Raw genomic sequence first — 72,089 nt, forward strand, 5'->3', positions numbered from 1 at the left:
TAAAGTTTTGCTTGGCAGAAGCCAGAGTGGCAGAAAACAAGTCCTTAGCCAGTAAAACGTATCAACCATCTGATGATTCCCAGAGGACTGGGAAATAGTAGTGTGATGTCCTATCCCTTTAAATATTGGAGTCCTCTCTACTCCCTTGCCTCAGCAAAAAGCATCACTTGGCTTGGTTTCTGTGTGTGTTCAGAACAATAGTCACCCCAGCAGCCAGCCCCCACCCCGAATCTGCTCTGATAGTCTACGAAGTAAAGTAAAAGAGGTCAAAATTGGCAGTTTCACTTTGTTTCTCATTATGCATTTGCAAAGGGGCTGTTTATCCTGCATTTTAAGTTTACTACGAAACATGACATGAGTGATTGGGCATCTTCTCAGAGTAACTTTTGGATCCAAGTTCTGGCCTTGTCTGCAATAGACCATATAAACAAAGTAGAATTGAGAGATTAGAAAAAACTGGGGTGAAATACTGGCCAGATTTCACTATTTCTTTAAGTCAGATGCAAACTCTCTGCAGAAGTTAAAGCTAAAACACAGCCTAGCAAACTTAGCCTCTGCCGTCCTCCCACACCCCCATCCTTGGCTAATGGCTATGTTTTACACACACAGAGAACAATATACATGCATTTTCAGGTCCCAATACGGCCGTCCATGCTAGTCAGCAGAACATTTACACAGGTTCATAAACCATTGGCTGACCTGGGGCTTCAATGCACTAGTGAAGGAAGGAGCAATGTAAAATCTTCTCCCTGAGGAAGCAGACAGAATTCATCTCCTGCACAACCTTTACAAACATTCATTTTACATTTAAAGGTACAGTAGACAGAAAACAAAATCAGTGCTACATACACCACCACCTCTTCAGCTCCAATTTCAATCAAAAGCCCCCTACTTGTTTGTCTCACTGTGACAAAGCCCGTCAGCCTTGGTGGGTCCCGTGCTTTCAGGCGGATGACTTGCCTCAGGGGCTCACAGCAGCCCTCAATTTAGATACCAGCTTATGGTTTGTTGAGGTACTTTCATCATCGGCCAGCATGGGAAAAAGAGGGAAACCAAACTTCATAGTCTCTGTGGCGACTCCCAGTGGTACAGGGTAGGACAAACCCTTGTACCACAGCCAATTTCTTTTTGATCTGAGGAAGTGGGTCTGGCCCACAAAAGCTCATCATCTAATAAACCATCTTGTTAGTCTTTAAAGTGCTACATTGTTCTGTCTTTTGTTTCAGCTACACCAGACTAACACGGCTACATTTCTATCTCAGTTTCTTCCTGGTACTGAAAGGGGGAAGTTGGTGGGAGGAGGGGAACGAGGTGTACCGGTAGTTCGAATTAGAGATCCTAATTCAAACTACCTATTCCGTGCCGCGTGTAGCCGTGGGCACGGAGTTCAGACTAAAGGGGATTTAAAAATGGCGGCGCCTGGGAAGATGCAAATGAAGCCCGGGATATTTAAATCCTGGCTTCATTTGCAACTCCGGTTGCCCTCATTTGCCTACCTAGCTCGAACTACCGAGCTAGTGTAGACATACCCTCTGGTACCTGCATGTGCTTGTTCCTCTCAGATTCTCCACAGCTTCTTCGCTCCTCAAACTCCTCACCACACTGAGCTACCAGAAAGGGATCCCCTTTTAACCAGTCCCAACTGGTTCTTCATTAGCACAGGGTATTCTGATTACTCTCTAACTCACTAGCCTCTGGTAAGTTTTGTCTAGTTCCTCACTCTGCCATTACCTTCCTCGGGTAAGCCTGTGCCTCAGGTTCCTCTTTATAAAGCAGGAAAGATACTTCCTCATCTTGATAAAGTACGTAGATCTGAATTCTGACCATAGTTACATCTGGGAACCCTCACCATAGCTTCAGAGAGATTGTGTGGGTTTAAGTGAGTGAGCACAGAGAAACTCGCAACTTGTTTGGGGATCATTCTGTATAAGAGGCACAATGTAGCTGAAAAAAACACTCTTTTCTTACTTGGATGCATTGTTTTGCTCCATTGCAGCCAGTCACTTCCTGTTTGACAGCGTTAGTCTGGAGTAACGTATTTACTAAATGCCATTTTGTGTATTTTCCATGGGAGAGGTGGAGCTTTGCATGACATGAACATCAGGCTTACGCAAGCCGAAGTTGTCAAGAAAATTAACTGTAAAGATAAAAAATACCCAGAGCATGGAGGCTATTAATTATCTGGTCAAGTAGGAAAGGACCCACCCTACATGACTTAATAGCATGTCCATCAGATCCAGCAAACAGAAAATATTATAAGATTTAATGAAAAAGTAACTGCAGAAAATCTAATTATGCCTAAAATTCAATTAGATGCTTTTAGAGACAGAGTTGTCCAGCTGAACAGTTCATAATAAAAGTTTACAACATAAAAAAAATTAAATTGGAGGAAAAAAATAAATGTAACCTTCAAGCAAAGCAAATGTTAAGGAGAATCATAGAATCATAGGACTGGAAGGGACTTTGAGAGGTCATCGAGTCCAGCCCCCCGCCCTCAAGGCAGGACCAAGCTCCACCTACACCATCCCTGACAGATGTCTATCCAACCTGTTCTTAAATATCTCCAGAGAGGGAGATTCCACCACCTCCCTTGGCAATTTATTCCAATATTTGACCACCCTGACAGTTAGGAATTTTTTCCTAATGTCCAATCTAAACCTCCCCTGCTGCACTTTAAGCCCATTACTCCTTGTCCTGTCCTCAGAAACCAAGAGGAACAAATTTTCTCCTTCCTCCTTGTGACACCCTTTTAGATATTTGAAAACTGCTATCATGTCCCCCCTTAATCTTCTTTTTTCCAAACTAAACAAGCCCAGTTCATGAAGCCTGGCTTCATAGGTCATGTTCTCTAAACCTTTAATCATTCTTGTCGCTCTTCTCTGTACCCTTTCCAATTTCTCCACATCTTTCTTGAAATGTGGCGCCCAGAACTGGACACAGTACTCCAGCTGAGGCCTAACTAGTGCAGAGTAGAGCGGCAGAATGACTTCACGAGTTTTGCTTACAACACACCTGTTGATACAACCTAGAATCATATTTGCTTTTTTTGCAACAGCATCACACTGTTGACTCATATTCAACTTGTGGTCCACTATGACCCCTAGATCCCTTTCCGCCATGCTCCTTCCTAGACAGTCGCTTCCCATCTTGTATGTATGGAACTGATTGTTCCTTCCTAAGTGGAGCACTTTGCATTTCTCTTTATTAAACCTCATCCTGTTTACCTCTGACCATTTCTCTAACTTGCTAAGGTCATTTTGAATTATGTCCCTATCCTCCAAAGAAGTGGCAACCCCACCCAGTTTGGTATCATCTGCAAACTTAATAAGCGTACTCTCTATCCCAATATCTACATCATTGATGAAGATATTGAACAGTACGGGTCCCAAAACAGACCCTTGAGGAACTCCACTTGTTATCCCTTTCCAGCAGGATTTAGAACCGTTAACAACCACTCTCTGACTACGGTTATCCAGCCAATTATGCACCCACCTTATCGTGGCCCTATCTAAGTTATATTTGCCTAGTTTATCAATAAGAATATCATGCGAGACCGTATCAAATGCCTTACTAAAGTCTAGGTATATGACATCCACCGCTTCTCCCTTATCCACAAGGCTCGTTATCTTATCAAAGAAAGCTATCTTATCAAAGAAGGAGCTGAACCAAACATATTGCATTGTCAGACTGGGACTGGCCATTGTATATAACCTTAGGTAAGTTGCCAGTTCCAATCGGCTCCGCTTTAGGAGCGATTGAAAGTTGTTCCCATTGAGGGTCATTTGCTGGCCTCAGTGAACTGAACTGGTGGCCTCAACTCCTAGTGGAATTATGCATTCAGATATATTTACTCATTGGTAGGATTCTAAATTGAGGGAAGAGCGCTCAATAAACTCATCTGTTTTCCATCTTCTCATCCCTGTCCTGCCCTGAAGTGGCCCATTTTATTCCTCATTCCTAGATCTTCCCTTTCCATCCTCTGCCTTCAGTAAGATCTCTTTCCACATTTGGTTTAGGCATTAAGCACTTGAAAACTCCCTGCTCCTCTCCAAGAGAACAGAGACTCATCTTCACTGCCTCCTTTTGGCTGTCAGCCCCACATCTGAACACGGTCGCTCTGTGCTGCAGGCTCATACAGGCAGGCTTTAAGGCTGGAAGGGACCGCCATGATCACCCTGTCCGACCTCCTGCACATCACAGGCCACAGAACTCACTCACCCACTCCGGCAACAGGCCCATAACCTTGCTGTGTCACTGCAGTCCTCAATTCATACTTTAAAGATTTCAAGAGGTAAAGAGCCTACCCTTTGCTCTAGTTCTAACTAGCTAATGACCTGGGCCTCGTTCTCCAAAGATGGGCAATCCCAAATATGGTGATCAAGTAGACCCTGAGCATGTGGGCAAGTCCCACCAGCCAGACACCTGGGAAAGAATTCTCTATGCTACCTCAGAACCCATCCCCCATTTAGTGTCCCATCTCTAGCACTTTCTCCTGGCATGCGACCTCTGTTTATTGTTTCTGTGTAGGCATACTCAAACTGAACTTTGACGCAGTGAGTTACCACTAAATAATACAGACATGGGGAGCACCATCTATGGGTGAAGATGTGGATGAAATTATTCTTGGATAAATGTGCTAACTTCAACATTTCTCCATAATATGAAAAACTGATTAAACACATGGATTTAAACAACACACAAATATTAACCACTATTACAGAGGGGAGCCTGTAGGCCCAGGAGGGACAGCAAGAAATATCTTTTGGTCTCTGTTGAAGTATTTATATAAGGATTTAGTAGTTTAACTTTAGGCACTAGCAAATTTGAAGATTTTGGTTAATATTTCCAAAAGTATGAAACTTTATAAATGCTAATTAAATCACAGTAGCATTTAAAGTACTGAGGGCATAAATCTGATTGTCTTGCAATTAACCCCAAAGCACATAACTAATACAGGAACAATAATTGCTTTTACATAATTAGAATTTAATTGATATTCATAAACCGCTCCATTTAATCTCAATTTTAGGCTTATTTGAGGCATTTAATTGAAAATGTCCCCATCAATTCTTGTCGCCTGCATTACACTTTCCCACATGCATAATTCTGAGAGGGGAATTAGATAAATACTCATTTCTTTTAAATCTAATCACTGCCGATGACATTGCTCGAGCAGGGTACAAAGCAGTTTAATTAAGGAAGATGCTATTTGAATTAAGATACAGACCCACTATATCTTCAAAAAGTCACATGAGCTGAAAGGCTATCCTTAATATTAATTTTACTCTGAGCTATTCAAGATTCCTGTGTCTAGATTTAAATATAAAGCTCACTGAAAACCAAGAAAGGTTTCTTATGCTATTTTTATGTTTTCTTCAGTAGGAATCCCACAGCACTGGGGAAAATGCAACATTAGCATTTAGGTTACAGCATTCCAGGGCATTGGATTTGATTCCATAGATTAACCCTCACCTTACTGGGACATGTCAGAGCTCCTACACTCCATTCCAATTCATTTTACACCAGCATGAGAGAATCATGGATTGAGACTACTTTTAATCCAAAACAGAAAAAAATACCTGGTAGGGCAAAATTAATAAATATAAGCTCAGATCATGTGCCAGTTTAGAGCTGCATTTGGCACAGTACCTGAATCTCTCTATTCTGGGTGCGATACTCTGGAATATTTTTATTAATGACTCAGATGATGAAGTGGTAAGTATGTTAGTAACGTTTGCTAATGATACTAAGCAGGGCAGAGTTGCAAGCACATTCTAGGCAAGCATTGTAATTCAAAATGCTCTTGATAATTTGGAGAATTTGTCTCAAATTAGGAAGATGACATTCAATAATGATAGGTGCAAAAGTACTTCACTGAGGAAGGAAAAAAATGCAAGACAATAAAATGGGGAATAATTAGCAGCACCAGTGCTGAAAAAGATGAGCATTACAGTGGATCACAAATCTTATGTCCTCCTCTGGCATCCCTCAAATTTTTTCACACCTGAGGTCTCTTTATCACTGAGTAAAGCAGAACAATTACCTTCCATTTCTTACCTGCAACACTCCTTTCAGTTCATACAACCGAGAAGAACACTTGCCTTTTCTTTGTACAACAGCATCACACTGTTGAAATTGTCCAGGAGAGAGGTGGGCAGTAGAAGATGTAAATTTCTGGGAAAAGTCTGGAATTGGAGGGTTTGCTGGGAGTTTGCTCTGCAGTGTAATCCAAGGGTGGCTAGCCAGAGAACTGAAATGTGATAACTGGATGGATTATACATACTGGAGGAGTGATTGTTTTCAGAGTGAAACAGATTGGAGAATTGAGGAGACAGAGCTGTTCATCGGTCTAGACTGCACCTGCGTATGTCACACAGTTTCAGGTCTATGTTGATGGGAAGAGTGTGTGTTGGGGATGTTGTGTGAGATGCATTTCCTCAGCTGCAGATGTGTATTGCATAAACAGCATGTATATATATTGTATGGCAATAATCTCAAGAGCTTTACTGAGTACTAGAGCTAGTCAAGTATTTTTGAATCATCAGTTTTTCTCATTGGAAAATATGGTTTCATCTAACTTGATGCTTTCTGAGGGAAATGTTGATTTTCACAAAACATTTGTTTCCCAAAGAGGCATTTTTTAATCAAACTGTTTTGTTTCTTAATGTTGATTCAACTTGACACTTTGATTTGAATTGACATATCAGTTTAAGGTATCTCTTTAATGTAATTTTAAGGTTGAAAAGGCCATTGGAAATGAGACATCTGTTTGAATCAAGATGTTGTTTTGGAATGTCATGCAGTGTTGTTTTGCTCAAACTGTTTTCATAATTCATTGTTTCCAAGTCCAAATCCAAATATTTGAAACATTTTTTTTAATCTAAAAAAATGTGGATATTTTCAACTCTCAGTTTGAATTGGGATGAAAGAAACTGTCTAAACATCAGAATCTACATCAGGTGGAAATGCTATATTCTGACTAGCTCAGAGCACTAAGTGTACCAATTGGCATAACATGTAATTTTGCCTATTGCCCTAGCAAGGCAATGAGCAGGAAATATGCAGATGTCTGATGCTTTAATGCACAGGTTGAACCTCCCAAATCTGGGACTTTGGTCCGGCAATATCATGGTCTGGCAAGGCCACGGATGTTGCTGGACCAAAGAGCCCCGAAAGAGTGGGGTCTGCGGAGTTCTGGCTGGGCCAGCAGTGGTTAGGCAGGGGAATCTGGTGTCAGCTGGGGCCAGACAGTATCTGGGAGCCTCCACCCCTTCCGGGACAGGGAATCCCCAGCATCAGTGCGGTCAGGAGGCTGTAGCAACTCCGGCCAGGGAACCCTGAGAACTCCCTGGCAGCAGTGGCCCGAGAGCCCTGGCCAGGGAACCCAGGGGAATCCCTGGTCGGCGGGGAAACCCCAGGAATCCCCCCGTCAGGCGACAGCTGGCAGCCCTGGCCGGGAACCCCCTGGGGGCAGCAGAGCTGAGCCACAGCAGCAGATCAGGTGGCAGCCAGGTGGCCTTGGGACTGGAAAACCCTGATGAACCGCCACAGGTACCAGGGCCAACAGTAGCTGAACAGGGCTAGCAGTGGCTGGGTGGCCCTGGAAGGGGAATTCCCAGTGGCAGTGGGTGGGGAAGCTAGGCTGGGCCAGAGTTAAAAGGGCAGTGGCAGGGCGGGGAACCCCACCCTTGAGAGCCCCCCGGGAGAGGAGCCAGCAGTAGGGCAGCCAACAGTGGAGCATTGACTTCCCCGTGTCCAGCAAACTCCCTTGTCTGGGACAGCTCAGGTCCCAAGGGTGCTGGACCAGGGAGGTCCAACTTCTGTCTCATCCTGTCTCCATTGTCGTCCTCCTCGATGTCGCAGTGGTCATGGCCCACCGACCGCAATTCTGAGCCCCCAGGCAGAAATCAATGGGAACGCTGCCCTCTTTCTTGGCTGAGGTCATAAACGCCCCTCCCTACCTGGAGAAGCCCCACGTGCCAGAGAAATCCTAGGCCAGCTCAGGTCCATACCCCACCTGATTGGATGAGCCCCAGGGCAGCAGAGCCACACCTCCCCTCCCTTCCTTGGACCAAACCTGCCTGCTCTGGGGGAAGCTGCAGCAGCATCTCTTGACTGATGGATGCTTTTGATATGCCCTGTGCAGATTCTGGAACCGAGTAACCCTGGTTCAGAACCTGCGTGGGGTATATCAAAAGCATCTTTCAATTAAAAACCATGTTTCCCCAGTGGAGGCAGACGGATCACAGTAGCTCAGGCTGTGACCCAGTAATCTGGGAAAACTTAATGCCACCCCTGTGTGCCCCAAGGAGGCAATGCTGCCCTCTCACAACACTGAGTCTCTGCATTAATCTGCGCTATCAGGCCTCATTTGGAGTATTGTGTCACATTTCAGGAAAGATGTGGAGAAATTGGAGAGGGTCCAGAGAAGAGCAACAAAAACGATTAAAGGTCTAGAGAACATGAGGTATGAGGGAAGACTGAAAGAACTGGGCTTGTTTAGTTTGGAAAGGAGAAGACTGAGATGGGACATGATAGCGGTTTTCAAGTGTCTAAAAGAGTGTCACAAGGAGGAGGGAGAAAACTTGTTCTTCTTGGTCTCTGATAATAGGACAAGAAGTAACGGGCTTAAACTGCAGCAATGGAGATTTAGGTAGGGCAATAGGAAAAAATTCCTAACTGTCAGGTTAGTTAAACACTGGAATAAATTGCCTAAGGAGGTTGTGGAATTTCCATTTCTGGAGATGGAGCTTGGTCCTGCCATAAGGGCAGAGGACTGGACTCGATGACCTCTTGAGGTCCCTTCCAGTCCTCGTATTCTATGAGCAGTGAAGTGGGTTTTACCCACAAAAGCTCATGATTCTATATATTTTGGTTAGTCCCTCGGGTGCCACAGGACTACTTGTTGCCATTTTTATGGTTATCATAAGAATCGGGCTCAGAAAAAATTGATAGATTGATCAATTGATTTTGTGTCATTTGTTCATAAAAAAGATGGACCTGACAGGTTCTGGCTTGCTTCAGTGGTTCTTGGGATATATTTTAAAATGTGCTGCTATTATTGTAATAATTACATTTCAACTGAAATGAGAATAGCCATAACAATGATAATCATGTGAAACAGGGGCAGCATAAAAAGATAATAAAATCTGATCAATAAAACAATCAACTATTATTCACGTTTGGAGTTAATTTACATTATTAGCTGCATTGATCTACCACTAGAGGGCAGACAAGTTGTATACAAATTGCATTCATTGCAAAGAGAACTTCCCTGCCCTGAAGAGGTGTGAATCACACAGCTGCCAAAATGCCATCCTTTATGTTTCATCTGAGTATTTGCAATGAGTTTCTCAGCATGATTCCAGAGCTTTTCACTAATCTCATTTTAATTCATTTATGAATTCTTCGCATTTTTCATGGGTGAAATAAACTCAGTTAACGCTATATAGTACGCAGTGTCCAGGGTTTCCATGTGAAGTGTGAAAGACTTTTCTACATGGCATAGATTCAGAACCCATTTTCATTGCAGGCAGGCAGTGCATAAGATGAATAGGGCAAGATTCTCATGTAGGGTAAATCAATGTGGATCCATGTAAGTCAAAGTATCTGCATCAATTTACAAAGCTGAAGAAAATCTAGCCCCATCTGGGATGTAATGGAAATTAAATCATCATACACTAAATGCTTTCTCAGTTACAAAATATGTCACCTTTAGCCTCCCTGTTTGTAGTGATGCAAAGTACTACAGGAGAACCTATTCTTGCAGCCCTGATGCAAGGGAATAGCATCACTGCATTCAGCAGGCCTTGTGTGAGAAAAAAGTACTTGCCTGAGTGTGCACTACATGTCTGAGCAGCAGTAAATCATCTTGCACTGATGCCTTCTTGGCAAATCACAGGCAACCACTGCGGAAGGAAATAACGTGGGGAACCAATAACAGCTCTACCTTTGATCTGTGCTGTACCAATCTGTCTCTCTCAATCTGAAGTATCATCTGTGACTCTTCCAGCCATGCCCCCTTCTACTCCAATACATCCCCTAAGCCAGGGGCCAGGGAAAATGTTGCATATGCTGGAAGTAGTCTGCTATACCTTAGCATAATAGCAATATACAATAGTGACTGGCTGGAATTTTAGTTGGGAGAGCTACTATCACGACAGAAAAGCCAGCACTTAAATTTGCAGAGTAATTCTGTAATTCATAAACAAGTAGGGCTGGAGTCATTGTTTTCCCTTGCATTTTCCCAAATGCTGTTGCATTAGAATACTGCACACACACAAAAAGTCTCAATGAACATCCATTAGAATGCCTAATGGCATCCCCACTGGCTCTGCTCGTGTTCTTTTTGTATCTTTCTAAACATATTCCAGCCAATGTGCTTACTGGCAGGAATGTTTATGGGAGCAAAAGAAGGAAAGAAAATATTTGGGACTATTCTTCACTGGTAAACAGGAATATTCTCACGAGAAAATAGAGTCTAAGAGTTACACTCCTCGACTCAGGAAACAGAAAATTACCATGTGATTCACATACCCAATCCAATCAAAACTGGTCTGCAAGCTACACTCCTACAGGCATGGGTGGCTGGGGCTCAGAGACTCACCTACACTGGCTCCCCATCCATGGGATTTGTGGGTGTGGAGTGTTTGCAGGATTGAGCCTCAGAAGAGGGACTGAATTTGATCTGGGAACAAAGACCCCTCTGCTCATGCAGCACTCCAGTGACCTGCAGATCTTACAGATGTGGATTGGCTCTTCAAGACTGTCCTTTTAGTGCATGGCCATACATGGCTTAGTGCACTGCGACTATGGTCCTTGACTGATGCCACCAGTAAAGCTAGTCAAGAACTGTTTTGACTATTTTTTATTGAAACTGAAACTTTGAAATACAGAATCAGACTCCTCTGCCCCATCCCAATCCCTCCCCCAATAGGAGCATCCCCCAAGGATATGGGAGACCCACGACCAAGTCCCTTCTCTTCTTGATTGTCTATGGCTAAGGTACATCCTGTGAAGCAGTCCAGCTAGGAAACTTGCCCCCAGAGGAGAATGGGGGCTGGAAACACCTTAATTACAAGTCTCATTTGGTATCACCGTGGCATTTCTGAATCAAATTTTTTCAGAGAGAAAAAAAATCCAACCAGCTATAAATAAAACTCAAATCAGCATGATGAGACCTGCAGGATTGAGAGCCAGAGCATTCCCAGCAGCCGGTCCATCACTGCGAATCTCCTTTCCACAAGAGATTGGACTGATCATTAATCATGCTGCCCTTGGGATGAAACAGTCGTTTGTAACTGTGTAGGGCCCATAATTCTAAAGAGGTAATATCTTTCATTGGACCAATCGGGAATGGAACATGAGACTCATCCTGTCCCCTTATGTCACATTATGTTGCCTCATTTTTCTCTGCACCAACCATGACTCCAGCCTGAGCATCCTGTTTGTCAGCATCTCCCATGAACCTCTTTATGTTTTCTTCCATGCCACACCACTCCTGGAACCCTTAAGAACATAAGAATGACCACACTGGGTCAGACCAAAGGTCCATCTAGCCCAGTATCCTATCTTCTGACAGTGGCCAATGCAAGTGCCCCCATATCCTTCCTGCTCTGTTCTACAAGGCCTCCCCTCCCACACAAATTCCTCACTATGACCCACTTTTGCAATGAGATCGGAATAATATTTGTTACCAAAAGGGGGTGTAAACTGTTGTCACAATCAGAATCATAGTGTTTCAGGTGATGATGTATGATGTGATGGACACCATTTTAGAAAGATGAGAGAAAAATGTACCCACCTCCGCATTGTGCACTGGTGCAAGTGACTGAACTAGGTTGAAGGTAAATCAGGACCCTAAGGCTCAGTTCTGTCCCAAGTCTCCAGGCTGCAACCCCCATTTCATTTCAGGTGGAAGAGAATCTCTGTAACCGAGGGCAGAATGGAGCCCTTACATTTTACAGTTCTTAACAGTAAAAGGGACACACTATAATAAGAACATAGGAAACAAAACAGAATCATACATCAGAGCTTTGTTTAGTCTGGGGAAATATCATTTATAATCACAGATGGGCATCCTGTTGACGTCACATAATCTATTTTAAAATCAATGTGATCACGGGACTGGTTACTAATAATTTAAATCTGATTAAAAGCTGCCAGTTAAAAGTTAGGCTGACATAGTTACAAAAGTCAGAGCAGTAAAAAATCCACACCCCTCCCTAATGAAACTCCACTGACCTAACTCCGTGCAGCTGTGTTGACTGATGAGGCCATCCGTTGATTTATTTACTGTCAGTCAGGAAGGTAGCGTCCTCTCGGTTGTCATAGGCTGAAACTACATGCCGGGGTTATGGCGGAATAGCTAGGTGATGTAGCTATCCTGGAATAGTCTGCATTGTGTGAACATACCCAGAGTCCCACTATTATGGAATATCCTCACTTCTACTTGTTCTCAGGGATAAGATTTACCACTGGGAACAGTTCCATTATTAGTAAGTCTGTTTCTGCTCCTGCTGAAGTCAATGGCAAACCTCCCAGATAATAACTGGTGTGGGATCAGGCCTTACATTAGTATTTCAAAAAAAGTTTTTGTTGATCACCTAAGAACAGCCATTGTGGGTCAGAGCAATGGTCCATCCAGCCCAGTATCCTGTCTTCCAACAGTGGCTAAAGCCAGGTGCCCAAGGGGGAATGAACAGAACAGGTAATCAAGTGATCCATCCCCTGTTGCTCATTCCAAGCTTCTGGCAAACAGAGATTAGGAGACCATCCCTGCCTTTCTGGCTAATGGCTATTGATGGACCTATCCTCCACGAATGCATCTGGTTCTTTGAAATATTAGTTTGCACTTCCACCTTGCATTTCCACAGAGCCTCCCATCCCAGGCTCCCAAAGCACATCACATAATGACGGCTCTCAGCTTGTGTGGATATCAAAGGGTACATAAGGATCACTTCACCCACCACAGAAATGCAGCCACCTCTGAGCTGGAACCTAGAAGCAGACTAACCATACACAGCAAGGCTGCACAAGAATCTAACACCTGAAATGAAACATTACTGTATCCAACGGTTACCACCAGGAACATTTAGATAAGCTAAATATGGGAGAAGGCAGCAGTGCGGAGTTCTCATTTTGGGGTTGTCTATATTTATACCTAGACGCACAAATGATGCTGTTTGTTTATGTCAGAAAAGGCAGGTTGATGTAGCACACCTTGCATGGGGAGCTAAAGGTACTGAAGTTTGTGATGGTCCTTAATTCCTGTGGGAATTCATTACAGTCTTGGAACAGCCCCCAAGAAAGCTCTGTCTCTTCCACATATGAGCCATATCCTCAATGTTCTTTTTGGATTGCACAGTCCTCTCTAAACATGCTGGCTGTGTCTAGACTGGCAAGTTTTTCAGCCGTCTACACTGGCTGCTTGAATTTCTGCAAGAACACTGACGATCTCATGTAAGAAATCAGTGCTTCTTGTGGAAATACTATGCTGCTCCCATTCGGTCAAAAGTCCTTTTGCGCAAAAAGGCCAGTGTAGACATCTCAGATTTGTTTTGCGCAAAAAAAGCCCTGATTGCGAAAATGGCGATTGGGGCTGTTTTGCGCAAAAGCGTGTCTAGATTGGCACGGACGCTTTTCCGCAAAAAGTGCTTTTGCGGAAAAGCATCCGTGCCAATCTAGACGCGCTTTTCCACAAATGCTTTTAACGGAAAATTTTGCTGTTAAAAGCATTTGTGGAAAATCATGCCAGTCTAGACTTAGCCACTTAGTTTCTGAGTGCCAAGGAGATTACCATGCAGGTTGGTATGGCTGCAAAACAATATATGGATTCAGAAACCAGTAACATGTAAATCAGAACACATATTTTACATTAAAAATCTGCTCCATGGATGAGCACATGGCCTGCAATCTGGTATCACGTCCATTTAAAACTAACTCCACTAAAGTAAACGGAGTTGCTCTGAATTTATGCCCGTGTCAATGAGATCAAAATCTAACCCAAGATTCCCCTTAAAAAGCAAATATACACTCCTCCTTTCAAACCTTAAAATGCAGTATCTTAGATATCAATAGTTGGAGTCGAGAGGTCACAACTGCAAAGATACAGCATGATTTATAGCAGCTGAGAACCCAGACCAAAGGGCCAACTTTTGCTCTCCCTTATAAACGCTGGCCTCTGAATGACTTCAGATTTCCCCTCAAAATAATGGACGGTGTGATCTAGCTCAAGCTCCCTGAAAATGAATGTAACACGAACCAGACCCACATCTGTAAAACAGAGATAATGTAGGTACCATTGAAATCTGCAAAGGGGATTTCTGTTGCTATTCACAGAATGTTGCAATGTGTCAATATGAGAGGGGCGTTATTATCAGCCGAGAAACTCCAGGAAATAAGCCAAGGTTAAGCGAGTGAAATGGAAAACAAAAAGAAAAGCAGAGGACACACATTTAAAACCTATTACTGAGGTGTACATTCTTATGCTTATGGGAGGTTGGGAATATATCAGAGCTGATGACTGCTGAGCAATGAATTCAAGGGCCAGTCTATTGGGAGTATTTTTTTTTCTCAGTGACTTAAACTTCTGTCTGAGCTCTCAGAGTTTTTAGTCAGCTGGCATGTAGCAGAGCTGTGACTTCCCCAAGGAAACCCTTCCTCAACTTTCACTGGAGGGCTGTCGGGACAGCCTGGGAGACGAAGGCTGCTTGCAGAAGTGAAGCTTCCTCATTCATCCAAACAGCAGGTATGTACAGCAGCGAGTTAAACTTTGGTGCTGCTGGAAAGTTGAGCCAAATGTTTCTCTGACTGCAGGCAAAAGTGGGGATTCAGGAACTTGGAGCTGCAGCCTTTTAAAAAACTATACCACCGAGGATGAAGGTAGTGTTTAAATGAAACCGGATTGTCTTTATGAAGGGGCTGAATAATTGATTAAATATACCATGCAGTGGGCAAGATCCATAACAGCTGTTTGGCTAAATCATTGGGGAGCCTATTACAGTGGCTTGGATCATTTAAGTAAGTTTTACAACAAAACTATTGTGATGTCTCCTCTGTGTTTTCACTACTAATAAAAATCATAGTGAGACTTTTTGGGGCCAGGCCAGCATGTTCATACAGTGCTTGGTATAATCGGGGTGCTACTGCAATGTGGGGACATAAACGAATACTATAGAAAGCCTCCTGGCTCACCTTATGGGTCTGAGTACTGGGAAATAAGCCAGGAGACTTGAGTATCCTAGCTCTTTTGCTGACTCACTGTCCAGCCTCAGGCAAGTCATTTAAGCTCTCTAAGGTAGGGACAGCAGTATTTCATTTACCTGTAATCACTGCCATTAAAAGGCAACCTTTAAACTTCCCACTTGGTGGTCACCGCATATGAGATGTCATTCTAAGCATAGAGGGAAACGGGGGGCTCAGAGGCCACTGTAGGTAAATGAAGGCTTATTCACCCCAGGAATTCTCATTCTTGATTAATATTTGCATGATGCCTTGAAAATATGAAGTGCTGCCTCGGTGCCCAATATTCTTTTTCAAAATCTTCCTCCCTCTTAGTCCCTTGCCAGCAAAGGTGCTGGAAGCAGAGATGCTGGGGCCAGTGGGGCTGACAGCCACATGGGCCCCAGGATAAGGGGGTGGGTCCACACCCCCTGGCAGGGGCGAGGCCTCAGGTGAAAGGTGTGGGGCTGGGGCAGCCATTCCTCCGCACTGCTGGGATAGCAGTGCATGTCCCTCCCAGCCCTTACCCACATGGAACGACACTCTGGTGGCAATTCAAAGGGGGCTCGGGCTCTGTCCATTGCCACAGTAGCAGGGGTGGCGGCCGGGCATCCCAGACCCTTTAGAATCACTGGGTCAGAGGGCAATTGCCCTATTTGCCCCCCCCCCCCGATTGGTGGGCCTGGATAGGGGGCTGCCAGATGGTTTCCATCATGTCCAGGGTTTACAGTTTGGTTCAGCATCTCTCCACATCCGCACTGTACAGATTGTTCCACACCTGTGCATGCCAGGGTTAAGACAATGGAAATGTCTATCCAAGTGTTGTGGTAGCCACCGTGGCCCGAGGATATGAGAGAGAGAGAAGGTGGGTGAGGTGAAGTTGATCCAATCAAAAGATATACCTCAGCAAACCCCTCTCTCAAAGAAAATAGCATGAGAGCCAACCCCAGCAGCATCATTCATAAAAATGTGTCTGTGAGTGTCTCTTAACAAAGGTCCAGGTTACTCAAATCAGGAAACTTGTCTTTTTAAATTGAAAAGGGGAGTTTCAATTATCTTAATATGTTAAAAAATCTCTCTTATTTACTTAACCCATCCGATTGCTTTTTTAAGCAAAGGGTTACAGCTTAGTGAGCAGCTCAAATATTTTGGACTTTTACCTGAAGAATGACACATTATTCACAAGAGGGTTTACTGGACACCATCCCAGTCAGTCAGAGACATCTCAAATTAATTTCTTGGTCTCGTTTTTATCTCCTTTCAGATTATAGAATACATACCTCTGTCTGAATTCTTCTTTACAGATTGAATGCTCTTGGAATAATAAATACATAATCATAATAATCAAAGATTCATACTCATCTGTCTCAATTGACACACATATAGAGATTATATTCACAATTATTCTTATTATGATGGAGCCCCGGGGTCAACCATTATGCTGGGCAACATATGTACTCAGAGCAGTAGACAGCTCTGAAGTCCTCGTGATGTAAATAGACAAGACAGACATAGGAATGAGGAAGGGGTATAGAAAGCTTTTTTCAGTGTGTGTAGGTTTACTTAAGAAGGAACAGTGAAAAGGGAAGAGAACGAGGGGGACAGGAGAAGAGGATAAAAAGGTGCAGAGTTTCCCATGGGAGATTAGTCCAGTGAGGAAGCAGTTAACAGGGCTGGGGTTCGCTCCTTACTCCTGCCCTTAGAGAATTATTTCTTACTTTTCAAAGGTAATGTAATTCATACAGCTCTGAACAGAACCCAACCATCTACAGACAGACCCTGCACAGAGAGCTCTGCCTAGGGGGTTGCATTAGAGAGCAATTAAACTAGTGATGGACAAACTCCAAAGGTCTGGAGGTTCGATTCACATAACCACCCAGAAGTGTCAATGTTTCTACAAAACCCCTTGCAACTGACCACTGGAAGTTTCATGTGGACCAGTTTCTGGAATGTCTACTACTTTCCACTCTGGGGCCGTGCTGGGAAGCCCATGAACACGGCCTTTGAAAGAAAGGAGCAGCGGAATGCAGAACTCTGAGCAATGAACCTCAGGCCTCATTCTGCTGCCACTGAAGTCAATGGGAAATCCCAGCTGAGTTCACCGAGAGCTGGAGGAGGCAATGACGTGCACTGTGACCTTGGGACGTGATTCCACAAGATCACAGGTGCTCTCCACTTCCATTGACTTCACTGAGACTTGAGGGTTCTCAGCCCTTATGGGAGAGAGCACTTGATCATAATATCACAGCTTCCCAATCTGCAAAATAAGGATAATATATACCTCACGTTATTGGGATGCTCAGGATATATAACAAGCTCATGTCTCCACAGCACTTTAACTATGACAATTGCTAAGTGTCATTGCAGCCAAATTCCAGAAGAGCAAATATGAAAATATGGCAGATGGAGGTTACCCACATGTTTCAAAATCTTTAAAACATTTGAGATCAATTCTAGGAATAGGGAATAGGAAATAGCTGAGGAGATTTCATAGTCTTTCCCACAATGTTGGTTCATCTTTCACTATAAATCCAAATTTCCCACAGATCTGACAGTCCAACCCCCTACATCCAACCCACAGGAAATGTGACTTTTCACTAGCACAGAGCATTGTCTTACGTTATGTGCCAGTGGTGAATTCTAACACCAGACAATTTGCTACAGTTTGGGTTTGAAAAGCTCAATTAGCCCCGCTTCCTGGATTATTCCAAGTGCTGGTAAAAAACCTTTTATTTAAAAACATTTTTTGGGGGTCAACAAGGACTTTTCTACAAAAGTGAAGCTTTAGTGAAAAAAGAAATTCTGTTTCTGTCAAGACTTTCTGCTTTTTCCTTAAATGTCCCCCAATTTTTTGGGAGGGGGTTTCATTTCAATGAAATTAAAGTATTTTTGCACTGAAGGTTTTGCAACAAACACCTGAAAAAATTTAATGCACATTTTAAAAGAAAATATTTTAAAGAAATATTCATTTTTGGTGATTTTTTGCCAGGAAATTTCCCCGGCCTCAACCAATCTTAATCATTCCTCATAGCTCATTTGCAAGTGTCTTTTGAAGTCTAATTCTAAAAGTGACAGAGTGGGATTCACAGCGTTTCCTAGGAGTTGTTTCCACAGCATACTACGTCACACACTTCGGAAGCTTTCCAGTCAGACATGATTTTCTCCTTCTCTGTTTGTTATTGTTAATCATACTGCTGGTATCACACCACAATCCTCTCTTCTCTGGTGTCTATGGCATCCCTGCACAAGGTGCATTACAAAACCAAACAAAACATCAAAAGTCCTGCTCCAAAAAGCTTATTTTTGACCACAGGAAAAATACAGACTCTATAGAGCAACATTCCAATGTGTGAAGGTTTAGCGACCTCAGTGCTGAAATCAGCATAGGGAGGAATTTGCAGGACTGGGTTTTAAATAGGAAAAGGCCCTGGAAGAGTAATATTGTGAGACTGCTCCGACCATAGGGGGCAGCATGAAATAATACAGATTTAACTTAATTCAGAGTAAATCTGAAATCACCATACTATCTTAATGTTAGAGGTAAAATATTCTTTGGCAATGATAATATCTGCTTGAAGGAACAGTAAGTGGCCACTGCCAGAAATCAAACCACTGGTCCAGATGCAGCAGGGCCCACCCCAGAAATCTTTAGTCACCCTACTCCCATAAGTAGTCCCATTTAAATGTACTCAGTTAAGTCATCCAGGGAGTGTTCTAGCCAAGAAATGAACTTCCATTTACTTCAGAGTTATATCAGGTCCCTCTGGACAAACCAATCAGTAAGACAATTTGTGTGAGTACAGATTACTTCTGTGAGTAAGGATTCAGGGATGAAGGGCTTCACTTGCATCAACACCATCTTCTAATTTACAATCCTGAAATCTCAATTTATTTTTAATGTAGAGATTCAGGGACTTTGAAGTTGCCTATCCTATGCTCTGTGGCTCCTTTATAGCCCTTTAGGAATGTAGCTCAGACACAAAAACCTAAAGTAAACACACTGACTGATCCATACTCAGAGTCAAATGACATCTACAAAGATAAGATGAATAATTCTCAGGGAAAACAGTGGGCCCAAACCTGAGAGCCCTGCTTAATCAAAATTCCTGTATTTCTCAATACAAGCTTTCCCCAAGTAAGGCTTGAAGGAGAGTCCCATAGTAGCTAATTTTCTTCTTAATCCAGTGGTTGCTAGGACCCAGCAAACAGCCAGGTGAGGAGTCAGAGGGGAAACAAAGGACATAATTTAAAGCAGACACTGTCCCAAATAAGGATATTTCCCTTCAAATGTCTCAGTTTCATCTCAGGCTGAAAGTTACCAATGAACCGCTCCATACGCTGAATGGGGAAGAGCGAAAAATAATGGTGATCTAATCTGTGCTGTGGCTGACTAAACTCTGGAGAGATGGCTAAGAGTTTTTTTTTAATAACGGAGGGTGGGAAAGCTAATAACTGACACACAAAACAAAGTAAATGTGCTGTCTTCACTCTGTTCTTAAAACCAGCACATGCAAGAATGCATAGCAGAGTCCTGGTGTACATGGCTCTCTTTGTATTTAGTCTGTCTGACGTGTTAAAAGAACACACATTGCTGCTTTGCCTCTTTTTAGTTTGGATGAGAAAACAATAATAATTGTTTAGGTTATAACTGGCTACATTACAGAAATCTAATCATGGGGAAATTAGGAGTTTGCTGTTGTTGCTAAATGCAAATGACAACATTTAACCTGTATTAATGTTTACAGTTCAATGCTGATAAAAGAGATTTGGTGAGCTTGTCATTAAGGCAATGGATGGGGCTCAGGAGATGTAATTCCCTGTTGCTGTAGTCCTTAGGTAAACCACTGATTCTGTAACCCTCATGTTTCCTATCTGTGAAATGGAGCTGTATCTGTGATACTTCTTTTCTCCTGCATTTCGTTGGTTTCGTCTGTCTAGGCAAGCTGACCCAGTTGCTAAGGTTTGGCATGGAATAGGAGAGTCTTAGGGTACATCTACAATGCAAGGCTATTTCAGGATACTGGAGGTATCCCAAAATAGCTACCCTGCATCCAAGGAACGTGCCCATTATTTCAAAATATTTTTTGAAATAACAGACGTGCTATTTCGCCATCCCTGTAAACCTTGTTGCACAAGGGATAAAGGATGGCTCAAAATAGCACTTTATTTCAAAATTTGGCACCGTGTAGACGTGCCAAATTTCAAAATAGCCTATTTCAAAATGAGATACATAATTCGCACTATGCAAATTGTGTATCTTATTTCGAATTTAGAGTGCAATGTAGACACACCCTTAGTCTCCAAAATTCCATCCATTGTCCCACTGTGAAGAGGGAGCTGGGATGAGATGAAGTCTAGGTGGAAAGTTGTAACATTAAAGATGCTTTGAGGCTCAGCCCTGCTCCCTCTGAAGACAGTGGGAAACTTCACAATAATGGGAACATACTGGGACTTTAAATGAAACAGCCTGCGTGGAAGAGTCTGAGGGGTAACAACAGCTCCTGTTACAACAAGTTACAGTTCCAGCACTTTGGGGAATCCTGGATTGTCAAAACCATCCACTCAGTTGTGGCTGGTCAGGTTTTGTTGGTGTGATATCTCACAGACCTTTTTACCAGGCAGTGGAGTGGATGTACAGCAGTGGGTGAAACCACAAAGGAGCAGCACTGGTGGAAACTAAGCAAAACTGGAGAAAGCTCCTGACCTGGTACTTGCTCTGATAGTGATCCAAAGGAATAGAATCATCAGGTCTAGTTGTTCTTGAAAGAGAAGATCTGATTCCATGCTGCCCACAGTTAGCGACCCTGACATTGCTGATCTGTGTGGTCTAGAGGTTAAAACAGGAGACTAGGAATGGATTCTGCTGCTTTGGATACCAGTGTAATAGAGACCTCATAAATGTATAGAACAGATCAGTTTTTTCCTCTGCCACTCGCATTTACTCAGTGTCCCTAGGCAAGTCCCTTAGCCACTCTAAGTCTCACTTTCCTGATCTTTTCCAATGCCAGCAATGCCCCTCTGCCATGTATATTGGCCAGAGTAGACAGTCTCTGCGACAAAGGATTGCTGGACACAAATCAGATATTTGAAAAGGTAACACAAGAAACCTGTAGGGGAACATTTTAACTGGCCCAGGTTAATGGATCTCCAAGTTATCATATTATTACAAACCAATTTAAAAAACCAGCTTGAAATGGAAGATGCAGTCAAGTTTGATACCTGCAATAGAAGTTTAAACAAAGACCTTAACTGGATTAGCTGCTACATTCCACATCCTAATGACATAAAAAGCCAAGCAACAAGTACTTAAGAGTATTTAGAACCTACTCTATCAGCTTCATTTAGCATGGACACTCTAGTTGACAATTGTTTCCTATTTTTTCCTTCTCTTTCTCTCCCCATCCCCTCTTTCTCTGCTATTTATTTTGGAACCTTAACACCCTTAACACCATTCAGCTGAAGAAGCTGGTTGTGCCCATGAAAGCTCATGATGCTATCTATATTTTTTGTTAGTCTCTAAGGGTGTGTCTAGACTACATGCCTCCTTCGACGGAGGCATGTAGATTAGCCAGATCGGAAGAGGGAAATGAAGCCGCGATTAAAATAATCGCGGCTTCATTTAAATTTAAATGGCTGCCCCGATCTGCCGATCAGCTGTTTGTCGGCAGATCGGGGGAGTCTGGACGCGATGCCCCGACAAAGAAGCCTTTCTTCATCGACACAGGTAAGCCTCGTGAAACCAGGTTTACCTGTGTCGATGAAGAAAGGCTTCTTTGTCGGGGCATCGCGTCCAGACTCTCCCGATCTGCCGACAAACAGCTGATCGGCAGATCGGGGCAGCCATTTAAATTTAAATGAAGCCGCGATTATTTTAATCGCGGCTTCATTTCCCTCTTCCGATCTGGCTAATCTACATGCCTCCGTCGAAGGAGGCATGTAGTCTAGACACACCCTAAGGGTATGTCTACACTACCACACTAGTTCGAACTAGGGTGGTAATGTAGGCAACCGGAGTTGCAAATGAAGCCCAGGATTTGAATTTCCCGGGCTTCATTTGCATATTGCCGGGCGCCGCCATTTTTAAATGTCCGCTAGTGCAGACTCCATGCCCGCGGCTACACGCGGCACGGACTAGGTAGTTCGGATTAGGCTTCCTATTCCGAACTACCGTTACTCCTCGTGGAAGCCTAATCCGAACTACCTAGTCCGTGCCGCGTGTAGCTGCGGGGCACGGAGTCCGCACTGGCAGACATTTAAAAATGGCGGCGCCCGGCAATATGCAAATGAAGCCCGGGAAATTCAATTCCTGGGCTACATTTGCAACTCCGGTTGCCTACATTACCACCCTAGTTCGAACTAGGGTGGTAGTATAGACATACCCTAATGCTGTAGGACTATTTGTTGTTTTTAAAGTTTTTTTCAGTTACAGACTAACACGGCCACCCCTCTGAAACCTTCCCTATCTCGTCAGGGGAGGAAGAGATGATTGGCAGAGTGCCCACAGTGCCCACAGCCGTCAGCATGTGTTTCTATTATGGTGCACATCCAAACATGCCTCAGTGCACATAATAAAATTTGTTCCACCCGTGGATGGAAAAATGTAGGGGGAACATTGGCTGAGGAGAGTAATTCATTACAGTTTGTGAAACACTCAGAGATCTTCAAATTTACAGCGTCCTTTTTAATACAAAATATTATTATTAAAAGCACCCGAGGAAAATACTTCCCTAGCAGTAATGCAATGGATGGAGTTCATCGCAAATAGAAAATACTTAACACTGCATACTTTGGAGCCATACTCCTCATGACATATAGGGGCCTGCCCTACATTGGGCAAAGATTTCTGTGGCAGAAATTATTGGGCAGAAATTATTTCTTTTATTTCTTTACATATGAAAGATGCAAGAGCTCTGGGTGCCTCATCATTATTTAAAAATCACAGATCATATATACGCATGTCAGACTTTCGTCTTCTTTCAGATACAGTTAGCTAATATCCTATGAAGACAATTCCCTCTCTCCCCTCTATTTTTACTCCAAAACAACCCCACAGTTGAGTCCTGCAGCATGTTCTGAAAGTCAACAATTTTAGGCTCCTCTTAAATTAGTGGGGAGAGAATTTTGGAGAATTCACAAAAAACCCTCTGCCACAGCTAGTGTACAGCACCTTCCACTGGGATTGAGAACACTTTGCCAACAGTAGCTAAATGGCTTCAGAACACCCCCTAGAACACTACCCCCATTTAGAAATGGGGAAATCAAGGCCTGCGGGAAATTAAGAATCTTTGATCTCACTGCAGTCAGTGTTCCAGCATGAGATAAAAAACCAACAGGTATCACAGCTTCCAGATTTCCACCCCACCCCCACATCAGAAAAGTTACTACATTGGAATGAGGAAAATATGCACAAAAAATAGAGCAAGTCACATGTGACCTGAACTTCCCAGGGCTTGTTTCCTGGAGCCATCCTTGCTGTTTGCACATGTGGCGAAGAACGTGCAGAGTTACACTCAGAGGAAGCCTGGGCACTGGGTGTGAAGAATCAAGCTGAACGATGGGGCAACGCGTTGGCAAAGAGAAAAAGCAAACAGCACTGCAAATGGAGGTCTCGAAAGGGAAGTGATTTGTATTGCCTGGGGCTAGAGCCCAAAAGGGGACTTCTGGCAGAGATAGCTAGAATGTCCAGGCCTTGCGTCCTACTGCAGCGGTTCTCAATCAGGGGGCCTTGAGCTAGTGTCAGGGATCCCCAGTGCCCTGAAACTTGGCACCCCTGAGGAGCTGAAACCAGGAGCAGAGCTGTGAAGGTGAAGCCCTGAGCCCTGGTTCTCCCTGCAGGACTAAAGCCCTGAGAACTGGCACTCCCTGGAGCTCTGAGTCTAAAGTCTTGAGCTCTGGTTCCCTCACAGGGTGGCCTCCAGCCCTACAGGATAAAGCCCTGAGCCCCTGATCGCAACTGAAGTCTCAAACCCTCTATGGCAGTGTTTCTCAAACTGTGTTCCGTGGACCAGGGGCTCCGCGAGGTTGACAAACTGGAAACATCGATGGGTACAACACATACAATCAGGGGACCGCTGGGGCGCCGCATATATTTTTACGCATGTAAAGGGCTCCAGAGCCCAAAAAGGGCTCCTGCTGCTCTATGGATAAACCCCTCACCCTAGTGGCTGAACCCAGGACACACACACACACACACACACACACACACACACACACACACACACACACACACACACACACACGTTGGCCTGTTAGCGAATGTGTCCGTTAGCGAATGTGTCCTTTAAACACTGATTCGGCTAAGTGGGTTCCACCAACTAAGAGCCACTCCCTTTGTTCAGCCTTGAGAAACTCAAGAAGGGAGGAATTTTCTGGAAGGTTTGTCAGGTCTATGACGGCAGCAGTAACATAGAAGAGTTCTTCAAGATCAGGGGTCCTGGGAGCTAAGGCAGGTGAATTATATCCACAGCTCTGCCATTGATTAAATACAAGCAGCCTTGAGCAAGACACGCAACCTCTGTGCCTCAGTTTACCCATCTGAAAAATGGGAATACCACTACTAATCTTCATTATCTCGGGGGAAGCAGGGGGAGTTACCTCTTTCCTCAGAAGCATGAAGGATGGAGATGAGGCAGTGGATTGGGAGGGCCAAGGCTCTGCGGTGGCACTAAGCAGTCTCTTTCAGGCACCCTGGTTGGTTCTCATTCACGTGCTCAGGGTGTCACTGATTGCCATACATGGGGTCAGGAAGAAAGATTTCCCCAGTTTGATTGGCAGTGAGCTCAAGGGGTTGTTCTGCCTTCTTCTGCAGTGTGAGAGTGCGGGTCACCTGCCAGGATTTATCTGACTGTTGTTCACAGAGTCGCTTCTCTGCCTTTGCGGGGGCCTCAGCCATTGGTAAAGCTTGATATCTCCTATTCGCTGCCTGAGGAATGTAACAGAATAGTTCCTGTGGGCTGTCCCACTTGGGACTACATGATCTGATGGTCCCTTCTGGCCATAAACTCTATGAATAGGGCTCAACCAAATTCATGACCATAAAGATGCATCACAGACCATGTATCAGAGGGGTAGCCGTGTTAGTCTGGATCTGCAAAAGCAATAAGGCGTCCTGTGGCACCTTATAGACTAACAGATATATTGGAGCATAACCTTTCGTGGGCAAAGATCCACTTCGTCAGATGCATGTAGTGGAAATATCCAGAGGCAGGTATAAATATGCAGGCCAGAATAAGACTACAGATAACGAGGTAATTCAATCAGGGAGGATGAGGCCCACTTCTAGCAGCTGATCTGGAGGTGTGAATATCAAGAGAAGAGAAACTGCTTTTTTAATTAGCTAGCCATTCACAGTCTTTGTTTAATCCTAATGAAGTTAATTCAATCAGGGAAGATGAGGCCCACCTCTAGCAACTGAAGACGGTGGGTATGTCTACACTACAAAGTTAGTTCGAACTAACAGACGTTAGTTCGAACTAACTTTCATAGGCGCTACACTAGTGCTCCGTTAGTTCGAATTTAATTCGAACTAGCGGAGCGCTTAGTTCGAACTAGGTAATCCTCATTACAAGAGGATTAAGCCTAGTTCGAACTAGCTAGTTCGAATTAAGGGGTGTGTAGCCCCTTAATTCGAACTAGTGGGAGGCTAGCCCTCCCCAGGTTTCCCTGGTGGCCACTCTGGCCAACACTAGGGAAACTCTACTGCCCCCCTCCCGGCCCCGGACCCCTTAAAGGGGCATGGGCTGGCTACGGTGCCCGTGCCAGGTGCAAGCCTGCCAGCACCCAGCCAGCAGACCCTGCACCTGGCACGGATAGAGCCACCCACCCGATGCCCCCCAGCCCTCCCCCTCTTCCCGGGACCAGGCTGGCGGCTCCCGGGAGCTTGCCTGGGACCGCAAGAGGCGGGCACCCGCCTGGTCTAGTGCGGACATCGTGGACCTTGTCCACGATCTCCGCACTAGGCACAGGAAAGTGGCCGGCTTGGGCAGGATAGCTGCCAGCCTGGCCACCCAGGAGCAGGTGTGCAAGAGAATCAAGGGGGTCCACTGAGACCCCCGACCCTGAGTTTACAATGGCTGTCCTGGGTCAAACCAAAGGTCCATCTAGCCCAGTAGTCTGTCTGCCGACAGCGGCCAACCCTAGGGACCCTGGAGGGGAAGGACCGAAGACAGTGACCAAGCCATTTGTCTCGTGCCATCCCTCTCCAGCCTTCCACAAACCTTGGGAAAGGACACCACTCCTACCCCCTGGCTAATACCACTCCATGGACCCAACCTCCATGACTTGATCTCACTTCCCTTTAAACTCTGTTCTAGTTGTAGCCTTCACAGCCTCCTGCAGCAAGGAGTTCCACAGGTTGACTCTTTGCTTTGTGAAGAACAACTTTCTGTTACTAGTTTGAAGCCTGCTACCCATTCCTTTCCTTTGGTGTCCTCTAGTCCTTCTTTATGGGAACTAATGAAGAACTTTTTTGTATGCACCGTCTCCACCCAACTCCTGCTTTTAGAGACCTCTATCCTGTCCCCCCTCCGTCTCCTCTTTTCTAAGCTGAAAAGTCCCAGTCTCTTTAGCCTCTCTTCATATGGGACCTGTTCCCAACCCCTGATCATTTTAGTTGCCCTCCCCTCTCCCACCTCCTTTTCCCAGTCTCCCCCAGTTTTGTTCAATAAAGACAGATTCCATTTTGGAAGACACGTTATCTTTATTTTGTACATCAAGAAGAGGGGCTAGGGAAGGGTAAGTGGAAGGAGGTGAGGGAGGAATGGGGCACGAGCCCCCGATGGGGAGGACTGGGCTGGCTCTGTGGGCTTCTGGGGGTGGAAACTCTCCTGCAGCCCCCCAATTGCCTCCTCTCCCCAGATGGCAGCCTGCGGCAAGTGCAGCCGGGCTGATGGCCGAGTGCTGTGATGTGCCCAGTGTGGGCACTCAGGGCACTCCAAGCCAGGACTGCTTTGCAAGCGGGGCACCCCTGAGAACTGTCTGTCCGGGGTGGGGGTCGGGACCCTTTAAGCACAGCCCTCGGCTAGCCTGAGACAGCAGCTCCACGCTCTAAGTCCTCCTCTGATGCCCTGCCGGCACTGCTGCCGGCCATCCTTAACCCCGCTTCAGGGTCCACTTAATGTGGATGCGCTAGTTCGAATTAGAAAAACGCTAATTCGAACTAGTTTTTAGTTCTAGATGCGTTAGTTCGAATTAGCGCTGTAGTGTAGACATACCCGGAGAATGGCTAGCTAACTACAAAAGAAGGTTCTCCTCCCTTGGTATTCACACCTCCAGATCAGCTGCTCGAAGTGGACCTCATCCTCCCTGATTGAATTAACCTCCTTATCTCTAGCCTGATTCTGGCCTGCATATTTATACCTGCCTCTGGACATTTCCACTACATGCATCTGAGGAAGTGGGTCTTTGCCCACAAAAGCTTATGCTCCAATACATCTGTTAGTCTATAAGGTGCTACAAGACTCCTTGTCGCTATCACAGACCATGTAATCTGGTCTCCCCCCCGTGAAATCAGGTGTGCTATCCTGTCCACAGATTTCAGGGGGAAAAGACCAGTTTTTCTCAGATTGGGGGTCCTGACCCAAAAGTGAGTTGCAGGGGATCACATGGTTATTTTGAGGGGAATGGTATTGCCATCCTTATTTCTGCTCTGCCTTTGGAGCTGGGTGGCCAGAGAGCAGCAGCTGTTGACTGGGTGCCCAGCTTTGAAGGCAGAGCCCAGCCAACAGCAGCAGAGAAGTGGCAATACCATCTCCATGTCACCCTTACTTCTGTGCTGCTGCCTTCAAAGTTGGATAGCCAGCAAGTGGCGACTGCTGACTAAGGGCCCAGCACTATAGGCAGCAATGCAGAAGTAAAGGTGGTAATACCATACCAGTCCATCCTTATGTCTGTGCTGCAGCTGGCAGGAGCACTGCCTTCAGAGCTGGGCTTCCAGCCGGCAGCCTCCCCTCTCCAGCTGCTCAGCTCCGAAGGCAGCGCTTCCCCATATCTTGCAACCCCACCTCCCAACTCCTTTTTGGGTCAGGAGCCCTACAACTACAACACCCTGAAATGTCAGATTTAAATAGGCAGTTTTGACAGTCTGGTCAATCACTTAGGTATATAAGTGGGAGTTGTCAGGTGCCACAGTGTTTGAAAGTCTGGCCGATAGCCTGAGATTCACAACACAAATCCTAATGGGCAAGCCATAGAAACAGTCACCCTTAGTGCTTTCCTGCCATCTCTCTCCTACTTCATATGTTCTCTTCTCTATAGGAATGGGCCAGATGGCTTTGCAAATGAAGCAAGCCCCGAGGTGGGGTAAGCTCTTCTATTAGGCATGAAAGTCCATCTGCGTTGTGGACCCTGCTGTCCAGTGACTGCTTGGACTTCCCCCGTTTTGCTTGAACCCATGTTTGCTTTTCCCTGCAGAGCCATGAAACTGTATCTGTTACTCTTCCTGGCAGCAAATGGAGGGATCTCTAGCCATCGGCCCTTGGAGGAGTCACCCTGCAAAATGGTAAGAGATACCCCATGGAGGAGCCATCTCCTCTTGCATGTCTCTTCTTGTTTATTATTCATTGTACTAGAGTAGCCCTTAGAACAGCGGTTGTCAAACTTTTTTTCTCATGACCCAGTTGAAGAAAATTGTTGATGCCCGCAACCCAATATAATTTGACCTGAGTGTGGGCTCCGGGGGAGAGGACGGGTGGGGGGGGGGAGGGGAAGGAGATGAGGATGAGAGCTTTGGAGTGTACGAGGGGGCTCTGGCTTGGGGGTTGTGGTCCGGGCTGGGGCAGGAAGGGCTTGCCTCAAGCAGCTCCCGGTCAGCAGTGCAGTGGGGGTGCTAAGGCAGCTTCCTGCCTCTCCCGGCACTGAAGGCCATGCTGCACCCCAGAAGCGGCCAGTAGCAGGTTCCCAGCCAATAGGAGTGTGGAGTTAGAGCTCAGGGCAGGGGCAGTGCATGGAGCCCTGTGTGTTCCCCTCCCCCAACCCAGGAGCCAGGCCTGTTGCCAGCCATTTCTGGGCTGCAGCACAGTCTGCAGTGCCAGGACAGGCCTTAGCCCCCACGGATCCCCTGATCCCCCTGCAGCTACGAGACCCAGTGCCTGACATTCCATAACCCAGCACTGGGTCCCGACCCATAGTTAGAAAACTGCTGCTCTAGAGGCCCCCAATGAGATCTGGACCCCAGTGCTGCAGGTGCTGCACAAACATACAGTACCTGGCAGTCTCTGCTGCAGTGAGCTTGCAATGTTAGGGCCTGTCTACCCTCAGGAGGAGGCGCGGCTCCCAGCTATTTCTGCTCAAGCTGGGGCACTAACCATAGCAATGTGACCAGGGGGCATGGGCTAGTCACCCAACTATAACCTTGCACATGATCTTAGCCTGAGCCATTGCCCACCAAGCAGCTGGATCCAGCCTGTGGAGGCCCTGCTGCTCCCCCACCCCCTGGCCAATGAGGGTCTGAGGGCGGGGGAGCGTTCGAAGCCTCCTCCCGCCCTGCCAGGAGCACGTGGCGCTTTGAAGCGCTGCGCGCTGCTCACACGGTGGGGGGGAGAGTGGAGGAGGCTTTGCGTTTTCCCCCATCCCCAGGCCAATCAGGGTCTGGGGGCGGGGGAGCTGCGTGAAGATTCCTTCGGCCTGCCCCGGCCCTGCAAGGAGCCCGCAGCACTTCAAAGTGCCACGTGTTCCTCACTGGGCGGTCCCCCTCCCCAGGTCCTGATTGGCCTGGGGGTGGAGGAGCGTGCCAAGCCTCTTCCAGGGCATGGGTGCCTAGTGGGAAGAGGGGGCAAAAGGGCTCCCCCATCCCCAGGCCCATCATGGTTTGGGGGTGGGGTAGCCCCGCCCCTTCCCATTTAGGCCTCACCCCTTCCAGGGTGGCCTGGGGCTACTTCAAACATTTTTTTAAGTGGCTCCCGGGCAAAATTTATTGCCCACTCCTGATCCAGAGCATGCCACCCAGGCCTCTGCAGTGTGCTTCATATGGCTCCAGTGGCAATTTCAAGGGCCCAGGGCTTTGGCTGCTGCCACTGTTACAGTAGCGGTGGCTAGGAGCTCCAAGCCCCTTTGAATTGCAGAGCCCCCTTTCACCTTCCCCCCATCAGCAGCCTTGGTGCATCATACCCCACCGGTGTCTGGGTTACACTTGCACAGAGCCAGTGCATGTCTCTCCAGAGGACCAGGGAATTACTGCTAGGCTAGCTGTTGTGCAGACAAAGCCTCTATGGGCAAGACAAACGTAAGGTGGGAGAAAGGAAGAATTATTATCCCCATTTTATAGCTGAGGATCAACGGTGCAGCAACAGTAATTGATTTGCCCAGAGTCACACAGGAAGTCTATGGCAGAACCAGGAACAGATCCCAGATCGCTTGAGTCTCATTCCAGTGTCTCACTCCTGAGCCTTTCTCATGTGAGGTGAACAAACACCACTTCTCCCCCTCTCGTGACAGTGAGCCCCAGCCGTCCCTCCTTTCCACTGGTTTCATACTGGCTTCAACGGAGTTCCTGATTTATGCTGGGTCTGAGAGCAGGAGCAGGCCTTCTTATGAGAGACAAAACCCCGGTGTCTAAAGCCTGGTTTGTCCCACTGATTTTTTTTACAACATCTTCTACAAAAATGTGAATGTTATTCACAGATGAACTGGTTCTCCTCTCAGTCACTCCCCTTCTTCAAAGGCAGGGACGGGAGTTTAAAAATACTCATTTGCTTCTTCAAATGGAGAAGCCGTTGAGCACAAATCCCCAAGAATGTCCAAAATAGGGAAAAAATAACTTGCTGGCTGGACAGCTCTCCCAAATGGGATTAATTCCTTTCCTGCCCACCCTGATGTACTAATGCACTTCCTGAATTCAGGGAAATTAGGGTCTAGCATACAAAAAGAACTCAGGAAGGCGGCTGGATTTCTCACTTATTGGCTGGAGAGGAAGGAATGATGAAATCGCTGTAAACATGACACTTTTGGTCTCATGCACCCCAGCCACGCAAACTCAGACTGACACACACAGTAAACCTAATAAGTGCTCCTCCCCCACCTTTGTTTTGATGGGTCATAGATCAAGCTAATTCCTTGAGAAGTAAATATTGGCTGCTTTCCGCCACTCCACTGTACAATGCACTCAGCTGCCCAGGCAAAGGAAGAGTCCAAAAAAGTTTTGATCTGTTTAACAGAACTGGGATACATTCAATGCTGACAAAACACTCGGCTGTCACAAGGCCAGGTTCTCAGATGGTGTAAATTGACACAGCATCATTCATCTCAGTGGGGTTGCACTGGCCTTGCTATTTCACAATGCAGTTCATAGGCACTGACGCCGTGCGGCCTCCAGGGCTGGAGCTTGTATGGAAAAAAAGCCGAGCGGTTGCTCAGTACCCCCTGCCAGCCCTGTGGATCAACACCCCCACCTCTCCACACAGTGCCTCCCGCCTGCCAACGGCCCCACCACTCAGTTCATCCCTTTCTCTCCCAGCACCTCCTGCTGGCTGTGAACAAGCTGTTCAATAGCATGCAAGTGGCATTGGGAGGGAGGGGCCAAAACAGGAAGAGGCAGGAAAAGGATTGGGAAGAGATGGGCCAGAAGAAGCGTGGAGGGAAGAGGTGGGGCCAGGGTCTGGGGCAGAGCAGAAGTAGGAAGAAGCAGGATGGGGATAGGGGACTGGAAGAAGGGGTGCTGTGTGGGCGGGGCCTGGGACAGAGCGGGGGTGGAGCACTGCCCAGGATCTGAGTAAGTCGGTGCTTATGATGAGACGTTTCACTGCAATTGCATTGTTCACACAATGTCGTCACACACAGAACAGAGGGCGCCCACGGCTGGAATCTCTTATCCAAACCACCCCAAGACAGTTTCAGTTTGGCAACAGCAAATCCCAGTTAAAGGGGTTTTTCAAAATCCAACACCCCAAATCCTGTGTTTGGCCATTGCAGAGAAGAGACAAAGGGATGGAGTCTCAGCACCCACATACATTAGCTGAAGAGCCTCGCCCAAAGCCTTGTGTTCGAACACCCTGGCTTTGGATTTTAGGATGTGATAGGACCTAGCTACAAACCACCCTGGAGTTAGTTTTGTGAAAGAGAAGGCGACCACTGGCCCCCTCCTCTAAAATTACCAGCTAGAGCTGATTGACAGCCTTTGAATCTGAATCCAAACTTGTCCACACTTCAGAGCGGTTGGGCCAATTTTTACCCAATAACCCCTCTTTCTGGGTGGCTCAGGGTATGTCTACACTGCTGTGTTTTTTTGGAAGAACTGCCGTTTTTAAAAAAAACCCTCCAGTTACATTCACACTGCAATCATGTTCTTTTAAGAAAAAAAATCAAAAGAACAGAGGGATTTTTCCGACATTGGTAAACCTCTTTCTACGAGGAAGAAGCCTTTTTGCGAAGAGCTCTTTCAGAAAAAGACGTGTGTGGAAGGGGAAGAGGGAGTTCTTTCGAGAGAAGAGGAAAGAGGAAAAAGTACAGGTGCCCTGGTGGTCATTCTGTCCATAGTAATAACAGCTTAAATGTTAGATAGTGTCCATTCTCTGTGGACGCTCTCTTTTGAAAAAGCAGATCGCTTTTTCGATGCATTTGGGCAATATGGATGCTCTCTTTCAGAAGAAGTTTTTCCAGAAGACCTCTTCCAGAAAAGTTTCTTCTGAAAGAAGCCTGTAGTCTAGACATAGTCTCTGATGCTGAAAGGTGCAAGAGGCTTTTCCACTCCTGGCACTGCAAGTAGAGTGACCAGATGTCCTGATATTTGAAGCTTTGTCTTATATAGGCATCTATTACCCCTCTCACCCTCTGTGCCAATTTTTCACGCTTGCAGTATGGTCACCCTATCTGCAGGCCACTGTACTTGAATACTAACAACCAGGGCTCGACAAATCAGTGAATCTACTCGCCCGTGGCAAGTAGATTTCAGCCGGGCGCCCCGTTCGCCGGCGGCGCGCGCATGCGCAATGCAGGTCTTGCGCATGCGCAGTGTGGGGCTGGCGAGTAGATTTCGCAGTGGTCTGTCAGGTCCTGCTAACAACAATAATGCTGCCAGCGCTGAGGAGGAAAGAAAGTGAGCTTTGCTCATGCTCTTGGCCCATGGGCATGGGCGGGTCAGTAATGCAGGAAAGAGAAGGCAGAGCCTTCCCAAAACTGCCTACATGCCCAGCCGCCTAAGGCTGGGGCCACTGGCGAGGAAGGCTGGGACCATGGCGCAGCAGCCATCTTCTCCCGACCACTGGAAAAGGGAGGGAGTCACAGCCCAGAGGCCCAGCTTCCCCTAGCCACCAGGAGGGATGGGGTTGTGGCCTGTCAGCCTGGCTTCCCCCAGGCACTAGGGAAGGATGGGACCAGGGCTGCAGCATGGCAGCCCTGGCTCTCCACATGGCCAGGAAGGATTGGACTGGGGTGGGCGGAGCTTGGCTCCAGGGGCGGGGCCTTGGGTAGAAGGGGTGGGGCTGGGACTTGACTTCCTCAGCTGGGCTTTCGCCCATGCCCATGGTGTTGAGGTAAAATGGAAGGTTCGAGAATGTGGCCAGCCCCAGAAGGGTGCAGAAACAGGCAGCCTTGTATTGAATATCTTTTAACTTTTATTAAAATGCTTTTAACTATAACTTTTTATTTATCAGCTTTTTACAGGCGTGGGCGCCAGATAACTATTAACAGTAACAATAAACAAACTGCAATGCAATAGAGGAAAATACCCTGAGGTTTTTCCAAGTCCCAGTAATTATCAATAACACCCCAGGGATTTTTATCAGTTATATTTACATTAATTTTACTCATGAGGTCTAACATCTATCTAAACTCTTAACTGTACTATTTAACAAACTTCTAACTAACTTACTCTTAACACTATTATTTATCAAACCTTTAACTAACTTTACACAGCAATACTCACACTTATCGGACATACAAGGGACAGCAGAGACAACAGCATATTTGTTATTCGTTACGCTCTGCGGAAGATTCAGTAGCTTCGGTGAGCGGGAGGGGGCCTTCGGGTGATCAGCCCTCAGAACCTGGCTCGTGTTCTGCCTTCCAAATTTTCGGGAACCCTCAACTGGATGCAGGAGGGGTAGCTGCTTTATAGAGAGAGCAAGAGCTTTCCCGCGCTTACCTGTGATAGGCTTAACAGATTCTGTCTGCTTAGTGACAGGCTGAGGGGGAAGGAGAGGGGGTGAGATGGCCCTTGACTGGCGTGAACTTTGCATGACCCTTACCTGCCTGGTGTTTTACTCCTGGTTTTTACTGATCCTAAGTCACATAATGGAGGATTTTTGGTTTGAGGGGAAGGTAATCTTGGGCTAGGAAGGCGATGCGCACGAGGCCTGGCCAGAAAAGAGCCTGCTTTTATACATGGGTTTAACAAAAGTCCTCTGAAGTAGGAAGAGCAAAGGTATGATTAGAACTGATGCCATGTACTTATGCCTCCTTTCCCTTTTATTGCACCTTTTCTGTGCAGCAGTAAAGATAAATGTGGGGATGGCACAGGCAGAATTCAAGGGCTGAGGGAAGGGACGGGGAGCAGAGATAGCAGCAAGGGGGAAAGGACAGCAGGTAAGGAGAAGGGGTGAAGATAAAGGAGTGATGGAGAGAGAAAAGTGAACTCTACAAAGGAAAATGAAGTTGCTGTCAAGAGTAGCAGACACCTGGCAGGTGTGGATGTGATCATCAACCCAGTTTAGAGGCTGCAGAGTTTGCAGGCTGGACTAATGGCCCTATCCTGAAAGGTTCTGAGCAGCCTAAGCCTGGCCCGGTTCCCACAGCAGTACATGGAAAGGCTCCCCTTGACATCAAAGTGAATTGGATCAGGCCATAGCGGGCATTCAGGGTGCCCAGGTCCTGACAGGAAGGCGCTTGTCATTCCTTGAGCTGCTGCAAATGTTGCTTTTTTCAGGCTCCTGAGTTTTCCTCCCCCCCCACCTCGACCCCTTCCTTTAGCTGCCTGAAACCAAGCCCTCTTCCTCGCTGCTTGCCTGCTAGAGTCTTTGGGCCTCTGATCACATTTCAGTGCAAGTCAAGTCACTCTAGAGTCTCGGCAGGAAGGCGCTCATAGCTCAGCGGAGCCAGGATGTAACTCCCTTTCCCTGACTGGGGATTTAGCTGCTCTGGGTGGATTTGTGTAGGTCTCAGGGTTCAAATTTCAATATGCGGGTGACTTGGGAGCTTTGCCACCAGGGTAGCCCTGCGTAGCCGCCAGGGTGTATCTGGAGTCTAGCTCTGTTGTCATTTGTCTGGCATATTTACGACAAACCCCACATCCGGCAATGTGCACTCTTCATTACTCACATGCACAAGTGATTCACAAAACACTGGATTTTACCCAGATTCTTGTAAACATCGCCTAGGCGTCATTTTCCTCCCCTCTCCCTCCCCGAAAAGGTTTGTGTGAAACAGATGTTTGGAGGAGACGTTCTTTTAACTTCTGAGATGCTGACACAAAACCTTGCTTCAGGACCTTTAGCTCCTAGTTCTCCGTATAAGACCACTTAGAGGGATTCAGTAAGCTGTTTGACCCAGAGGATTCAATCACCTATAGAAACAAATAGTTAGGAAACACCCTGTTAGCTGCCCCGTTCACCTCGTCTCAAAAAAGATATCTTGGCATTGCAAAAGGTTCAGAAAAGGGCAATAAAATGATTAGGGGTTTGGAACGGGTCCCATATGAAGAAAGATTAAAAAGACTTGGACTTTTCAACTTAGAAAAGAGGAGACTTGGGGTGTGTTTAGATTACAGGGTTTTTTTTTTAAAAAAAGTGACCTTTTTTCAAAAAACTTCTCCTGCGTCTAGACTGCTGCCACGTAAATCAAAAGAACACGGCAGTTTTTTCGACTGCAGAAAATCGCATTTTACGAGGAAGAACGCCTTTTTTCAAAAGTGGTCTTTTGAAAAAAGGTGCTATGTTATGCAAACTGTGCTTTTTCGAAAGAGAGTATCCAGACTGCCTGGGTGCTCTCTTTCGAAAAAGTGACTTGCTTTTTCGAAAGTACTGGTTGTAGTCTAGATGCTCTTTTTTGAAAGAGGCTGTTTTGAAAGTATCTTTCAAAAAAGCCTTTTTCGAAAGAGGCTTGCAGTCTAGCCATAGCCTAAGGGGGGATATGATAGAGGTTTATAAAATCATGACTGGTGTGGAAAAAGTGAATAAAAAAAAGTTACTTACATATTCCCACAATATAAGAACTAGGGGTCACCAAATGAAATTAATAGGCAGTAGGTTTAAAACAAACAGAAGGAAGTTTTTCTTCACTCAGCGCACAGTCAATCTGTGGAACTCCTTGCCAGAGGATGTGATGAAGGCTAGGATTTCAACAGGGTTCAAAGAAGAGCTGGATAGATTGATGGAGGTTAGGTCCATCAATGGCTATTAGCCAGGATGGGTAGGAATGGTGTCCCTAGTCTCTGTTTCTCTGGAAGTGGGTGACAGGGGAGGGATCATGTGAGGATTACCTGTTGTGTCCCCTCCCTCTGGGGGAACTGGTATTGGCCACTGTTGGCAGACAGGATACTGGACCATTGGTCTCACCCAGTATGGCCATTCTTATGTTCTTATTTAGGCACTTACTAAAACAGTTTGGACTCCGGTCTAATCTTGCAGTGAGATGGTCATTTTAACAGCACAATGTGTACACTTTAACCAGGCCTTTTAGCCCACTGATCCCCAAATGCTTTGCAAATGACGGCTTGTATTCTGCCTTTGGATGCATATTTGAAGTACGGGCATTAATTTACCAGCTGATTTAACGCAACCCTTAAAAGGCCACGCCCTTTGTGCATCACAGTTTCACCCAGAGCTGTACCGGGGAGAGCTGCAGCTTGGGTGATTCCCTGCATGGGCCACTTCTCCGCTGCATTCCTTCTGTTCCCCATGGAACAGTGTGTACAGCGCTGGTCACCAGGCCAAAGGGAAGAAGTAGTTGCCCTGGAGAAAGGATAAACATAGAGGCACAAAGTCTGAATAAACTGCAGGGAGTTTGAGGTGAGCTGCAGAAAAGTTTTGGGAGCTGAGGCATTGATTTAAAGATGCATCGCTTAGCTAATCACTGGTTAAGGGGAGGTGCAATTAGAGCTTACAAGTATTTGAAGGGTGTAAATAAGAAGAAAGGGGGTTGTTTATTTATGCTGGATTCTGATATATTGCACCCATCAGCTGCCACGCTCCCTCTTCTGCCCCACACCTCCCACCCACTGATGACCCCGCTGTTCTAATCCTCTCCCTCCCTCCCAGTGCTTCCCTTCCACCGCAAAAAAAGTTTTGTGCCATTCAGAGGCTCTGGGACTGAGCAAACAAGGGTGAGGGGGCAGGAAGCAGCAGGGGCAGAGGCTTGTGGGGGGAAGAGGTGGAGTGGGGACAAGGCAGAAGTGGAGTGGCAGCAGGAAGAGGTGGGGGTGAGGATTTGAAGGAAAGGGTGGAGTGGGGGCACGGTGCGGGGAAAAGGGTGGAGTGGGGGCAGGGCACAGGGAAAAGGGTGGAGCGGGGGCAGGACCTGGGACAGAGGGGAAGCATGAACATGCTCCTGGTTAGAGCAGAAGTCGGTGCCTCTGATGGCTAGTACTTTACTTTGAGATTGATCTCGCTAAAGTCAATGGAGCTAATTATGGAGTATTATTAATGCAATGGTTGTACTTTATTAAAACTGATTTTACACTTTCTTTATTAATAATACTTATTAAGATGAAGTGGCAGAATCTGATTTATTATGAGGTACAATGGGGGTAGGGATGAAATCATGCCAGGGAAGTTTAGGCTGAATAAATATTGGGAATAAATATCGCGCCCCCTCCCCAAATAGCAGCAAAACTTGGGGTGGGATTAATGGGGGGGGGGTGGCTGGGTCGCCTCATGCCCCCCCCCGGAATTTCTTCACCCCTCCCCAAGGGGGCACACTTCCCAGTTTGGGAACCCATGCTAATGGATCCTCTCCAGCTTGAATTTTTATACCAGGTCTCAAAAACCAAAGGATCCAATTCTCTTCACTCTTAGGAATAATTTACATGGGGAATTTTACTGGCATCATTATATAGCAGTATTGCCCCCTACATGGGAACTCTTAATCCAAGATGTCAGGATTATCTCCACGGAAATGAAATGAAAATCCACCCTATGCTGTGAAAAAATTCAGGCTTCCGGTGGCCTGACTAGAAAACAGACTAATACAACCAATTTCCAAGAAAAGGAATATAATCAGATGCAGGATACAACATTGTCTTTATTCTTGAGACAAAGCCAATGAGCGTCCCAAAGGATATGTCTACACTACAGCACTTTTTTTGCTAATTCGAAATAACATGTCCACGTTGAGTGGACCCTGAACCGAAGTTAAGGCTGGCCGGAACCAGTGCCGGCAGGGCATCAGGTTAGGACTTAGAGTGTGGAGCTGCTGCCTCAGGCTAGCCGAGGGCTGTGTTTAAAGGGACCTGACCTCCCACCCTGGACAGACAGTTCTCAGGGTTCCCCACTTGCTTGTCTACCTTGATGAGGGACAGCAAAGTGCCCACACTTGGCACATCACAGCACTCGGCCATTAGCCTGGCTGCACTTGCCACAGGGTGCCATCCGGGAGGGTCAACCGGGGGGCTGTCAGGATCCAGGAGGGCCTACAAGAGAGCTTCCACCCTGAGGATCCCGCAGAGCCACCCCAGTCCTCCCCATCGGGGGCTCGTGCCCCATTCCTCCCTCACCTCCTTCCACTCTACCCCTCCCTAGCCCCCCTTCCTGATGTAAAAAATAAAGGATGTGTGTTCAAAAATAGAAACTCTCTTTATTTAACAAAACTGGGGGGGGGGGGATTAACCCCTGGGGAGACTGGGAAAAGGAGTTGGGAGAGAAGAAGAGAGAGGGGAGGTGGAAATCTGGGAGGAGGGAGCTGGAAGGGGGAAGCCAGGGGAAGAAGGAGGAGGGGAAGTATAAAACTATGGTATGCCATATCTTCAGTACAGTGTACTGATGTGGTCTCCTCATCTCAAAAAAGATATTTTGGCCTTGGAAAGGGTTCAGAAAAGGGCAACTACAATGATTAGGGGTTTGGAACAGGTCCCATATGAAGAGAGGCTAAAGAGACTGGGACTTTTTAGCTTAGAAAAGAGGAGACCGAAGGGGGATATAATAGAGGTCTATAAAAGTGTGGAGAGGGTGAATAAAGAAAAGATCTTCATTAGTTCCCATAATAGTAGGGCTAGAGGACACCAAATGAAATGAATGGACGGCAGGTTTAAAATTAATAAGCAAAAGTTCTTTTTCACACAGCACATAGTCAACCTGTGGAACTCCTTGCCACAGGAGGCTCTGAAGACTAGAACTATAACAGAGTTTAAAGAGAAGTTAGATAAATTCATGGAGGTTGGATCCATGGAGTGCTATTAGCCAGGGGGTAGGAATGGTGTCCCTGGCCTCTGTTTGTGGAAGGCTGGAGATGGATGGCACGAGACAAATCGCTTGGTCATTGTCTTCAGTCCATCCCCTCCGGGATACCTGGTGCTGGACGCTGTCGGCAGACAGGCTACTGGGCTAGGTGGACATTGGTCTGACCCAGTAAGGCCGTTCTTATGTTCTTATGTTCTAAGCTCAGGGCTCAGGGTGGGGGGTCTCACTGGAGCAACTTGATTTTCATGCAAACCTGCTCCTGGGTTCGCATGTGGCCTTTGGTGGCCAGGCTGGCAGCTACTCTGCCCTAGACAGCCACATTCCTTTGCCTAGTGCGGAGGTTGTGGACATTGGAGGCCTCCCCCCAAACCTCAATGAGGTCCACGATCTCCGCACTAGACCAGGCGGGTGCCCGCCTCTTGCGGCCCTGGGCAGGCTCCTGGGATCTGCCAGCCTGGTCCTGGGAAGAGGCGGAGGGGTGGGTGGCAGCGGGTGGCTGGCTAATGCCGTGCCAGGTGCAGGGTCTGCTATCTGGGTGCTGGCAGGCTTGCAACTGGCACAAGCACTGTAGCCAGACCGTGCCCCTTTAAGGGCTCTGGGCCTGGGAGGGGGGCAGAAGAGTTTCCCTGGTTGTGCCCAGAGTGGCCACCAGGGCAAGCTGGGGAGGGCTAGCCTCGAACTAGTTCAAATTAAGTGGCTACACAGCCCTTAATTCGAACTACTTAATTCGAACTAGGCGTTAGTCCTCGTAGAATGAGGTTTACCTAGTTCGAATTAAGCGCTCCGCTAATTTGAATTAAGTTTGAACTAGCGATTTGCATGTATAGACGCTATGAAAAGTTAATTCGAACTAACGGCTGTTAGTTCGAATTAACTTTGTAGTGTAGACATACCCAAAGATACTAACCAGGGCTCCCTGTTCTCTTTCTTTTCTGCAGGTAAAGAGGAAGGCCTTTTGTGATGGCAAAGAGCTTCATCAAATCCCCCCAGAGCTCCATCCAGACGTAAATACAATAGATTTGTCTGGAAATCAGATAAAAAATATCTCTGAGAAGCCACTGACCTTTTACACCTTGCTCCAGCACTTGGATTTACGATCCAACCAAATAAGTTTCATTGAGCCTGGAGTTTTCACCCACATGACAAGCCTGGTGGAGATAAATTTATCCAGTAATCAGCTAGATGAGTTTGCTCAGCACAGGAGACCAGGGATTGGACTTTTACCAGCGGTCAGAAAATTGGACTTGTCCCGCAACAGTCTGTACACTAGAATGGCTGAATATTTTATACACGACGTGCCCTCACTTCAGTATCTTTCCTTGGCAGAAAACAGCATAACGGCGATATTGCAAAGGATGTTCCAAGGGTCTCCGGCTCTTGTTGAGATTGACCTCCACAGTAACATCATCATGGATATAGAAGACGGTGCCTTTGAAATGCTGATGAACCTCACCAAGCTCAATCTCTCCATGAACTCCATCACTTGCATCTCAGATTTCAGCCTCAGGCAACTGCAGATACTCGACCTCAGCAGGAACAGCATTGAGACTTTCCATAGCACAGCGTCAAAGGAGGAATATAACCTGGTATGGCTGGATCTTAGTGAGAACAAGCTACTGCGCTTCCCAGTTTTCCCCCAAGTGAACAAGCTGGCCTATCTGAATTTATCTAAGAATTTATTACAGCTTAGTTCAGACTCTTCTCACGAGAAGATGAACTACAAGGAAAGGGACTGGCTAGAAGCTCCTTTTCATCTTTTGGATCAGAAGCAAAATTCAAACACAAGTTCTCTGTATCTATCCCAGCTTTTATATTTAGACTTAAGTTATAATGCAATCAATTCCATCTCAAATGAGTTCTTTGAGTCAATGTCCTCCCTTCAATTCCTTAATCTCAGTAAAAATTGCCTCCAGACTTTCATAGTGAATTATGACAGTGCATTGACCTCACTAGCCATCCTTGATTTAAGCTTCAATGCTTTGCAGAATCTCGTACTTGATGCCAGCACATTGACTAATTTACAGGAGCTCTACATTCAAAACAATCATCTCCAGGCCCTGCAATTTGATATCTTTGTGAGCCTTCCCAGCATCAAATTGCTTAACCTCCAAAGTAATAATATTAGCTTTTGCAGCATGTACTCAGGATTAGCTAAACAAAGGCTTATTGGTGAGGTGAATGGCTGTGTATCATTTGTTGACTTCCCGGCTCTTCAGTACTTATATCTAGCTGACAACATGTTGAAGAACTTACCAATATATGCTTTTTACAAGACTTCACTAATTCTCCTGGATCTCTCCATGAACCAGGGACTGAAAATAGAGGCTACAGCATTATCAGGACTGGAGACATCTCTTAAATATTTGAATTTACATGGCAACAGTATGACAGTTTTAAATATCGACCTGCCTCGTTTTCAACTTCTTAAACATTTAAACCTGTCTGAAAATCAGCTGAGCGCATTACCCAAGTGGAATAGTGATGCTTCACTGGAAGTTCTGGATCTACGGAAAAACCGTTTTAGTAGTCTACAGAGCAGTAACATTTTAGCACTAGAGAACTCTCTTAAAAACTTATATCTTGCTGGGAACCCACTTAGCTGCTGTGGAAATGCCTGGCTCTCCTCTCTAATCCAGAATAAAAATGTGGAGATCCCTGGTGTAGAGCAGATAACATGTCAGTACTCCAGGAGCTTTGGGTACCAAGAAGAAATGTATATTAGCAACATAAGATCAGAAGTCTGTGAAAAAGAGGATCTAAAGAAAATTAACTTGCTTATTATACTAACGGTTGCATTAGTTTTATCAGTGATAATCATTGGACTGGGTTCATTTTGTTGCTTCCGCAGACAAAAGTTTGGCCAGCAGTTTAAAGCATAGAACACACACTAACTTGATGCAAAATAAAATCGGGTGCAACACTGAAAATGTGTAGAAATGAAGGGTAAAATTCTTGCCTTTGATTTAATTGTGGATTTTCAGCCAGCTTCTGCTCTCAGTTGCACCAGCATCTTTGCTTGAGGTTGCAGCAACAAAGTAACTGAGAAGAGAATTTGTCATATTTTGCACTTGTTCTATGCTCGTGCAGAACTGTGAAACCTTGTTCATCAGAAGCTGAGAATCACAGAAAACCATGGTAATTTAAGGTTCATGGAACTCAAACCAGCCAACACTCTTGTGAGCAGTACCAACCTTTCGCTGAAATGCTAAGACAGCTTTCTGATGCCTCTGGGGAGGGAGAATCTTCCTCCCACCCCCATCTTCCCCAAATCTGCATATCATGGTTTAATGGTTGTTTCTGTAACAACACGTGGGGATCTCATCACAGCTGACAGGAGGGATGACTCCTTACGCTCATTTGCAAAACTTTGCAAGCCCATGAGCTTCAGCCAAATTCATCACTTTAATTGTGGGCGTTGCTTTGTCAAAACAGGTTTGAGGCAGCTCTGCTCTTAAAGTTAAATTTAAGGGAAGTGAACCCACCAGACCCAGGAAATCAAACTCTGACCCTTCTCCCTTTGATGCCGATTGCAAATCTCCTGGTCCTTCCAGTGTGAACTGATCTCAAAAACAGTAACTTCACACAGTTCTATGGAGCTCATGGCTCCTACTTGAGCAGTATGGTTGTTTGTGAGGATCAACCCTTCAGTACCAAAACCACAGGTGTCTATTACATGTGTTAAAGGAGATCTCAGAGAGTAGCAGGCTGTTACATTCGGTGGGACTAGCTACTACTGGAAGACATGATTACGCACACAAAGCTCAATGTCATATGCCTATATGCGATGCAAATTCCACGTGTGAAACAACCGCACACTATGTAATAGACATTTGCATTGAGGATCTCAGTTACATGGTCAGGTCAGAGAGGAGAAACGTCTCCATAGTGTGCCATGTATATTTATCTGGTTTTAATGTGAAGAAATTCATTTATTTGGCAAACAGGTTATTTGAAAAATCTTCCTTAGAGAATGAATTTGAACCAGTAAATATTAGATTTAGATGTTTGTTTAGGGACAGCAATTTAACATACTCTGCATGTAGTTAGATTTCAAGGCAAGAAGTATACAATAAAATAATTATCCTCCAGGACTCGTTCTGGATGGAATCCAGGGGAAAACCTTCATAATCGAGATGGCAGAATTTCCTAGGCATGTCACCAGGTTTATACTGTGGTTAAGGTCATTAATACCTGATTCACAAGGGTATTCATGTGTTTATGTTTGTGACAGGACAATAAATTACAGGGAGGGGGGATTAGAGAGCAGAAAAGTTTGTCTTAAGCCATGTCTACACTATCACTTATATCAGCAAAACTTGCCAGAGAACTACTCATTGTTTTTAAAGTTACAGACTAACACAGCTCCCCCTCCCCTCCCCAGAGACTTTTAAGTCTCTCAGAAGTGTGAAAAAAGCACTACCTGGAGTGACTTAAGTTTCACTGGTGCAATGGTAGTGTGCACAGCGCCATGTCTGTAGAGCTCCTCCTGCCAAAACAGATGCTGCCACTCGTTGGGGGTGTTTTAAGTATGTCAACATGAGTGGCTATCCAAGAGATCTTACAGTGGGGCAGCTGTATCAATACGTCTATGCCACTGTAAGCTCTCCAGTGTAGACCTAGCCAATGCGTAGAAGAATATATGTGGATCTAGTCTCAGAGCCTTTTTCACATTAGTAACCCTGTTGACTTCCTATGACTGTGAAAAAAGATCTAGCCCCTGATCTTGCTTTGGGATGAATCAGGACAGCTCTTTATGTTTACATATGAAGTATATAAAAGTGTCTGACCAACACCTATTGCAATCAGTGAGAATCTTTCAGTTGACGTCTATAAGTTTTGGATCTTGCCGCAAGACTCCACGCATATGCTAATGCAAACTGCTGTGCACCATAGCATATAAGAATCACATGATCAAATAGCATTAAAGAGCTCACTGACTCCTACTTATGTAAGGAAATTCAGATTAAGGTGCTGCGCTGCTCCCAACATGCCTCATTTTCCCCAGCTACTGAATGTCAGAAGTAGCCCACTACAAATAGCTGTATAGTTCTGTTTTTAAAAGTAATTATGTAAAAAAGTGGCTTGGATTTGTGTAGGATTTGCACCACAGACTCATCTTCCGGCTCTGTAAAATACTCAGAAATGTGACTATATTAAAGCAACATTTTGGAATATTTCCGAGACAAAACATCATGTCTTTGTGTCCATTTTTGATGGTTAGATTGAAACTTCAGCTTTTATGTTCTATTCTATGCTCTTTCGGAAGACTCTCATTTGCAGTGAAAGCAGGCTGTGCTGTCCATTCAGACATGTGGCTCATTGAGATACACTGTGAACATGTGCAATTTGCTTTGAATGAGTTAGGGTTTTTAAGGAGCTTGGCCACCATCACTCATTCCTTCAGCTAATAACCTTATCACACTGCCAATCCCACGTAATCAGCACTTTAACCCTGTGTTTTTTGTTAGCTGCAATAAAAGAAAATTCTAAATCTAATTAAATATTGGCCGCCTAATTAGACTCCCATTGAGTTCAAATGGAGCAGGAATAAATGTCCCCTCTAATTTTTCTACTCATGTGCGGAATAATTTTTGTTCTGTGCAGTAAGGCATGTGTGGATGTGCACCACCAGTAGAAACACACGCTGCCAGTGTGGGTGCTCTGCTCATCAGCTGGGAGGCATTTGAATCTCTCCTGGGTGGCTGCCCAAGTGCTCAGCTTACAGGGAACCCTAAGCAGGACTGTATTCCTTTGGGAATAAGCCCTAGTATTAATAAATAGCAGGGATTCTCCCGCTTTCCCTAGCAGATGTCTGAATAACAGGTTCCTACTGGGAGATTCCATTCTGCTAGGAGGGATGGGGAATGTGAGGGAATGAAGAAATCAACAGTGGGACTTTGAGGCAGGGAGCTGGGGAAACGACAGGGTCAGGACAATGTTACTCTCCACACTATCCACCAACAGTGCTGAAAAGACACAGTGCCACAGAAGGCAACCAGTCTTCATCCCTTGCCCCTCTCTGGCCAGCCATGCCCCCAGCTTCCCTACATGCAACAGCTCCAGCTTAGGATGCAACTGGAGAGCGGTTTCTGCATGCTGCAGAGCCAGGGCTGTCCTGTACTCAGCTTCCACCACTCATGCCAACAGAATGAATAGGCAGCATGAGGGCTGCCTACCGTGCCCTTAGACTTACACCTATTAGGGCTACTGCTTAATATTCTGAGCACGCTTGATAGCTGCCTGTCTGTAAATGGGCCAGTAACGGGCAATGAGGAATATGTAGCATCATCCCCTGTGGTTTATGTGGTTTATATGATCAATAAAGCTTCTGGTTATTGTGCACACAGATTCTTCTCTACAGCTCTTTATGGCATTCTGAACACTAGACGCTGTTCCAAAATGTTCCTAATACAAGTGCACTCACATACCATATGGGCAGCGGTTCCTCTGCGTAGTCTCACAAACACCTTCCTCACAGTGGAGCCAAACGGAAATGGAGCAGCACTGCCGTACAGGAGGGGAAAGCATCATATGAGCCCTGTACACTACAGAGCAGGGGGGAGCAAATACCAGACCATGGACCATGTCTGGTCCCCCAGGGTTAGCTCCTGGTGGTTCCCACTGCTATATTTACCTGCACAGTGGAAGGTACTGATGATCGCCGCTCCCACTGGTTGCAGATTGCTGTTCCTGGCCAATGGAAGCTGTGGGAAGCGGTCACTTCCCACCACTTCCATTGGCTGGGAATGGCTATCTGCAGCCAACAGGAGCTTCAATCGCTGTTACCTGCAGAGGGGCAGGGAAATATAGTGGTAGTGGCCCACCACAGGCTAACCCTGAGAATTGCCACCGTGTTATTGCTCACCCCTGCTATAGAGAGTCCCTGTGCCAGCAAGTCAACCAGTAATGATTCATCTTGGTCATCAATGGGGACTGAACCCAGAACCTCTACATTTAAGAACATGAGTCTCTACAGCTGGTGCTAAAGGACTAACTCCAACAGCTGGCAGTTATAGCAGTCACATTCTCTGTGGCTCAGACAATGAGAGAGGCATATAGCATGCAGTTGCAGGGGACGAGATCTGCTTCATTTAAATCCTATCTCAAGGGACTAAATGGGCCTTAGCTGCTACATAGACCTACTCCTGTCCTCTGCACGGGGGTGAATTTCACCCACTTGCCACAAGAAGTTATTTCTGATGCAAAAAAGACCTGGGGGTCTGATCTGAGGAACATCAAGAATTCTTTGTTCTAAAAGAAGGTCCATCTGTTACATAACCCTCTATGGTGCGTCTACACTGCACCCATAGCTTGAAATAAACTACGCGATTTGAACTACACAAATTACATAGTGTATTTTGAAATAGAGTGCTATTCTGAAATGTCCCTTAATCCTCGTGGAGCAAGGTTTACAGGGACGTCAGAATAGCGTGCCTGTTATAACAGGCTTGCTTTCAAGACACGGAAAATGCTATTTCGGGATACTGGAAGTATCCCAAAATAGCGCCACTGTCTAGAGGTACCCTTCAGAGATCATGACCAGCCCAACACTGGCAATTGTGTATGATTTACATTAAATAACAAAATACATCACCTCCGAAAATTCCAATGTCCAGATAGTCCTTTTCTTACGCCCATCTATCACCTGAACATTCAGTATCTTGTTAGTAGGCTGAAAAAAAATCCCATTTTATATCCGTGTATTAGCGAAACATTTACAGTTTGGATTTAAAAGAAATCCTTGGATAGATTTATTCCTTTTCCATAAACCATCACCAGCTCTGTTTGCATACAAAGACACAGTATAATAAATATATCAGTTTAGGATCAGCATTGTTTAGCCTAAGTCTGATTATTCCAACAGCCTGCGCTAAGTTATTTTCTTTCGACAATCCCTTTGGTACCACTACAGAGCCTGTAGCCCAGTGATGGGCAACCAAGGATAGTGAATGAGCTGCTTGAGTGGCCCTCCTTCATCTCAGTGGGCTGCAGCAGCCCATAGCCCACTGGTTGCCCACCACTACTGTAGCCTCCCCCTGCTTTTTTTTTTAACTATTCCTACCTGGATGAAACTAATTTGGTTAAAGTTTTCAAAAGTAACTAGTGATCTGGGGTGACACAATAAGGAAATTGTGGAATCTCCATTCTTGGAGATTTTTAAGAGCAGGTCAGACAAACACCTGTCAGGGGTGGGCAACAATTGTTGACGGGTGGCCACTCCAAGATTTTGGAAAGTGGTCAAGGGCCACATTCTTCCAAGATATTAATGAAGGAGATGCGGGGGTCTGGGATGTATGTTGAGTGCAGAAGGGAGCTTGGGGTAAAAGATTGGGGTGCAGGAGGGAGAATGGAATCTGGGAGAGAGTTTGGTTGTGACCTAGGGCAGGGGACTGGAGTGCAGGGATTTGGTATGTGATCTAGGGTAGGAGGGGATTGTGATCTGTGGTAGGAGACTGGGGTGCCAAATCTGGGAGGGGGTATAGGTGCAAGAGGAGGACAGAGGGTTTGGGTATGTTGAATGGGGGGGGGGGAGAGAGTTGGGGCAGGAAAGGGCTGCGGTGCCAGAAGCAGGCTGTGGCCAAGAGACTTACTTGCCAGCTGCCAAACTAGCCTGCCTGCCTGCAGAGCTTAAAATGTTTCCCAGCCTGCCTGCTTGCCTGGCCATGTGCTTCATAAATAACTGAGTGGAGGAGCGGGGGCGTGATTCTACGTAGCTGCCTGTTACTCCAACAAGACGCTCGCATTGGCTGGTTTCTGCCAAAAACTGGCCAATGGGAATGTGCTGGGGGCAGGGTGGCTCCTAAAACTTCCCCCCTCCCCTCCAGTTTTAAAACAGAAATGGAGCCCTACAGCCACGTTTCTGCAGGGCGCACGGGGCTGTGGGGAAGCTGGGTAGCCTGCTTGGGGCTCCTCACTGCCTCTGCAGGCCAGATCAGGTGACTTGGCAGCCTGAATCTGGCCTGCAGGCCGTATTTTGCCCAGGCCTGGTCTAAATGGTACTTGGTCCTGCCATGAGTGCAGGGGATTGGCCTTGATGACCTCTCAAGGTTCCCTCCAGTTCTATGATTCTATAATTTGGGATACCCAACTTGACACATCTCACAGAGGCCAAAATGCAGAGTGCCTATTGTCTTGAAACCAGGCCTCTTTAAGGTATCACAGATTAAGCCCCACAAAATTGAAAGACACCCGCTTTCTAGATCTGTCTCAGTTTTATATCTGTCTTTACAAAAGCTGATATTCCTCTAATTTATCCAGTGTGCGTGGGAGGCTGATGAATAGCAAAGATATATCCATGCACATTTGCAGTGTTGCCCAGACAGCCACGTATCTCACTCTCCGTTGGAGTGTGGTTTTTATACATCATTTTTATTATTTTTTCAAAGGACAACAACTATACCAGGGTGGGGAACCAAAGGCCCAGTGACTGGATGCGGCCCCCGCCAACCGTGGATCCAGCCCCTGAGGCTCTGGCCTGCCACACCCCTAGTACTGAGGAGCATACATTGGCGTTCCAGGCCCTCTACCATCCTCCCATGGGGCTGGAACGCACAAAAATCTACCAGCCTGAGCCTGCCTAGGCTCTAGTGTGTGAGGGGAATGTAGCTAGTATCTTTCTCCTCAGCTGGGGACCATGTCAGAAAGGGTAGGTTGTTGGTTTTTTGCTTCTCACTTGTGTGTGGCCCCCAACTGATTTTTCTGTAATTTGGTATACCTAACTTGACACATCTCACAGAGGCCAAAATGACCCCTGACCACAAAAAAGAGGCCCCTGACCACAAAAAAGTTCACCACCCCTGAATGATACCAAAACACCAGATTCATTACAATAGACACAGTAAGAGGGTTAGGATAAAGACTAGGGAGGGGAGTGCTCAGGTGGAGTTTTGTTATATATTTTCCCACACTCAAAGACCAACCATCTACTTACAATCACATTCACTTAATTTAGACAAAGAGGGGAAAAAACACTACAAGAAGAAAAAAAGAGTAAGGTAAGAGAGAGCAGTGTGTGGCTTTCTCTGTTCATTCTACAGCAACGCTGAAAACAAAATGGCTCCCGTCTGTGCATACAGGCTAATGATTAGACATTGGAAAGCCAAGTAAACAAAGAAAAGTGTCACAGTCTCTAGAGTCGGATGAAATTTGATTAATATATGGGAAGGATTTAGATGAAATGTTAATGATTTCCCCTCCTCCTTTTCCTTTATTTGTGACCAATTATAAAGCAGTTTGAAACGTTGCAAATTTCTGGATGGAAAAAAAAAACCATTGCAGAGTGTTTGCTATTCCTCCCCCACCATCTTTAAACCAGTTCTGACAGTTTCCTAGGTCCATGAAGCACAGATTCCCCTCTTCCACAGCATTATGGGAGCTCCACCTTCACAGAGAGAAAGGGTGCTGTTTGTATAGGGCTGTGCTTGAGGATGGGCCAGTCAGAGCTCTCCAAGCACTAGGAGGAGATACTTGCAGCTGGGGAGAGCAGGAGGCAAAGAGGGAACTTAGAACCAGCAGTGGACCTGGGGAGAGAAATAAAGTATTTCCCTCCCAACAGTGTAAGGCTAGAGATGCCTAAAGGTCTAAAGAGCAAAAGATACCTGCCAAGCAGCTCCTCATGCCAAAGGGAAGGGAAGGGCTGATGGGGATCAGGCTTCAGATATAAATCGATTCCTGCAGGATCAATCGATGTCCATCAATCCAGTGGGTAGAGTAGACTAATCCCTAACTGTAAGGACAGGTATGATCTGAAATAGGCTTCCGAGACAGACTGGAATCCCCATCAGTGGAGGCTTTTAAGAACAGATTAGATCTGTCAGGGATGATCTTCCTTCAATACAGGGGGCTAGACTAGGTGACTTCTCCAGCTCCCTTCCAACCCGACATTTCTAAGATACCATAATAGAGAAGGGGTGCTACACAGAACAGCAGAAAGGAAGGAAGGAAGGAGAGAACATGGAAGGAGTAAGACTGGAGGGGAGGAAAAGGAATCCTGGTGTGACTACACCTGGGACAAAAGGACACTGACAAATTGGAGAACATTGAAGGAAAAGAAAAAAAGACGCCTATGGAGAGGCTGGCAGGATTGATTTATAAGGGAAGATTAACAAGGACAATCTGGCTAAGTCACATGATAACTATCCACAAATATGTGAAGGATGTAAACAAGGAAAGAGGGATTGTTTAGTGATATACTGAAGTTTATGGTAACTAGGAGTGAAAGTAAACCAGGGAAAATATAGACTGATAATCAACAGAGTGGGCTCTATTAGGCTGTTGGACCATTCTGCCAAAGGAAAATGACATTATTTAGAACATTTAGAAATAGAGGCTTGAAAATAAAGGCTTGAAAATATACAGGGAACAATCCCGTATTTGCAGGGAGATGGACGAGTGATGGCCTACACTGTGGTCAATGGAGTATTGGTGGTCTGTGGCCACTGGAAAACAGGAGAGTCAAACAAAGCTGGCTCCTTGGTTTCCAACCGGCATACTGGTGCCAGGATTGTGTGTGAGAGAGGTGGTGGTTTGCACAAACGTAAACGGGAAGGGACATGACCATAAGAAAACCCTTCTATTAAGATGCAGGTCACACTGTGAATGATTTGGACAGCCCCGTAGCTAACAGGCCTCTCTCTCTCATAGAATCATAGAATCCTACGGCTGGAAGAGACCTCAGGAGGTCATCAAATCCAGCCCCCCTGCCCAAAGCAGGACTAATCCCAACTATACCATCCCAGCTAGGGCTTTGTCAAGTTGAGACTTAAAAACCTCTAGGGATGGAGATTCCACCTCCTCTCTAGGTAACCCATTTCAGTGCTTCACCACCCTCCTAGTGAAATAATTTTTTTAATATCCAACCTAGACCTCCTTGTTCTGCCATCTGTTACTACTGAGAACAGTCTCTCTCCATCCTTTTTGGATGAGTGTTACCATGAATTGGAGTAAGAAGTCCTCCAGCTCGACATTATTTCGAAATAAAGTCTAGTAGTGTAGACGTGCACTATGTTATTTTGGAATAATATTAGTTATTCTGAAATAATCCTGCTGTGTAGATGTACCCCCAGTGAAATAGTTTTTCCTAATATCCAACCTAGACCTCTCCTACTGCAACTGGAGACCATTGCTCCTCACTCTTACATCCCTAATTCATCCTTGATGTTACTCCAGTTAATCACTTAATTATTCTCTTTTTTATAGCTGTGGAAACTGATTGACTGAGTGGTTACCTGACTTACCCAAGTTCACACAGCAAGTCAGTGGCAGATTCAGGAACAGAATCCAGGACTTCTGATTCTAAGTCCTACATTCTGTGAATATTTGCATTAATCCCCCTTGAGTATTTAATCTGAATCAATGCTGAATTATGAGGGCTGTTTTGTGGGTGGAGTTTTTACAACTTGAACTCTGATGAGCACATTCCAGGGCATGTCGTCTGTTTTTCCTTTCCCAGGACATAATCAATTTTCCATTGTTATGGTTACCCAGCCTGTTCTTAAGGAGACTAGAAAGTACACACAATGACAATGTAATTAACTTGTGTTTGTGAGCAAGAGAACATGCTGCATTATTGAGTCGGCATTAGTCAACTCTTAGAACTGTTCAAAAGGCCCTAGCATGAGACATCCATACATCCAAAGTTTTTCTGAGGTGGCTATCACTATGGTACCACACAATTAGAGGCAGCATGCGCGGTGTTCAAAATTGCAATGCAATGTTCTCACAGATTATTGTGTCCCTCTTCTCTGCTAACTCCTCTCCTACAGCTGCACCAGTGGGAGAGTGGCCCTGTGATTATGTCAATTGTTAGGGCGGGGATTTCATTTAGATCCTAACTAGACAGAATTAATGTTGACTGCTCACCTCTGCCAAAGCAAGCTTGATTTAACATATTAATGATGGCCTAGGAATTATAGATAAGACTATACATTGACACGGATTTTCCACCGCAATCATTTCCTCATAAATCAAAGACAACCTAAAGAGATTCAACTACAGATTGAGCCTCTCTAGTCTGACATTGTCTGATCCGGCAGCATCTGGGGTACGTCTAGACTACAGGCTTTTGTCGACAGAAGTTTTGTCGACAGTATCTGTCGACAAAACTTCTGTCGACAAAGAGCGTCTAGACACATTCAGTTCTGTCAACAAAGCAAGCTGCTTTGTCGACAAAACCCTGTAGTCTAGACACAACCCTACATGCAATAACACCTTCTGTCGACAGAACTCTGTCGACAAAAGGTGTTATGCCTCGTAAAATGAGGTTTACCAGCGTTGACAAAACTGCTGAGTTCTGTTGACGTTATGTCGACAGAACTCAGCGGTAGTGTAGATGCAGGTATAGTTTTGTTGACAAAAGTCCACTTTTGTCGACAAAACTCTGTAGTCTAGACACACCCCTGTGGTCCAGCATGATTTTAGTTAGCTGGATGTGTTTTTTAAGTTTATCATTTATCATGGGTGTGGCCAAGTTTCCCACAGTCCCATAAAGTTTGTTTACAGATACCAGTCATGGCTCTCAGTGTTCTGTGCTGTTATTTAGCTCTGATTTACCCTTAAATGTCTTTGAAGAGCCCAGTAAGCAGTGGAAGTGTTGACAATGCTGCTGGACAATATTGACCTTCTGTGGTCCAGTACATTCTCAAGTTTGGCACCAGTCGGGTCCTGAGGGTGCTGAACTAGAGAGGTTCAACCTGTTGATATTTTTGAACTCATGGGCTATGTCTAGACTGGCATGATTTTCCGCAAATGCTTTTAACGGAAAACTTTTTCCATTAAAAGCATTTGCGGAAAAGAGCGTCTAGATTGGCATGGATGCTTTTCCGCAAAAGCAGTTTTTGCGGAAAAGCGTCCGTGCCAATCTATATGCGGTTTTGCGCAAGAAAGCCCCGATTGCCATTTTCGCAATAGGGGCTTTTTTGCGCAAAACAATACCGCGTTGTCTACACTGGCCCTCTTGCGCAAAAGAGGGCTTTTGCCCCAACGGGAGCAACATAGCATTTCTGGAAGAACACTGACAATCTTACATGAGATCGTCAGTGTTCTTGCGGAAATTCAAGCGGCCAGTGTAGACGCAGCCAGCGTGTTCGTGGGATATTTTGTCAGCCTTCTCTGTATCTGAAGAGGTGATGGCCATTATCTTAATTTTGAATGTTCTCAGTAGTAATTAATGCATTCACTTAGGAAAGGACACTACAGAACCTGCCAATGCTGCCAGCACATAAGAAGATATTGTAAGGAAGTTCAGAGGAGCTGCACAGAAGCCATAAAAGATGTTTTAAAGGAGACCTCTGTAGGAAGGTTATGGGGGCTGTCCAGGGAAGAAAAACAGCTGGAGAGAATATAGCTGTGTATAAAAACAAAGGGGTGTTTTAAAGGGTTTGAACTGGCAGGGAGAGAAAAAGGAAAACACATGGAAAATTTAGCTCAGATGTTATGGAAAACTTTATGGACTAGATTGTTTCTTAGACACAGCCCTGCATTGTGTTAAGCAGCACTACCCTGAGAGATGGAAACAACCCATACCTGCTGATAGTGAAGGCAGTCAACTTCAGCAGTGTTACTTTATTAATGGAGATCTCCTAGAACTGGAAGGGACCTTGAAAGGTCATTCAGTCCAGTCCCCTGCCTATACAGCAGGACCAAGTACCACCCCTGATGAATTTTTTGCCCCAAATCCCTAAATGGCCTCCACAAGGATTGAACTCACAACCCTGGGTTTAGCAGGCCAATGCTCAAACCACTGAGCTATCCCCCCATGCACAGCATAAGCCAAGCAGCAAATCTGGGAGGGCCTATGTCCTTCATGCTCTTCCCACACAGCACCTTGGGTGAGGGATCACAGAGGGTACAGCCTATGCCCTCTATACAATTCCCAGTGTGTGGGGGAGGAGGACAGACTCTGCCCCACATTTAGGAATGAGGGACCTCTGGAATGTAACATAATCATGCTTGAGGTTTTGCGAACCTCAGGCTACTTGGGCAGGTTTTCAAAATTAATTTGAGTTTATGAATCCTTCTGTTCCTATGGTAGAAGCCCCTTTTCTCCCCAAGGATGATTCAATTCCCAAAGATCTCCAGTGTGTTTTTCTGGCTTAAAGAAGTTCACTTTATAATGTGGGTCTCATTCTCCAGTCATGATTCATGGTGACTAGGCCTCACATGACTAGTTTCACAGATACCAGCACACATAGTTCTACCACCCTCATTCACAGTAAGGAGACCCTGGCCCTGGAAACAGACCCATTGAAATGAATGATATATTTGGGGTCAGATGCTACTCAGAGGATCTGATGCAAAACTCACTAAAGTAAATGGAAAGATGACCACTGACTTCAGATAGGCTTGTGATCATGTTTAGAGTAAGATGGGCAGAAAGAGGCCTTACGCTGGGGATAGAACCATCCTCAAAAGCTAAGTAGAAGTGGAAATCATTATTTTTTCCATTGAATTTTCTCTCCTCCCATCCCAACCTCCCAATTCATTTTTTTCCACAAGCACTAGCCTCCAGTTTCACCCTATACCTACAAAAGTTTGAGCATGAGTTGAACTTTTGAACCCACGATGTCTGAGTTAACTGAAAATTAGACTGCAGGAGTTTGCTCATGCACCCGCGTGAGAGAAACAAAGCCAGTGCTTGCTGTTTATTATTTCAAACACGATCTAAACAAAAAAACAAAAAAAAACTAGAACAAGCTAAATTATCTAGCAATTAGAACTGTGTTCCACTTGAGCAAAATATGAGATGCAGACAAACATAGATTTAGGGCTGGCATTGTATCAAAAAATGTAGCTATTGTTCCCAAAAATAACAGGATGCAGACCAAGGGGAAATGGTGTCTCGTCATCATTGTCCATTGCATTTGCAAAAAAATAGAATATAGTGTTTTGAGAACAAGAGTGAAAGATATTTCTAATTATTAATTATGCTTAGTTACACTAGCTAAAGATCTAACCTTATTGCTTTTATTTCCCATCTACTCATTTAATTGGCCTATGAATCTTATTCTTGTTCTTGGCAAAAGAGAAGATTTATAGTCCAATTAAACAGATAGATGGAAAAAAGTTTTAGAGCCAGATCTTTGGTTGCTGTAACTAAGACTACTTAATAATACTAATAATAGTCATTCTTTACAGTTAGGAATACCTTTCCCTTAAGGTTCCCAGAACACTATATTACAGGAAAGTAGGTGTTACTATGCTTTGTGTAAAAATGTAGAAATGAAGTATAGCCCATCAAGGCTCACAGAGGGCTTTTCCCCCTCTGGGTCAGTGGGTGGCCACTCTGCCTCAGTTCACTGAGTTCCCATAGTCCTTACTCTCAGGTCTGTGGTCAGACCAGTGCAATCATTCATAGAATCATAGAATACTAAGACTGGAAGGGACCTCAAGAGGTCATCGAGTCCAGTCCCCTGCCCTCATGGCAGGACCAAATGCTGTCTAGACCATCCCTGATAGACATTTATCTAACCTTGTCTTAAATACCTCCACAGATGGAGATTCCACAACCTCCCTGGGCAATTTATTCCAGTGTTTGACTTCCCTGACAGGAACTTTTTCCTAACGTCCAACCTAAACCTTCCTTGCTGCAGTTTAAGCCCATTGCTTCTTGTTCTATCCTCAGAGGCCAAGATGAACAAGTTTTCTCCCTCCTCCTTATGACACCCTTTTAGTTACCTGAAAATGGCTATCATGTCCCCCCTCAGTCTTCTCCTCTCTAAACTAAACAAACCCAATTATTTCAGCCTTCCTTCATAGGTCATGTTCTCTAAACCTTTAATCATTCTTGTTGCTCTTCTCTGGACCCTCTCCAATTTCTCCACATCTTTCTTGAAATGCGGTGCCAGAACTGGACACAATACTCCAACTGAGGCCTAACCAGCGCAGAGTAGAGCGAAAGAATGACTTCTTGTGTCTTGCTCACTACACACCTGTTAATGCATCCCAGAATCATGCTTGCTTTTTTTGCAACAGCATCACACTGCTGACTCATATTCAGCTTGTGGTCCACTATAACCCCTAGATCCCTTTCTGCCGTACTCCTTCCCAGACAGTCGCTTCCCATTCTGTATGTGTGAAACTGATTGTTCCTTCCTAAGTGGAGCACTTTGCATTTGTCTTTATTAAACTTCATCCTGTTAATGGAACAATTGCCTTCTTTGAGGCTGTCAGTTCTAGTCTGGGCCTTGGGCTGACACTCAGGCTGAGCCAACAGTCCAGACTCTATGGGGCCCCAGCTTGGAAGCAGAAGGCAGGCGTCTGGTTCCTTTGGTGGCTGAGACCTGATTGAGCTCCTGGGCTGACTTCTTATACTGCCAGCCACACCCACTGACTTCCAGTCAGGTGAGTTGGTAGGGCCAGGCTCTGCCCTAGAGAGCTCACGGAGGGGATCTTTCCCCTTCAGGACAGTGGGCAGTGACTCTGCCTCACTGCACTGAGCCACAAAGCAGTTAAATGACTTCTGCAAGTTCACAAGTAAATGTGAGAACTGAGACTAGAATTCAGGAGTCATCATGCCCGGTCCTTCCCTGTTCTCACAGCCGGACAACACTCATATCCCTAAAGAGTGAAAGGCTACTGGCAAAGTTAAAAGAAGTAAAATCACGATCTAACACGAGATTCACAGTAAACAATAAACTAAAATATAATGAAGGATATGAATATAGATGTAGCTCTGTGTCATACTCTATCAATATCTAGCATATGAAATTTAGCATCTGTTGAGGTTACATTTCAGAATACGGTTAAATGACCACATAACAAAAAAAGCCCCTTTGGGGAGTCTAGTCACATATGTTGCAGTTAGATATACAGCCATGATATTACCCTCAAAGGCAGACAGGAAACCTAAGAAGTCTTCAAGGAAGATATGGGAGTGCTTACGGGAAAAATAAATTAAAACCAGACAATAGCGCAGTCTGTACCATAGCTGCACACATGCTACATTTATATAATGTTTGCCTATACCACCCAAACAACAGACATATTTTAGCCCATTCCACCAAGGACAAAAAAATTCTGCTTAGGTTCAAGAAGGAAATCCGGCCAAAGAACCCATGGAAGAAGTTCCAGCTATCTGTGCCTCCAGGGATTACACTGTTCAGAATGTTCTTTTTACAACATATTCTTTGGATGCAAGCACATCACTGCTAAGATGCAGATGGTTCTTGCTTCTGACTGATATCGTGTGGTCAGGTTAGTAAACATCGCCTACCTCTCTGACAGGTTGCATCCTAAATCAGTCAAGATAGTGTCCCAATCTTCAGGTCTGACTGAAAGGTGGAGCCACTAAAGCATATGTAACTTCCTGTTGTCCAAGCATCTCCTGCAGTCTTGGTCGCAGCTAAGACTGGTTCAGTCATTCTTGGCTATTTAAGGAATGGTTAGACAGCATGGGATCAGAAGCAGACAAGTGGTATACACCTAATTACACCAGTTCCAGACCCAACCAGCTTTGTTCTCCATCTAGAGAATCACCAACCAGTGTCAGAAACACCCTTTCTAGGGGCCAGGATCTGGTCCATCATCAGTAGTACTGCCACTTACCTGTTTCACTTGTCTGGTAAAATTCAAAGTCAATTTGTGACCAGAGGAAATGTTGCTGGTGTCCTAGTGACTTAGACAGCTAGCTGCCTCCAGACACCTGAATCAGACCAAATTTGAAGAAGAAATCACCTGTGTTGGCAACAACTGATTGTCCCACTTCTCTAAAGACTGAATTGAACCTAAAGATGCATTTGTGCCATCTAATCTGGGTCTGAACACCCAAAGTTTGGTATTTGGTCTGGACCCTTTTCTAAAAGAAACTATCCACTTGTCAAAGTCAGACACAGGACTCACAAATTTGTCAGACCACTTTGTTTATTAGCAAAGCCGCTCTGCTAATACACCCAGAAAATGTGAGCACCCTACAAGGCTCAAACCCCTTGATTTATACAGACAAAAGAAAGCAAAATTAACAAGATAACAAAAGGGGGCAAAACTTCACATGATTCCCATGAGACTAGTCCGGTATCTTCATTTCCATATCAAGCCTCAGCAATCTCCTGTCCATATCTCACTGGTTATCTCAATTACTTTCTGTCTAACACCTAATGTTCCTTTTCCTGTTATCCCAGACACACCTGGCTCCACTCTGATCCATCCTGTATACCTACAAACAACATTAACATAATCTTCTCTTTCCTGTTCAGGGACAAACAGTATTCCTTGAACTTATTCTATTGTTACAGTATAATTCATCTTTCTCTTACAATGTAATTCTTTCTACTTTCACACACCTAAATCAAACATACATATGTGACATTTGCTTCCATACAAGCAAAGTGCTGGAAACTCACTGATCTTCCTCCACCATCTTTTTTCTAGGGAATTGACCCATGTCTATATCTACAAGAATTATTTGATCCCTAGCTGGCGCTCTTAGTAAAAATGTTCATAGATCAATGTCCATCTTGCTAAAGGCCATTAAATGTAGTAAGTATAGGGTCATGCCATTTGAAATCCAAAGTAAATCCATTCATCTCTACGGCATTATGTGGGGGTGAAGAGAGATTTGGAAACCATAAGCCATCAGACAAACCTTAAGTACATCTGGTCGGATACATCAAAAGGAATGGATGATGTACAGTTTTAGAAGAATCCAGTATAAATTGTCATCTTTGCTGGAAAATGTACAGTTTGGGTCTAAGTTTCCAAAGCATGTTGGTGGGGCTTTTACATCCTGAAGGATTATAAACACATGTTCTGGTTTTGACTGAAAATTGGAAAATTTCAGAAAAGTCCTTGGGAAAACTGGTTTGATTTTAAATATTTTGCTGCATGTGGGAAGCATAATATTGCCTGCTTTGTGCTGTCTTGAGCTGGGAAAGGCATCAAAAGGAAAAACCACATGGATCATTAATAAACGTAATGGCAGCCAAAAGAAAATGGACTACACCCAAAAGAGTTTCGTACACAAAAGTCATACACAGATTACAAAACTGCTACTGATAGTTTATATAGAGATTGCATAAAGATAAAGCTATTAAAATGTCATGCAAGGTCCTTTTCTAGGATTCATTGTTGGATAATTCTATTTCTTGTCCAGCCTTCTCTTTCTTTCCCCTCTTTTGCTATGATTTCTACTTTACTATTCACTGCTAACCCTACAATAAGATAGCGTAGTGTTGTTGTGCATCACCTCAGTCAACAGGGACTCTGGTCAAGTTTGGCTTCCAGATTTTAATTAAGCCACACAAGTTTAATCACCTTACTTTGAATTGTCACTCAAAGCAACAGAAGCAAAAACAGATGAAGCTTATTTGGGAGCTTCTAGCTCTCAGCTTATCTTCCCTGGCCTATGTGCTTTGAATATACCACAGAAATTCTCTTACCCATACTATTCATCCTCAGTCGCCTCTTGTCTAAATTTAAGGCTTTCCCTACCCCACAGTTGCAGAAATCCAAACCCTAGAAATCACCTGGGATAAATCTTTGCAGATGTCCCAGATCCCAGCACTGGCTCTGGATGTCCAATCAGCTGTCCTCTGTTCTCTCAGCTACACAGTCCCAATTGTTTCTAATATAGAAATTGATAAGGACGTTTCTCCAAGCCTATAGCTATTTTCATCCTGTCTCTGGAGTTCTCCTACTTCTCCTGTCTCTTTTAAAGTGGGCAATCAGAACTGAACACTGTATTACCGGGCACAGTAGTAATTTGTATAATAGCATTGTGTTTTCTACCCTCTGCCTAGCCTAGCCTTAAGCTTATTCAGCTTACACTCAGTTGGACAAGGCAAGCTACCGATTAACCTAGAAGCTAATACTGCAAATTACATATGGGAAGCAAATGTGAATTTGCAAGAAACTAAGTCTGCGCTCCAGAGATATGGAATTGTAGTATGTTGATCTGATCTGACAGAAGACTAAACAAATCCACAATGGTCTATCAGCAATTTCCATGACTTTGCCAGAAATTCCTGCTGGAATAATAAATGTCCCATGATGTGAAGGATGAAAATCCTTTGGAGCCTGTTCTAAGACAGGGAGCAAAAAAGCTATTTTACCTAATTTTGAACCCACTGAAGTCTTGTGGGTTCAAAATTTGAACTTGATCTGAAAACATCATTGTAGGCAGTGTATTTGTAGCCATGTCAGTCCTAGGAGATTAGAGAGACAAGATGGGCCATAGGTGCTGACTTCCCCTCTAGCTGGGGAGAGAAGGGGGTGCTCAAACCCCACTCAACCCATCCACCCTCAGCCCCACCCCCACGCCACCCCTTCCCTCAAACCCCCACCCTGACCAAAGTCTTCCTACTCCTGCTCTGCTTCCATCCTACCCCCATTCCACACCTTCCCCCTCGTCTGCCCCTGCCCCACCTCTTCTCCTGAGCTCACCATGTCCCCACTTCTCCCCCACCCTTCCTCCTTCCCTCCCACTGTCCCCCAAATGCCACAGAGCAGCTGTTCCACACAGGTGGGAGAGGCTGGGATGGAGAAGAAGGAGTTGGTCAGTGGGGCCATCAGTGGGTGGGAGGCGCTGGGGGGGGGGGGAGAAGAGAACCTGGCTGACAGAGGGTGCTGAGCCCCCACAAATTTTTCCCTGTGGGTGCTCCAGTCCTGGAGCACCTACCGAGTTGGTGCCTATGAGGTGGGTGAGGTAATAGCTTTGATTGGACCAAATTCTATCATAACAGAGACAAACTTTCAAGCTTATCTGTGGCTTATTACAAGGATCTGTAACCTACTAACCACCATCTTTTTCTCCTCTGACTGCAGAGATGTTAACAGGACCCTCTGCCATGAATGGTCCCTTAGGCTACATCTATACTACGAGCCTCTTGCGGGAGAGCAAATGCAAATGGAGTGTCTATTTGCCTATGTCGCGCTCTCATTTGCATTTCCTCTTCCTTTCCCTTTTGTGCAAGAGGTTTTGCGCAAAAAAGTGCTGCATAGATGGCGCCTTTTTGCACAAAAACACCCTTTTGTGCAAGAGCCATTCTCCCTCAAAAAATGAGTTTACCTTCTCTAACACCCTGTACCACCACAGCTCAATTCCCCTGACCTGGAAATGGCCAGTAGAATGGTTTGTATGTCTTGATCTTCCAGCCAAAGCAAAAAGTTGTCCCTTCAGGAGCAAAACAAGTATCCAAAAGAGACAATTCCATCAGCCTTAGTGGATGGGTTTGTCATCTTTCACTTTCCACAGCCTACTGGCCCCTGCAGTCCTGGATGCCACGTTTTCTTTCTTTGCTTGTACTGGGAGCTGACCACAGTCCTTATCCCTCCCTGGGCTTAACAGTACTTCCCTTCCCTCCTTAGTGCTTGGGTTTCCACACTGTCATCAGAGGTGGCAATGTAGGGGTGCCCATCCTCTTCCACTACTACAAGCCATGACACCCTAAATCCTGGGGAAATGTCCTGAACCCAAGCCTGCCCTGGTCTACAATCACTTAGAGCCACTTCCTACCATGCCCATCTCTGGTCAAGCATTGTCCCTGGTCCTTCACCAGCAGTCTTCCACCAAGTCTTTGCCCTGTTCTTATCCTGCAGGGAAACACTCTTGCTTACTCATCTCCACATAATCTCCCCTAAGCAAGATACAAGCACTAGTCCCAAATTACAGGACCACCTCCAGCGCACTTCTTTCCTTTCCAACTTTCTTCTCCCTGAGAACAGGCCTCTCAGAAGGCCTGGCTCTCAGTCACCTGATTTCATTCCACCAAGTTCTATGACTTAGGAGGAAAACTAGGCATAGGTCCAAGCGTGGATGTGGTCCCTTAAAGGCCCATCCTTGCTCTATGAAAATCTGGTCCCAATGGTGGGTGCTGAGTTCTGGCCCAGAGGCATTCAATGCTTCATCAATTAGTGCCCGATCCTATAGTCGTTCTGCTCTTGCAGCAGAATGAGGATCAATTTCTGAACAGGTGTTTGGAGTTCAAATGTCAAACCCATCTGGTTCAGTTCTTCTCTATTATTTGCAACTCCTACAATTCTGCAGAGGGATTTCTCTGAGTTACTAGCCCAGTGGGGGAAAAAACTACAAAAACAAGTTGTAATGGACATGATGTTTATTATTAATAAAGTATCTCTTTGGCATCTGTTATTAAGTGATAATGGGCAAGTTTGGACAGCATCTTCACAGATTATAACTCAGAGCACTTTCTGGCTGTCCAAAGGAGGGCTGTTTCACTAGTGGTAAGGAGATAAGCACTGAGTGGGAGAAGGGCTTGAGGATGGTGTGATAATATGGAATTAAAAATTCTCCAAAGTCTTACATGACCTTTGCTCATAGTGGTATCCCTAAAGCTAGTATTGAGGGCAAAATTCCACTGGCATTTAGATTAACTTTTGAAATTAAAACTAATTATAACAATCTGCTCAGTAAGTATAAGACTGTCTCCATAGTTGGACTAAATCAATGTGTATGCATTTCAAATCAGGGTAGTCTAAGAAAAATTATCAGGGGAAGGTCATTTGAAGGTCACAGAAATACCTACAACAGTTAATGCATTGCATAACAATATCCCCCAGACCAATTAATGTCACCTTACCACTTGTGTGATTGGTAGCTTTCTGCAACTGTCCATCCTGGTCTTCCTAGAGATTGCCTACTCTATACTATAACAGCTAGAGGGCAAATATGAAATTATTGAAAGACCATCTTTTCTGTCTTTCCTTCCATAGCAACATAATAGGTAAATGTCTACAACTGGAGTCGAGCTGGGTTGCACTAATCTCTTTGGGAAAAAAGATGAGTATTTTCCTAACAAAAGCATATAGACAACTTCTTGTTAAACATCACAATCAGATCTATGCATTATGTACTCTATTACTATATAGTAAAATTGAAGCAATTGCCACCTAAACAACATCGCTGTTCCTATATCTGATCCTACGTGGGTTTTGTTTAGTATAGAATTGGAATATATTTAAATGCTTTAAAAATATTTTAGTTCAGACCTGAAGGTGAAACCCTTGCCTCAGTTGTGTCAATGGGAGTTTTACCACTGACTTCACTGGGGCTAAGATTCATCCCTATTAGAACAAACCCACATTAGGAAAGTTTGAGACCCAGATCTAAACGTAGTGGCAATAAGCCACATCCACAGCTGAAGGAATCAACCCCACCCATTGTATCCTCCAGAGAGTCTTGCATTCCATTGGAGCCACCTAACAGTCAGCTCGTAGGGAGTCTTCTGAGTGTGGTCAACAAGGCTTTCATAGATGCTGGATTTAGACCAAGAAAATTGTACCCTCAAGAGAGAAGGGCTAATCTACCAGAACGAAAACTCCCTTCTTGCTAGCACTGACATTCACACAAAACTTCATTCACTAGTCACCTTGTTGACACCAATAGGGCCACTCAGTTGCTTAAAGTTCAGTGTATGTGTAACTTACATGCCTGCTGGGTGTGGTTTGCTGTCCCATGTAGTGACACTTAAACCATTTACAAAGAGAGAGAATGAGTTTCCTCTACAGACTTAGCTGAGTGGCACCTGGCTTTTAGCTCAGATGGTAGAGGCTCTTGCACTAAGCTCCAGAGGTCCCATGTTTGGCTCTCCCTGTTGAGTTTCTGAAGCTCAGGGGAGGCACTTCCTCTGCTAGGGCAAGTATGCAATCCATATACTGTCTGGGTGTGGTTTACTGTCCCATGCAGTGGCACTGAGCCCACTTACAGAGAGAAAGAATGAGTGTGCGCTACAGCCTTAGCTGGCTTTTAGCTCAAGCTGTAGAGGCTCATGCACTAAGCTCCACACAACCTAGGTTCAGTTCTGCCTCTTGGCATTACATATGCATAAGTGCTTGCAATTTGACCCCAGTCCTCAAAAACACATCTACCTGACTGTGAGCTCTTCCCTGAAACACAGTATCCAGTCTGCACAGCATCCAGGAGGTGTGGTCCCAGCTCAGCTAGACACATGCAGTAGCTCTGCTCAAACTAGAGTGCTAAAAATATAGCAGTGATGGGGACAGCCCTGGCTATGTACACAAGGGGTTAGCAAGATTGTGCTCAGACACATGCTAGACCCAGTCAAGTAAGTGCACATAATTAACAGCAATGTGACCATGGCAACTTGGGCTTTGTCTACATTGGCAATGGGGCAACAAAGCTTTTGCTGTTCACAGGTGCTTAAACCACCGCCATCCCCCCCAATGACAAAAGCTTTGCTGCAGCAGGTACTAGTGCAAACAGTGCTTTGTTGGAAGTGGTGCTCTTCTGCAGCACAGCAAACTCCGCTTGTAAGAGGTTGGATGTTGTTAGTCAGCAAAAGTGTTGACAAATAGGCTACTGTCTTCATTGGGAGTTCTTGTGTCAGAAAATATGCTAATAACAGACTCATTAGCATAAGTTGCAACATCATTAGAATATTTTCTGCTGGTTCTTTTTGCATGAGGGGTTTTGCACAACAAGAAGCAATGTAGCCGCTTCTGTTTTGCACAAAAACCCCGCTTTGCGCAAGATCCTTATGCCTCTCCAGAAGAATCTTGCGCAAAATGGGGTTTTTGTGCAAAACGAAAGTGGCTACACTGCTTTTTTTTGCGCAAAAACCCCTTGCGCAAAAAGAAATGGCAGACAATATGCTAATGAAGTTGTGACTTATGCTAATGAGTCCCTCATTAGCATATTTTCTGACACAAGAACTCACAGTGAAGACATAGCCACAATGTTTACTCTACTTGACTTTTAGCGACAGGGCTGTGTCAACATAGCCATGTGGCTAAAAGCTGTGTGCTGTAGACATACCTTTGGGTTAGTTGCTTTTCCACCTGAGCTACGAATCACACCTCCAGGCTGCTATGTAAACATCACACATCAAACTATCCAACATTTCTCCTGCAAGTGGGGAAACTTTTTCACCCAAGTCCCTCTCTATTTTTCATTGTCCTTTTCACAAAAGGCTGTTAAACTAAGCCAACAATTTGTGCATTCACATTAATAGTTTGTATTACTCAAAATGCACCTTCCCTGGAGAGAGATTCTGCCAGAATCAGTTTGCTGATATTCCTTTTAGAAATCTGCATGTCTCATCTCAGAAACAAGCAGGCAAAGAATTTAGACATTACAAACAATCCCAACAAATGTCAAATGTGAATGCAGACTCTGTTACAAAAGCTTTCCGGATTGTCCAGTTTTTTTGAATTCATGGAGAAAGTCAATTAGCTTGAGACACATCAGAGAAGCTCTAGTGGTTTTCCAGAAGATAGATAGTTTATTGCAACAATAAAGACAGCTTGCGTCTCTCAGCAAGCTGTTAATGTAAACTTTGCTCTGGATACCATAGGAGAGATCCCCATGGAGCATCATTAAGAGGTCTGAAGAGATATGAATCTGATAAGCAGTTCTGATGGCGCTCTGAATGAATTTGAATCATGAGCCTGGTGAATATGCTCAGAGGAAGTAGCAGAGTGCAGTGGGAGAGGGGAAAAAAGACTGATGGCTTTTCCTGTTGTGAGGAAATGCAGATTGGTCAGTGTCAGAATGAAGCTCAGTAAAGTTCTCTAACTGCAAGAAAAAAAAAGAAATTGCACGTGAAACTCTATAAAGAACAGCTGGCCAGAGGCAAAGTCCCTTGGAGCCATTGGAAAGCTTCCACGCTTGATCGCAAAAGGCTTGGGGATCAGATGAAAAATGCAGAAGAGGTATTGCCTAATTTTAAATTAACCTCAATAAAGACTTGATACTCTAGCAGACCTGGGCAAAATATGGTCTGCAGACTGAATCCAGGCCATCAAGCCACAGGATTCAGCCCACAGAGGCAGCAGGGAGCCCCAGGCAGGCTCCCCTGCTTGCTCCGCAGACCCTCCTACCACTCAGAAACATTGCTGCAGGGCCCAGTTTCTGTTTCAGAACTGGAGGGGAGAGGAGAAAGCTTCAGGACCTGCCCCTGCCCCCAGCACAATCCGGTTTCTGGCCAGAAACTGGCCAATGGGAGCTGCCTGTTTGAATAACAGGAAGCCAAGAAGAATCATGCCCTTCTCCTCAGCTCAGTTATTCACTGAAGCACATGGCCAGGCAAGCACGCTGGCTGGCTGGGAAACATTTTAAGCTTTGCAAGGCAGGCAGGCTGGTTTGGCTGCTGGCTGGTAAATCTCCTGGCTAGAGCCTGCCTCTGGCACCCCAGCCCCTCCCTTCTCCAACCCTCTGCCCTCCTCCCCCAGTCAACATACCCAAACCCTCTGCCACCCTCTTGCACCCAGACCTCCTCCCAGATCTGGCATCTCAGTCTCCTGCCCCAAATCACAATCACCTCCTCCCCTAGGTCACATCCCAAACCACTGCACTCCAGTCCCCTGCCTTAGGTCACAACTGTCTCCTTCACCCACGCTCCCTCCCAGACTCCATACTCCCTCCTGTACCCCAATCCCTTACCCCAACTTCCCTTCTGCACCCAACCTCCATCCCAACCTCCACATCTCTTTCATTAATATCATGGAAGAATGTGGCCCTCAACCACTTTCCAAAATCTTGGTTTGCTCCCCCCCCAAAAAAATTATTGCCCTCCTCTGTACTCTACGATACTGAAAATGCTCAAGTCTGTCTATTCACCCATCTACCCACTGCCTCCTCCACCAGTGGGCTCAGCTCTGAAAGGTGTTGGGATCCTCCTCTCTGGTGCTCACCCTTCACTCCCCTGAAATTCAGTGGACTCAATCCTGCATGGTACCAAGTGCCTTCTGTTACCATAGATTGGCAAGTTCTGAGCACTCCTTATCCAGAGCTGAGCAGCCTTAATGCCCTGTGGCTTCAATAAGAGTCAAGCACCCTCTGGATCTTGCAAGAGCCAACCCCAAAGCAGCACCTTGACAAGTTTCTCATCAGCAAGGGGAATGGATGTACATAACTAGGGATTTAAGCAAAAAGCTATGCACCCAAAAAAGCCAAACCCTGATTTAAAAGCATTTAACAAACTGAATAACCTTATTGGAGAGGAAAGGGAGTCAGTGGGCTTGTAGACATAGAAGCTTGCTCTGGTTAAGCTGAAGTGGTTTAGATCACCCACCTCAAAGCTCTGTGTGGACACTCACCATTGTGTCTGTACCAGAGTGGGTTATTTTTTTGTAACTGTGGCCTGTTGTCAAAAAGTTTCTGGAATATTTACATGGCCCCCATTACTGTAGTATTTGATACAGGGCCTTGGGTGTTACAATGCTCATTATTGTAACACCTAATTTGCTGGTGCCTAAAGAGTCAGTGGGTTTCACCACGACTGGGTTATGTACCTGGGCTCCCTAAATAATGCATGGGGAGAGATAGGCTGCTAAGACGGGGATCCATAAAAGCCAGCAGTCTGAGCCACCTAAGCTGATCAGTGGAAGATGGTGCTTGTTACACATATTGCAACCACATGAAGGGGGGACCATCTCTGGGGACCATCTTCTATTTTATGTATAAAAGCATCAAAACCTCAAAAAGCCATGATAGTGGGACGGGTCAGACAATGTGCGCTGTAGAATGTTCCCATCCTTTGTATCAGTCTAGGTGATGTGTATCTGTGTGTTCTTTGCTCACTCCTGTAGGGGTGGGAGCGCCAGGGATGGAATTTCCTGCAGAACCTGGAATTAATCCCCAGGGGTTGATTAATGCAAAATCCCAAGGCTACCTCTGGAAATTCCCCAGGCTTTGGAGAATAGAAGGAGGGATTGGTTTTGCCTATTTTCAGGTCGCTGGGGTAGGATTGCCTCTGATGCATCCCCAGAATACAGGAAATTTCTGTCCCTGCCTGCACCAACCCACCTGCATGGACCTTCCCCACGGGAGGCACTTCACACCGAGGGGCTGCCCCTACCCAAGTGTCTGTTGATGCAGAATCTCCTCCTCTCTCCTTGCATTTCACCAGACAAGGCCATGCCCAGTGCCAAGTCCCCACTGGACAAGGACAGCACTCCACAAAACTAGCACTGTCCACCCCACATTTTAGTGCCGCTGCAGATTATTCCTACCAGGAGCTACATGTGGGTTTGAGTATAGAACCTATTGCCTGATTAGAGTGCGTATATACCTAAAAATACGGGACCAGAAATCTTTAGTGTAAATTGATGCTGTTCAGTCCTGGTCACTCAAAATCTGGCTGCAGGTTCTGAGTCTAATGTTTCAGCATTGTCATCTTTCACTGGGTTTCAGTGGAAAGCCAACGGTGAATTTTTCAGCCCAGCCTGCACAGTGCACACCATTAACACCACGGAATTAGGAGTGAGCAAAACAAAGAGTGAGAAAGATACAAGGCTCATAAAATTCCTCAGAAGCTCATTTGTGTTGTGCCCTGATTCGGGTCTCATTCACCACATTATTACAAGCAGATTTGTTATTTTCTTTTTCTTCAAAACTGGGGAGGTTGACGCCAGCTGCCTTGCCACAAAATGTGCTGCACACGTACACCAGCCTGACCATAAAACCAACCCACTGCTTTGGTCAGTAAACATAAGGAGCTCACCTCTGTTCCTTTAGACAGTGACTGGAAGCATCCCATTACAAAAGACTTTCATACTGGAACAGTTTGAGAACCAAATGAGCAAAAAACTACCAGCCTCTCTGTAATACACCAAACACAAATGCTTACCTAAGAAATCATCGCTGCACCCTGAAGAGGCTGAGGCTTAAAAAGTATTAAAATGTGACTAATTAATGTCATACTCCTCCGTGCATTCCCCAGGTGCATTCCCCAGCCCTGTTGATTTCATTGGCACAACACCAATTTACACCAATCATCTGGTCCCATATTTTTAGGCATAGGTACACCCCAATCAGGCAGTATTCAAACCCAAATGCAACTCCTGGCGGGAACTGAAGTGTAGGGTGGAGGGCTAGCATATGTGTGGCTACAATGAGAGAAATTTTGGATGCACTTCAGCAGGGATTTTTCATTTGGGGAAGGAAGAGAAGTTTCACGTAGCTCCAAAATATCTAGTTTTACTCTAACTCGTTTCTGAATTCCCTGATTAAAAGGGAAGTCGGACACCCTTTAAAAACTCAGTTCTCAGGACCCGTTAACACTGAGCTCTACCACCTGAGCTAAGGACCAATTCCATTAGGAGGTACCAGACTTTTAGGGGGCCATAAACTTTTATCCTAGGGAAAAGCAGCTACTGATGGAAATAAGATACATTCTAGTCTGATTTATTTGTCACCCAGCCTCCTCTACTTCTTTCCAACCTCCTTATTTATCCCACCAACCTGTTACATCTTCTCTTCTAGACTGTAAGCTCTTTGGATCAGGGATTGTCTTTTATTATATGTTTCTGAAGCATCCGTCACAATGGGACCCAATTTGACTGCGGTCTTTAAGTGCTCCATAATATCAATATTAAATACTACTACTTCTCTGCCAGTGCCTCACTGCCCATGGAATTAAACAGGATCTCATGGCTACTAATCTATTAAAAGAACCGGGGGGCGGGAGGGCAGAGGGGGCAATAATGAAAAGGCAAAAAATCCAGAACAAAGAGATTGGAAACAAGATTTAAAAGTAAATAAATAAATTCTCATTTTTAAAACACGATACTTCATAACGTGTATATCAGTGCTTTGAACTGCAGAATCAACAGTCTCCCTTAACATTCTACAGACTTGCAGAATCACTAGGATTTACAGCTAGACAGAAAACTATCCCAATTTCATGTTTCAAAGTGGAAACTCTTTCAGTGATTTGCAGTGACACAAAGCTGTTAATCTGAATGCTCCTTTGAAAAAAAGAAAGTTGTCTGTTGGGAAAAGAGCCTTCTTCTTATCCGTTCAAGTTCCATTAGCCTCGAAATCCTTCACCTGCAAGATCTTTGCCAGGGACCTCTCCAGGAATTTCAAACATGTCATAGAAAATACACACCTCTTTCCTAAAGAGTGAAGCATATTGCTGTGGGATCCATAGAATAATTCTGCACTTGTTTGTATCGTGTCCTACTTCAATTTTTTTTAAATTTTGATCTGTTTCTATGATTTCCATCATTTCTTGATGAGTTGCCCCACACACACACACACAATTTTCTGCAAAGTCATTATCCCATCTGGTATCCTGTATTTGGAGAAAGTTACCCAAGATTTAAGTCTAGATTGTTATTTAGTGGTAGCATTACAACAGTACAAGCCTGGGCAAAATCCGGCCCGCGTGCAAAATCTGGCCCCCAAGCCACTGGATACAGCCCGCAGAGGTAGCGGGGAGACCCAGGCAGCCTCCTCTACTCGCTCTGCAGCCCTGCACACCACTCAGAAACGTGTCTGTTGGGACCCATTTCTGTTTCAAAACTGCAGGGGAGGAGGGAAAGCTTCAGGAGTTGCCCCCATCCCAGCATAATTCCATTGGCCGGTTTCTGGCCAGAAACTGGCCAATGGGAGTTGCCTGTTTGAATAACAGGCAGCCAAGAAGAACCAAACCCCCTCTCCTTGGCTCAGTAATTCACTGAAGCACATGGCCAGGCAAGTAGGCTGGCTGTCTGGGAAGCGTAAGCACTGCAAGCATTTAGCTCTGCAGGCAGGCAGGCTGGTTTGGCTGCTGGCTGGTAAGTCTCCTGGCCAGAACCTGCCTCTGGCACCCCAACCCCTCCCTTCTCGAACCTTCTGCCCACCCCAATCAACATACCCAAACCCTCTGCCCTACTCTTGCATCCATACCCCCTCCCAGATCTGGCACCCCAATCTCCTGCCCCAGATCACAATCCCCTCCTACCCTAGGTCACATCCCAAACCCCTGAGCTCTAGTCCCCTGCCCTAGGTCACAACTGCCTCCTTCACCTAAACTCCCTCCCAGCCTCCATTCTCCCTCCTGCACCCCAATCCCTTACCCCAAGCTCCTTTCTGCACCCAACCTCCATCCCAGACCCTGCATCTCCTTCATTAATATCATGGAAGAGTGCGGCCCTCAATCACTTTCCAACATCTTGGAGTGGCCCCCCATCAAAAATTATTGCCCACCCCGCAATAGTGCCTAGAAATCAGGCTCCATTTGGCAAAGCAATTTATAAATACATTGAAAGAGACCATTCCCACTCCTAAAGGATTATAATCTAATAAAGGAAGATAGACAAATGGTGAGGGAAACAGAGGGAAAGTGACTGACCCAAGCAATACGGCAAAGCAGTGATAGAGCCAGCGTGAAGAATGGCCATGCACAGACAGCATCAGAGTGAGAAGAACACAAAGGGAGATTTAGTCCAATTCTGCACATTCACTTCGGACTAGAAAACTCGTCAGTTCAGCCAGCCAACCAGTGAATCTAACCTGAAGCACTCTGCTAGGCAAATGCACTTTTCAGCCACATGACCAGAGAGTATGACTCATTCAAGAATCGTCTTGGATCACTGCTCTCCTGAGTATAAGAGGACAACTGGATTCCACGAGGTGTACAGATAGTTCGGAATGGCTTGCTAGTTCGAACTATCTAGCCCGTGCCGCGTGTAGCCGCGCGGCACGGGGTTCGAACAAGCCGGCATTTAAAAATGGCGCCGGCCAGCTTATGCAAATAAAGCCCGGGAAATTCAAATCCCAGGCTTCATTTGCACGTTCGGTATGCATACATTACCCCGCTAGTTCGAACTAGCGGGGTAGTGTAGACATACCCACAGATGGTAGACAGA

At 45.4% G+C, this 72,089-nt stretch overlaps 1 protein-coding gene across 1 annotated transcript; it reads left to right on the forward strand.

Moving 5' to 3' along the window:
• Nucleotides 1-14,369: 14,369 nt before the first annotated feature.
• On the forward strand, nt 14,370-44,781 carry LRRC32 (leucine rich repeat containing 32). Its single transcript, XM_075919528.2, has 3 exons — nt 14,370-14,749; nt 28,633-28,720; nt 40,481-44,781. Exons 2-3 carry the CDS (start codon nt 28,637-28,639, stop codon nt 42,419-42,421), a joined length of 2,025 nt encoding a protein of 674 aa, XP_075775643.1. The 5' UTR covers nt 14,370-14,749; nt 28,633-28,636; the 3' UTR covers nt 42,422-44,781.
• Nucleotides 44,782-72,089: the final 27,308 nt, after the last annotated feature.

The sequence above is a fragment of the Pelodiscus sinensis genome, chromosome 1 (assembly GCF_052426305.1).
Source record: "Pelodiscus sinensis isolate ZL-2025 chromosome 1, ASM5242630v1, whole genome shotgun sequence".
Taxonomy (NCBI): Eukaryota; Metazoa; Chordata; order Testudines; family Trionychidae; genus Pelodiscus; species Pelodiscus sinensis.

Bases quoted from the DNA above. Each gene is read 5' to 3' on its own strand.
- LRRC32 (XM_075919528.2), top strand. From the start codon at position 28,637: ATGAAACTGTATCTGTTACTCTTCCTGGCAGCAAATGGAGGGATCTCT. The intron at 28,721-40,480 runs GTAAGAGATACC...TCTTTTCTGCAG, and splicing joins AGGAGTCACCCTGCAAAATG to GTAAAGAGGAAGGCCTTTTG.